We start from the raw sequence: 60,948 nt of genomic DNA, 5'->3' as shown, positions 1-60,948 counted from the left end.
ACTGAGCATTTACAAGGTAAACTGATTTGTAAAACCAGTAAGTATAAGAGGCAGGATCTGAGTAAAGTAAACTAAAAAAACAAACAGACAATTTAGTACTTTAACCATTAATCCATGCTGCCTCTAGAAATGGACTAGAAAATCTCTAAGTTTTTTTCCAGAAATGACATTTTATTCCTGTGTAATTCACTCTTGGTTCAGGGTTTTTAGCCTGGTAGCTCTTCCTGCGGACAATCCATTTGCTGATTACTAAAGTTACCTCTACTTTTAGATGTATGCTGGTTTCTTCCTGCTTTAGTCAGATTGGCTTTAAGGGCTTCATCGTCTCTGGAAGTCATGAGCCCTTCATTGCCCTAAACCTCATTTCCAAGCCTTTCTCTGTAAGTTTGGACTCAGCAAAGACCCCCAAACCAATTCAACTTCTTTTCCTGTTAAAAATTAAGGGTCCTTAGTTGTAAGCAATATGTGTCTTCTTTCACAGTATGATGAACATGGAAATATGTCTTATATGATAATAGATGTACAACCTATCTCATAATAGCTGCCTTCTTAGGAAATGGGAGAACATGGACTTCAAAGCAGAAGAAAATAAATATTAAGAAATTGTATTAGCATGTAATCTGGAAAAAATAAAATCCATTTAAAAATTAGTGGTTTCTTTGTGCCTTCTATTACATTCCTCTTTTCAGTAAAAAAAAAAAAAAAAAAAAAAAAAAAAAAAAAAAAAAAGGACCCAACTTAGATAGCAGACATGTCATGAAAATAATGAATGTCACACCTTTCTGGACACAACCACCAGATCCAACCATTGCTCTCTATCCTCATGTTAATGACTCTTCTCAAATCTCCTGGCCTCTTCTTCTGCTTCTGCTTTTCCTCCCTGAAAAAGTAGACTCTCTAGAAACCAGTTTGATAAGAAAAAACACTTTTTGCCCATATCAGAAAAAAGGAAAGGAAAAATTAAAAAAAGAAAAGAAATGAAAGAGAAAAAGGAGCAGAAGAAAGACAAGAGAAAGCAAGGCAGGGGAAGAAAAAGGAAAAGGAAAAAGGAAGAATGTGAAAAGAAAACGAATTGCATTTTCTTTGATGAGGGGAAAGCATTTATATATAGCCTTCTAAATTCCAGCTATTGCATGAAATGCTTTACAATATTATCTCATTTTATCCTCACAACAATCAGGGGAGGTAAGTGCTATTATTTTATCCCTATTTTACTTTTGAGCAAACTGAGACTAACAGCTAGTAAGTATCCATGGCTGGATTCTAACTTGGGTCTTCCTTAGTGCTTTATGCTCTGTACCACTTAGTCAAGAACAATATCTTTGTTAAGGCAGCTAGTGGTAAGCTGGATAGAATGCTCGACTTGGAGTCAGGAGAATGTGAGTTCAAACCCTGCCTCAGATATTTCCTAGCAGTCTGACCTAGGGCAAGTCATTTTCCTACTCTAAGTCTCTATTCCCTTATCTATAAAATGGGGATAATAATAATATCTGCTTCATTGAGTTGTTGTAAGGCCCAAATAAGATAGTAAAAACAAAGTTTAATACAAATTTTATTATTATCTAACAATTTTTAGGAGAATCATATGAGGTAATATAAGTGAAGAATTTTGCAAGTATGAAAATTCTATATAAATGCTAACTATTATCAAAGTCCTGATATAAATTAGAGTTTCAGGGTTCTTGTGGTAGAGAAAAACTTGCCTTTCTGATGGGAGAGTCATCAGAAAGTAGGAGTCTTTTTCAAACCCCAAGCTATTGGGTTTTTTTGTTTGTTTGTTTTTTAAACCCTTACCTTTCATCTTGGAATCAATACTGTGTATTGGTTCCAATGCAGAAGAGCAGTAAGGGCTAGGCAATTGGGGTGAAGTGACTTACCCAGGGTCACACAGCTGGGAAGTGTCTGACGGCAGATTTGAACCTAGGACCTCCCATCTCTAGGCCAGCTCTCAGTCCACTGAACTAACCCGATACCTTTTCAAGCTATTGTTCTTGAGAAACCTGTAAAGCCTTTAGCCACACAATAGATTCAGATAACTTTTGATTGAGAACTCTAATAGTGCCTCCAAGTTCTTTTGTTATTAAATCAGAAAGACTCCCATAAACAGAATCCCATTCATCCAGAAGTGCTTTGACATTGACCCCAAAACTTTCCTGCACAAGAACCTAGTGCAATGTTTGGACCAAGAGCTAAGGAGTCAACTAACTTGTCTAAGAAAAGTCTAAATACCAAAGTATTCCATATTAAAAGTCAAATCTTACTTTTCTTCAGTTGATGAGCATGTATTTTATCCTCTCACACTTGGGATAATAAATAAGTAAACAACAAATAATTAAATAATTAAATAAGATAAATAAAATACTTGTAACAAATGTGCATAGTTAAACAAAACAAATTTCCACATTGGCTATGACCAAAACTATATGTTTCATTCCATATTGAATCCATAATCTCTCTCAGGATGTTGGTAGCTTCCTTAATCATCAGAACTTTGGAGTCATATTTAATCATTATATTATCATTATTCTTAAGTCAATGAAAATTGTTCCTTTTTTTGATGTTTTTTATTTATTGAATCATTTGTTCTCTGAGTTCTGCTCACTTCATTCTGCATCATTTCACATATCTCCTTAGTTTCCTGGAAATCAGATCCTTTATTATTTCTTATGGCATAAGTAGCATTCTAGTATATTCATATAACATAATTGGTTCACTCATTCCCCAACTGATAGGCAGATTCAGAATCTAGGTCTTTGACACCACAAAGAATTACTATAACTATTTTTGTTCACATTGTCTTTTGCCTTTTTCTTTGATAGCCATAGATTTAGAACTGGGAAGAACCTAAGAAGCCATTTTGTTTCCATTGATGAAAACATTGGCCCAGAAAGTTTAAGTGATGCTACCTATGGTGATACAGATAATTAGTAGCAGAGGCAGGATTTTAGCCCATTTCCTCTGACTCTAAAAACAGTATTTTCTTTATTGTATTATAAGGGAGAAGATCATTATTCAAATGTTGATTTCTTGTGTGTGGCCAATATATTAAAAAGTTGTTGAGATCAACAGCAATAAAGATCCACTTTATTTACATGTGGAGTGAGCAATCATCTATGTTAAGGGACAAAAGAAGACCTATGTGCCCTCAAATCTCCTGTCCCACCTGATACAGTGGTCCATTCCATTGTTAAATAGCTATTGATTTGGGCTAAGGTATTATAATCCTACCTTTTTTTTTTAACCCATGTCTTCTGTTTTAGTATCAATTCTAAAACAGAAGAGGACAAGGCTGGATAATTAGGGTTATGTGACTTATCTAAAGTCACACAGCTAGTGTCTGAGACCAAATTTGAACCCAGATCCTTCCAACTCCAGGAGTGGTGCTTTATCCACTGTGCTACCTAGTTGTCCCCTGTCATCATACTTTAAAAAAAGTATCTTATGAATGCAATGTTGTAATAAGAAGTAATTAATAGCTCAGTATGAATTTACATACCTATTGCTTTCTTCTAGACAGTTAGGAATATAGTATTTAAGAAATAATATTGATAGGAAAGGAAGAAGGGAAGATAATTTGTGTGTATTGAATATGCCCAGGGAGGAGAGAAATATTTGACCTTAAAAAGTTAACATATACACATGTATATAAGTTATATATGAATAAGTAAGCTTGTGCATGTATATATACATAGACATGCATGTGTGTATACAAACATGTACATGTATGCATACATATATCTGCACACATATATAATACATACAATAGAGAGAGACAGAAAGACAGAGAGAGACAAAGGATGGGAGAAGAGGGTTCTAGGCTTCCACTGGGGCATTAAGCTGTCCTCAGGATCTTTACCATAGCAAGTAGCATTTGGTTTGAGATTTGAAGCATGACACACTTGCTTTGCACAATATGAGATCTATTCTGCTTTAAATTGTCATACAAATATTTTATGGCACTTTGTTTAGTTTCATTCCCATACCACTGCCACAAGTGCCAGGAAGAAGAACAAACCAATGGGAAACAGGTGAAAAGAAAGCTTGGTGGTGATATTTTCGGTCATGCAAACAAATAATGAATGTCAAGTTCAAAATGAGAAGAGACAGCAGATCATCTAATCCAAATTCCTCCTTTTCCAAATGAGGAAACTGAGGCCCAGGAACTTGTCCAAGGTCACAGAGATAGAAGTAATGGAGGCAAGATTTGGACCCAGACCCTTTTACTCCAGAGCCTACTACCTCTTCCCACTGTTTCATATTCAATCAGGATTCTGCAACCATATTGATGAAGTCACAGATTCTTAATAAAGTATAATAAATATAGTAACAGTACAAATAAAAGAGTAATAAAGAAAATTTAGTAAAATGGCAATAAATGCCTAGATTGCTGCCTGTAGGATCTAGAAGGGGGCTTAGAGATAATCTAGTCAAATTCCTTTATTTTACAGATGAGAATATTGGACCAGAGAAGACAAATGATTACCCAGGTCACACAGACAATTGGTGATAGAAATAGGCTTCTACTGCAGGATTCATGACTCGCAATCTGGGGCTCTTTCCATTGTACTATGGCTCATCTTTAACCTCTTCATTGTGCTTTCCAATTGGGATGTCAACTTGATGCCAGTTCTTCAGTGGTTTTTATGATGTGGATGCCTTTGGGATGTGAAAGAAGACCTGAAATTTTCTTCACACAGGCCAGCAGGCGGCAACCAAATGGTAGCAATTTCTAGCCACTTCCAAATTGGCTCAAATTCAGACCACAGTAGATGACATGTCCCAAATGACCAATTCTACAAGTTGGTTTGCTTTTTTGTCTAAAATGACAGATCATTCAAGCCCATCGGAGGCCTTAGAGGATAAAAGTCCTATAGCAGTTAGTAGTGCACGATCAGAATATTGCTTTAGCTCCACCAGGCATGCTGAGCACAACACAAAAGACTGACCTCAGAAAATGAAATTACCTCAATGCTTCAGTGAAGAGATTTCATTTTTATAAGGAATCTACAATCTCCTCAATATGTAAATTTCCTTCAACAATAAAGCTCACAACATACACACACAAATACACTCATAGACACAATTACTAGAATAGTGAATTTAAGATAGATCTTTGTTTTAGGGAGAAATTTTGGGTCATTAAAAGAATTATGCAATTTCCCAAAACCAATATAGCTTGCTGTCAATCTGATCAATTTGGGACTCAACTTAATGTCCATTTCCAGTGTTTCTCCAAATGAGCTCTATGGGTAATCTATTCAACTGTGTAACATAGTTTAAACATTCTTCTTCTAGTTGTTTTAACCTGTGTGGATTAGAGGCTCTACAGTGTTGCAGGGCTTAATATAATAAGCAAAACAACATGGGGGTGACTTCACCACTTATGGAGAACCCCTCTTTTATTTGGACACTATGCTAGCTATCATCTAGGACAATAGCAAACTCCTTCAGAAAGCACACAACTTCTTATTTTCAGTTGGATGTTATTACTCGGAAGGTTTTCAAACAAACACCATGCATTTGCTAATCTTTCAAAGACATTGGTACGATTTTGATGCAAACATGAGAAATGCTCCATTGGAGGTGCCATTTAGCTCTCCTAGATCAAATTTTTAAAAAGTTATCAATCAACACAGTACAATTTTAAAAAATTAATTTAATTTAATATTATTTTATTTCATTATTATTGGTTTTTAATAAAAAACCCTTACCTTCCATCTTGGAGTCAATACTGTGTATTGGCTCCAAGGCAGAAGAGTGGTAAGGGCTAGGCAATGGGGGTCAAGTGATTTGCCCATGGTCGCATGGCTGGGAAGTGTCTGAGGTCAAATTTGAACCCAGGACCTCCCATCTTTAGGCCTTACACAGTACACTTTTAACTTCACTAATTCTTTCAATCGCCATAAAATAGCATATACAAAAACCTCCTTGATCCTTTCTCATACATTGTTTAAGGATATCCTTAATACATATGGAGGCTATTCTCATAAGAATTTTATAGAGAGGTGGATTAGTAAAGGTGTGGGTAAGCAATTATCTTATTCTCTCTATTATATTTTAATACTAATATTATAAGATTGAGTTTAAGCCTTTGTATAGTCCTCCCTTTCAGAGACCTTGTGAATTACTATCTCATCATCTTAAAAATTATTTCAGGGCGCAGCAGGGTAGCTCAGTGGATTGAGAGCCAGGCCTAGAGACGGGAGGTCCTAGGTTCAAATCTGGCTTCAGACACTTCCCAGCTGTGTGACCCTGGGCAAGTCACTTGACCCCCATTGCGTACCCTTACCACTCTTCTGCCTTGGAGCCAATACACAGTATTGACTCCAAGACGGAAGATAAGGGTTTAAAAAAAATTATTTCATTTTCCATTGGAGAATGTCCTTCGATTGGGGAATGGTTGAACAAATTGTGGTAGCTGTTGGTGATGGAATACTATTGTGCTCAGAGGAATAAGGAACTGGAGGAATTCCATGCGAACTGGAATGACCTCCAGGAATTGAAGCAGAGTGAAAGGAGCAGATCCAGGAGAACATTGTACACAGAGACTGATGCACTGTGGTACAATTGAACATAATGTACTTCTCTACAAGCAGCAATACAAGGATCCAGAGCAAGGCTGAGGGTCTTATAAGAAAGAAAACTAGCCACATTCAGAGGAAGAACTGTGGGAGGAGAAACAAAGAAGAAAAACAACTGCTTGAACACATGAGCTGGGATGTAGGCACTAAATGATAACTCTAGTCCAACTATCAATAATATGGAATTAGGTCTTGATCAATGATACTGCAAAATCCAGTGGAATTGTGTGTCAGCTAAGGGGAGTTTGGGGGAGAAGGAAAGAACATGAAATATGTAACTATGGGAAAATATTCAAAATAAAATTTTTTAAAATTATTTCATTTTCCACATAGAACTTGCATTTTGTCAAAGGTTATTTGCCATCTTTGTTTTCTTAAGGACTTTTACCATTTTTTCACACAACACACGAGGGCTGTGATGTTAGAATGCAAATGTAGTGGTGCCATAGTTTGTGATAGTGAAAAGAATTTATTATACAAATCTTTAAATATCTTTGAATTTTTCATCAGTCTGTTGGCTTCCTTCCTGTTTCACCTTGATTTCCTGCTAAATTTCATTTAAATTTTTATATCTACCAGTTCTTGCTGTTTGATGTTACACTTCTCTCATACTTTCCACTGCCCATTTTTCTCTAAGACATTAAATACTTAATAAAATGCTAAAGAATCTCCATCTGGAAAAATTCCAAGTGTTAACTGATTGATGGGGAAATTCCAGGTTCTTTTTTTCCCTAGGTGTCCTCCTTATAGAAATTGATCTATATATGGAATAAAGTTCTTTGGGAATTGGTGTTCAACAGTTTCTCATTTTTGAGAAATTTTGACAGCACATTTAAACAGAACAGGTTGAAGTGTTTTCAAAATGTATACCATAGAGTTCCAGGTTAAGATGGCGGCAGAGTAAAAGGTAGCTGCTTAATCTCTCCTAAGTATAGGACTCCTCAAGGGGACATAAAAACAAATCCAGATGAACTAAGGGACCCCACAACAGGGTGCAGCATTGAAGGTACGTGGAATCGGGGCACTTCCACGCTATAAAGGGGAGAAACAGCTCTCACTAGAGTACGAGCGGAGGAAGCCCCTCCCCCAATTATATGACAATAAATATAACAATTTAGGAGATATGGATGAATATTCACAAAAATATAAATTGCCTAGATTAACAGCAGAAGAAATAGAATACCTAAATAATCCCATATCAGAAAAAGAAATTGAACAAGCTATCAAAGAACTCCCTAAGAAAAAATCGCCAGGGCATGATGGATTCACAAGTGAATTCTATGAGATATTCAAAGAGCAACTAATCCCAATGCTATACAAACTATTTGATATGATAAACAAAGAAGGAGTCCTACCAAATTCCTTTTATGACACAAATATGGTACTGATTCCAAAGCCAGGTAGATCAAAAACAGAGAAAGAAAACTACAGATCAATCTCCCTAATGAATATAGATGCAAAAATCTTAAATAGAATACTAGCAAAGAGATTCCAGCATGTAATTAAGAAGATCATCCACCATGATCAGGTGGGATTTACACCAGGAATACAAGGAGGGTTCAACATTAGGAAAACCATCCACATAATTGACCATATCATCAGTCTAACAAACAAAAAACACATGATTGTCTCAATAGATGCTGAAAAAGCCTTGGACAAAATACAGCAACCATTCCTATTGAAAACACTGAAAAGTATAGGAATAGAAGGACCTTTCCTAAAAATAATACCTAAAAACCATCAATAAGCATCATATGCAAAGGGGATAAATTAGATGCCTTCCCAATAAGATCAGGAGTGAAACAAGGATGCCCATTATCACCTCTATTATTCAACATAGTACTAGAACCACTAGCAATAGCAATTAGAGAAGAAAAAGAAATTGAAGGTATCAAAATAAGCAATGAGGAAAGATGATATGATTGTCTACTTAAAAAATCCTAGAGAATCAACTAAGAAGCTGGTAGAAATAATCAACAACATTAGTAAAGTTGCAGGATACAAAATAAATGCACATAAATCATCAGCATTTCTATATAGAGCAGCAAGAGGTAGAAAGAGAAACACCATTTAAAATCACCCTAGACAATATAAAATACTTAGGAATCTATCTACCAAAACAAACAGCAATTATACGAAAACAATTACAAAACACTTTCCAAAAAATAAAACTGGATCTAAACAATTGGAAAAACATTGATTGCTCATGGGTAGGATGAGCTAACATAATAAAAATGACCATTCTACCCAAATTAATTTATCTATTTAGCACCATACCTATCAAATTACCAAAAAACCTCTTTACTGAATTAGGAAAAGCTATAACAAATTTCATTTGGAATAACAAAAGATCAAAAATATCAAGGGAAATAATGAAAAAAATGTGAAGGAAGAGGGGCTAGCAGTACCAGATATTAAACTATACTATAAAGCAGCAGTCATCAAAACAATGTGGTACTGGCTAAGAGCCAGAAGGGAGGATCAGTGGAATAGACTTGGGGTAAATGACATCAGCAAGATAGTGTATGATAAACCCAAAGAGCCCAACTTTTGGTACATGAATCCACTATTTGACAAAAACTGCTGGGAAATTTGGAAAACAATATGGGAGATATTAGGTTTAGATCAACATCTCACACCCTACACCAAGATAAATTCAGAAAGGGTGAATGACTTGAATATAAAGAGGGAAACTATAAATAAGTTAAGTGAACACAGAATAGTATACTTGTCAGATCTCTGGGAAAGGAAAGATTTTAAAACCAAGCAAGAGTTAGAGAAAATTACAAAATGTAATTTAAATGGTTTTGATTATATTAAACTAAAAAGCTTTTGTACAAACAAAAATAATGTAGCCAAAATCAGAAGGGAAACAACAAATTGGGAAAAAATCTTTATAACAAAAAACTCGGACAAGGGTCTAATTACTCAAATACACAAGGATTTAAATCAATTGTATAAAAAATCAAGCCATTCCCAATTGATAAATGGGCAAGAGACATGAATAGGCAATTTTCAGATAAAGAAATCAAAAGTATCAATAAGCACATGAGAAAGTGTTCTAAATCTCTAATAATTAGAGAAATGCAAATCAAAACAACTGAGGTATCACCTCACACCTAGCAGATTGGCTAAAATGAAAGAAGGGGAGAGTAATGAATGCTGGACGGAATGTGGAAAAATTGGGACATTAATACATTGCTGGTGGAGTTGTGAACTGATCCAACCATTCTGGCTGGCAATTTGGAACTATGCTCAAAGGGCTATAAAAAAATGCCTGCCCTTTGATCCAGCCATACCATTGTTGGGTTTGTACCCCAAAGAGATCATAGTTAAACAGACTTGTATGAAAATATTTATAGCTGCGCTTTTTGTGGTGGCAAAAAACTGGAAAGCAAGGGTATGTCCTTCAATTGGGGAATGGCTGAACAAATTGTGGCATATGCTGGTGATGGAATACTATTGTGCTCAAAGGAATAACAAACTAGAGGAATTCCAGGTGAACTGGAATGACCTCCAGGAACTGATGCAGAGCAAAAGCAGAGCCAGAAGAACACTGTACACAGAGACTATGGTAAAATCGAATGCAATGGATGTCTGTACCAGCAGCAATGCAATGACACAGGACAGCTCTGAGGGATTTATGGTAAAGAACGCTACCCACATTCAGAGGAAGAACTGCAGGAGAGGAAACATATAAGAAAAAAATAATTGCTTGAACACATGGGTTGAGGCAGACATGACTGGGGATGTAGACTCGAAACTACCACACCAATGCAACTATCAACAATTTGGAAATAGGTCTTGATCAATGACACATGTTAAAACCAGTGGAAATGTACATTGGCCATGGGTGGGGAGAGTGCGGGGGGGTGAAGGGGAAAGTAGGAGCATGAATCATGTAACCATGTTAAAAATGAATATTAATAAATGTTTAAAATATATATACCATATTTTCCTCTTATTTTTATTAGAGTAACAAGCATAACTGGAAGAGGTAGTGAAGAACACGTAGTATAACATTCTATAATGTTATTTATAATACATAAATTTATTTATATATATATAAATAATATAAAAAATAATAAATAAAAGGAAGAAAATTGCTCATGATATATTGATGTAAAACATCTTTGCAGCTTCAGGACCTTCTTGTTTCTTATTTCTGAATCATATTTACCTATACATTTTCCTATTCTTCCCTAGGCCAACCTTTGCATTCAAATTTTAGGATAGTCAAGGATAGAATGGTATAATTTGGAAGGCATTAATGTCTTCCTCATAGAATTTCTCTGGCCTCTCAACTTTGAAATATAGATATTAGTTAATAAACTGAAATTGTTGTCAGCATTCTATTTATAAATTCATATCTGGAGCATTGAAATATGAGATAACCACATGTCCCATGACATGTTTTATAATGCTTTCAATGCAAGGAAAAATACAACCTCTTCTGCTCCTTTAATTTGCCTTTCCAGGGAGGTCCTGTGAGCCATCATAAAATTTAGCTGCAGTTCCTTCTCATTTTTTGTTTTAGTTTATGATTTGACTATCAAGAAGATTTGATTCAGTTCCTCCAGTTGTGGGTCAGTTCATTGATCACTTGATAAAGATCTCACATTTAAATAGTACCAACAATTAATTTAAGTGTTGGTACTAATTAACTCAGTTAATGTAACTGAAATAACTATGAGAAAGCAGGCTCTGATTTCTTTTTTATTTAACCAGGAGGAAAAACCACAAGCCGGTACTGACTTCTCTAGTGGCAAAACCATTCCTATTTGCATGGAAGTCAGAAGCATGATGGATAAAATGGGACAGAGGGATAGTATGAAGGGGGGAGGTTAAATAAGCACCTTCAAATGATATCACAGCTCTTTTTTCATTTTTGGGGTTACCTAGTCAGGTATATATTTAAAGATAAAAGAAACTTTAGAAATAAAATATATTCATGATCATAAATTAGATGATAATTAAACTAAGAGACTCAAGAAATATAGTAGAAGAATCAAATAGTTCAATTCACAGAAGACTATGCCAAAGATGAGCACAATCACATCATTAGAAGACAATGACAGCTTTGTAGCATTGAGAGTGTGAATTTCCTTTCCATGAATGTGTTCTCTACATTTGTACTTTCCATATGGATACACTGATCACATGTGTACCTACGTGTGGAAAATTCATACATATTATACCGATGTAGGTCTACTCTTGCCACCAAGGCTAGGTTTAATTGTGGGAGTGAATTCAAGGTTTACAGGAGAGTGGTCTGTTATTTCTTCTGACATTTTAAATCTTCTTAAATGGCTTTGTTTTAAACTGTTTGTCTTTTATCTTAAAACTATAAGTACATTGGTGGTAGGTATTTGTCAGGCTATATAGTTTGGCAAAGATTCTTGCATCCAGAGCAATGGTTGGCAACCTTTTTGGCCGTGAGAGTCATAAACGCCTGTGGAAGGAGGAGAATGGAGGCAGAAGGCGCTGGAATATGTGGCAGGGGCTGAAGGGCCCCCTGGGGCACATCCTGGGGCTCTGCCTGGACTGGCCTGTCAGGAGGTGGAGCCAGATATGGCTAGAGAACCACACATAGCCGACCCCTGATCTAGAGTATCTAGAACCTAGAGTAGTCAACTAGAGAACTGTTTGGGAACTAGGGTTGGGGTGGTAATGGATAGGCAATTCAGATAGTCTAAAAATTCTGTTATACTTAGCATCCTGCCAGTTGGCCATCATGACTGCAGAAGCAAACAAGGACTTCATAAGATTGAGGGCCATTTTACATTATTTTTTTTCTTAGGGATTACCCCAGCCAAAGAATTCATCACCAAATGGCCAGCTGACTGGTGATAAGCCTTTCTTTGTTTAGCAGTTATAGTCTACTGCCACGACAATATTTTAAGTGTACCCAGCAAGGTGGAACATGCCAAAACTTGTGGTCTACTAACACAACCTTCAAGAGCCCAGTAATACTTCCACACCTTTATGAGTCACCAAAAAGGGACTTTGCGGAGAATAAAATTAACCTCAACTCTATCAGGTTGGTTAACCTCTCATCCATGACTCTATTTATTCAATAAATATTTAACAAGCACCTACCACAGAGAGAACAAAGCATTAAGTTATTCATGCCTGGACTCTCTATCTGAACTAAACCTCTTTATCTTCCCTTGTCACATAGTCACACTAAAGAATTCTCCACCTTGACACTCTCCCCACCTGACATGACTTCTTTCCCAGAACCACCATTTTAAGGACTCCAACTTTCTTAGATTCAATGGTAACATCCTTGAGACAAGAACTATCTTTTGCCTTTTTGTAACCCCAGAACTTAGCATAGTGCCCAGCACACACAAAAGGTTCTTAATAAAGGTTTATTCATTGATTGATCTCACCCCTGGACTTTCCAGATTCCTCCTTTTCTTCTCCTTCTACATTACCCCTCTCGATTCTCCTTCCCCTTTTGGTTCTTTTTTTGAGGAGGGGAGGGATATCTTTGCCCATGTGAAAGCAAGAACCTTGATGGTACAGGTTGTTTTGCTTGCTTCTATTTGTATTACCAGTGATTAGTATAAGGCCTGGTACATAAGTAAATACTTAATAAATACTTAATAAATACTAGCTCTAAGTACTATGTGGAGCAGCTAGGTGGCACAGTGAATAAAAAGCCAGGTCTGAAATCAGGAAGACTCATTTTAATAGTTCAAATCTGGCCCCAGACACTTACTAACTGGGTGACCCTAAGCTAATCTCTTAGTCATGTTTACCTCAGTTTCTTCATTTGTGAAAATATTTGTAGAAGGAAATGGCAAACAACTTTAGTATCTTTGCCAAGAAAACCAGTTAGATATGACTGAAATGACTGAACAACAACCAGAGTTCTGTGTACTTATTCCAACCATATTCTGACTAGTTCTGGCACTATGCAAAGAGTTCCTGTCTCAGAAATCAGGTATCTCAGCATAGAGTATTGCTTATTTATTTATTTGTTTATTGATTGATTGTTAGTATAGTTAAAAGAACTTTGTACTACAAATCAGAAGATCTGGGTTCTAGTTCCTTCCATTTACAAGCTACATTACTTTAAGCAAGTCAGTTCACTTTTAAACTTCTTTGGCCACACCTATAAAATTGGAATCACACTGTCTCTGAGTTCTAAGAGGTCCCAGGGACCAGCACATGACTGAGCAAGGATCCCCCCTATAACACATTCAACAGTTGATCACGGATCTTGCATTTTCTTGAAGAGTTCTTTTGAGTTTGAAACCACCAACTCCTTCAGGCAACCCATATACTTTAATTATATAAGACTGATATTTTTTGTTCTTACATCAAACTTAAATGAGCTTTTTAACTTCTACATTCTTATTTCTGCCCTCTGCAGAAAAGAAATATAAAGCAATTCCTTTTGCCACATAATACCTCTTTAAATAGTTGACAATACCTACCTGAACCCATTATCTTTTTACTTCTGGCTAAACACCCTCAGTTCCTGCAACTTTATATAGTCTATCCCTTGTACGTATTTATTTTAGACTTGCTCTCTTTGAATAGAATGTAAACTGTTTGAGTATAAATACTATTGCAGTTCTGGGTTTCTATTTCCAGCACCTAATACACAATCTGGAACATAGTGAGCACTTAACTAGATGTATATTATTGACTGATGAGCTCCTTCTTTTGAAACCTTAGTCAACCAACTTCCCAGTCTTATTCTGAAGATCCTGTAAAACAATGAGAAAGTTCTTTGTAGACCAAATAGTGCCATGCAAGTGTAATGAATTGTTACTGCTACTGATGCTCCGTATCTGTTAGCAGACCCTTTCCTATCATCTGCCCATCCTACACACTTTTGCCTCAATCCCAAACGCAGTGGTGTTTAAAAACTGACTCTCAAAAACAAACAAAAAACAAACTACCAACACACAAACATGCTTTTCAATTTAATCTGTATTGTTAACATTATCTTTTTTCTCCATTACTTTCTTTCATCTAAAAAATCAGCAAAACAATATAAATCAAGGCATGATATGAAGGGTTTGTCAGTTTCTGAGGTGTGAATACCCACTCTGAAAATTTAATAATCAGTTCTCCTAAACTGTTGAGAATTGGCTCCAGCATACCCCTTTCTGCCTTGCTCTGTTCTCCATTGCTTACTCTTGGCATTCATATTCATGAAATCATTAAATCTCAGAATTGAAAATGCTCTTTCATTTTACAGATGAAGAAACTGAGTCCAGAGAAGTATAGTGGCTTGCCTAAAGTAACTAACTTTATTTATTTAAAATCTTTATTTTCCATACTGTGTTTTTTTTTCCATACTTTATTTTCCAAGGCACAAGTGCAGCAAATGCTAGGCAATGGGGATCAAGTGACTTGCCCAAGGTCACACAGCTAGAAAGTGTCTGAGGCCAGATTTGGAGCAACAAACCTCCTGTCTCTAGGCCTGGCTCTCAATCCACACAGCCCCCAAGTAACTAACTTTAAAAACAAGTTAGTGACCAACTTGAGAATACAACTTCCATCTTCTTTCTCCTAGTCTAGCATCTTTTCCAGTATACCATGCCATCTCCCTAGTATCACATCTGCCCATCCTGTTAGTCACTGTCTCTGGTATCTAAGGCCAGCTCAGTCCTCGCTCTGTCTTGTGGTCACATCCATCTGCTCCCCCATCCACACCCCTTCTTCCCCAACACCCCAGAGCTGGCAATGGAGCAATGAGCCCTAACTCTCTCCAGAAACCTTCAGCCAGGGTCATTGCCGTTTCATATCCCTGCAGAAAACCTTCATTTAATTTTGTTACAGATGAAAAAGCCACGTATACAATATATCTATATATCATTTTAAATGGCAACATACAAAAAGTACAGAGATGAACTTTTGCATTCTCTTTCTGCTATTGAATCCATTCCAATATCAGTGGAAGAAAAGCCAAGGACCCTTGGATGATGGGCACCATGGCGTTTGGGGAAAGCTCCTCTTCTCCAGTCCTGTGAAGGAAGTCCAAGGTTGCACAGCGCTGTCCTAAGCTTGGTGCTGTTCCCACAGATATGACACTGACCTGTAGGAAAACTTCCAGTGTATCCCCTGCAATCCCACGGGAAGGCTGGAGGCAGTTCTTCTGACTTTACCGTTCCTTGAGCCAGTAGCGCCCCCTAGTGGTTGAATACGTTGCTCTTTCTTTCTTTCTTTCTTTCTTTCTTTCTTTCTTTCTTTCTTTCTTTCTTTCTTTCTTTCTTTCTTTCTTTCTTTTCTATGAGAAAATTCTTGGAAAAAAATTGAAGACTGCACTTCCTAATTTCCAGTGGTTTTTCACAGGCATGTGGTAACGGATGCGGCTCCAGAATCTGGAATTTGGAGGAGCTGATTTTGAATTTTTCCAGGTGATCGTGGGGAGGACACTAAGGGCTTTCTTCACTTGGTGAGGTAAAGAATCTGGCTCTTTGAAGGGAGAGAATTTAATTAAAATGAGTTTCAATGTTTGGTCTTCTAAGGCAAGATTGACTGCGGCTTGCAGTTCAAAGACACTGGGGCTGTTCACATAGCTAGAGCTAAGGACACAGATGACTCTCCGACTCTGTTTGACGATTTTCACGATATCTTCTGTGTAAGCTGGAGGGAAAGAAACAAGTATTTCATTACGTACACACTGCTGGCCACTGCAAGCATCTGGGGTCCGGGGTCCTCCAGGAAATCCAGAGCATGCTTACAACACAGATGCCATAATAAGGAAGAGAAGGAAATCCCAACTACACTCACTCACCTCCTCCTGGGATCACATCCCTTTCGAACAAACACAAGGTGTATCCATATTTGTTTTCCAACACTTTAGGGAGTAAATCCAATGCAAAGCTTTCCTCATTCAGAGATGAAGAGTCCAGATTATCAAAGGAATCTTTAGCATAGGACACAAAGGCATCAAATTCTTTTTTATCTGATAGGAAAGAAACAAAAGAGGGGGAAAAACTTAATCCATTTTCCATTTGAACTTCAAGTATAATACTGATCATCACTGAGTTTTCTGACTTTCTTTATTTCTGACCTGGATAGGTACCCTCCTTCCTGACACAATTTTTGAGGACTCACCATATTGGTTCAGAATTTACTGTGATCAGTTTTGTCCCCTATAGCTCAGAATTGCTGAGTTCAAGAGATCTACCAGCCTCAGCTCAGATTACAGGAATGTGTGCTACCACTATTTGGCCTATCCAGTACTTTCCCTACTTTGGGAGGTTAGCATTATTCTAAAGTTAAAAGATAGGCTAATTATAGACCATAGCCCATTGCAATGAATTTCACTATAACACCCCCTCCAAAATTTTTTTTATACCAACAACAATAAGTCCTTAAAAAACAAACAAACAAACAAAAAAAAAAACACCTTACCTTTGTGTCATTTGGAATTATCCTAAACCCTGGGAGACTACAACTCCCAGGACTTTCTCTGCTACAACTTCCCCTGACACTTCCCACTTCCTTCTTGGGAGGTGTCAGGGAAAGTATAAAAGGGAAAGTTTGGCGCCTTTTCACTCTCTCCACCAAGGAGGCGGGCTAGTGCTCTCTACCCAGAGACCCTGATCTCTCTCTTGGAGCCTTTTTCCCTTTCTTCCGACCTCCTAGTTTTCCCTAGACCTTTCCCTTTCTAATTAAAATAAAACCTAGCTATTCAAACCCTAAAGTTGCTCTCTGATCATTTCATTAGGAGCTTTGATCAATTTCCCCTGCCAGGGCTGGGACCTGGCTACCTTCCTTTCTCTTCCTCTACCTTCCTTTCTCCTTTCTCCCATCCATTCTACCCTCCTACCTTCCTCCCTTCAATTTCAACACACACCTTCTATCTTAGTATCAGTTCTAAAATGGAGGAGTGGCATGGACTAGGCAACCTGGATCGAATGACTTGCCCAGGGTCACACAACTAGGAAGTGTCTAAGACCTGATTTGAACCTAGTTCTTCCTGACTCAAGGCCTGGCACTCTATCCACTGTACTACCTAGCTGCCCCTATAGTAAGTTTTTAAAGTGAAGTTTCTTATGAATGCTTTTCAATGTCTCCCTTACTTAAAAGTAAAACTTGACTCAAGAAATTCCATAAGCCAAAACAAGACACCCTGGATTCGTGCTTAAAGTTCATTGTAATGACATTTTCCTCCGGTAACAATAATATATAATGACATATAATTATGTAGTTTTGATAATACTTCACTTAACTCTCATAAATTTCCTCAATTCCATCTTCAAAGTTCTGTGGGGAAAGTGTATTAGCAAAACTAACGTGCTAAACAAACAAATAAGTTTAATTAATTAATTAATTAAGATAGCATTGTCTGGATTTTAGTCTTGGTCTTGTCCCCAGCTTGCTATGTGACCTTGGGGGACATGTCACTTAACTTCTTGGGATCTCAGTTTACATGTTTGTAAGATGAAGATAATAATGTCAGCTCTACCTATCTCACAGGAATACTGTGATGCATAAAGGAGAAAATAAATATGAGAATTCTTTGAAATGTATAAAACAAGAACGTTGGATTTGGCATCAAAGAAGAAAGACCTAGTCTCAAGTTGTTGCTCTAGCCTTTATGAGCCTTGTGACCATGCATAAGTCACCTAATAGTAATGATTATAAAAATGACAATTAAATTAATTATGGTGATGATTAAGAGTAATATGAGGTAAAAGCCTCAGTTTCTTCTCTGTTAAATGTGGATAATATTTGTTTTGGCAACCTCCCAGTGTGAGGAAAATGCTAGATAACAACATTTTATATAAACATGAAACTATAATTACATTAACTAGGCAAAAAGAATTATTATTTTTACAAGAATCTGGATGATTCACAAGTTGTATTTGGACATGCATTGGAATGATGTTCTGTAGTACTTTGTATGAGGTAGAAAGAACATAGCTCTGGAGTCAGAGGACTCTGGTTCAAATTTTGCCCTTGGATGTTTACTACTTGTATGAATTTGGTTAAGCCATTTGGCTTCCCTAAGTCTCAGTTTTCTCATCTGAAAGATGAAGCGATTGGACCAAATGATTTCTTAGGTCCCTTCTAGCTCAGGGTCTATGATTCAATAATAATTATGATAATTATAATAATTATTAAATTATCATGATTTTTCTGTAAATTCCACATCATTCAGTTAGAAAGTAAATATTTGTTAAATACTTACTATATAGGAAACACCTGACTAAGCACTGAAGATTCAAAGAAAGACAAAAACAGTCCTTTAAGGGAAGACAACATGATAATTATGTATAAGATTGGTTGTTATCTTTTGTACTCTAAAAGAACCAAAATAACATCACTAGGGGATATCTTTTGACTCTCCATAAAGTGGATCTAGGCAAAGTTGCATAAAGTCATCAACCACATTCTGTCTTCCAAAGTCATCAAAGTCCAGTGGCCAGACTAAAGTTAAGATATCTGGTGATGGCTTGGGATGCAGTGGATGACCTTGGCATCTTTGATGTCTGACTAAGCTCTAAGCTCTCCTCAGTGCCTGTTTCAGCTGCCTATATGACCATTGAAACAAATTGTTTTCATTTGCCCATTCTTCCAGGGAAGTTCTTCACATGCTTGGGGTAGACAATCTTCTAACCCACTGATGGGCTTGAGACCTCTCAGTTACCCTCAACCTGATTTAGCCCTCTGTCAAGATGGTTTACCAGGGTGTGGCCAATGGACATCCTACACCTTCTTGGAACCACAGGTGAGAGATGGATAGACGATGGACATCAAAAGAAGAAAGCAGCCCTGAAAAGCTCTCAAAAAGTTCTCACATCACAGGTGCTAGTTTTCTCTGAATATCTTGTACATCTTATAATTTATAAAATATACACAAAGCAAACTGGAAATAATTTCAGAGGAAGACACTAGCAGTGGTGGGGTAGGAGAAAGGGGTTGGAGAAGGCTTCTTGCAGAAAGTGGGACTTAGATGGAATCTTTTTTTTTAAAACCCTTACCTTCTGTCTTGGAGTCATTACTGTGTATTGGCTCCAAGGCAGAAGAGCAGTAAAGTCTAGGCAACTGAGATTAAGTGACTTGCCTAGGGTCACACAGCTGGAAACTGTCTGAGGCCAGATTTGAACATAGGACCTCCCATCTCTAGGCCTGGCTCTCAATCTACTGAGCTACCCAGCTGCCTTCACTTGGACTGAATCTTAAAGGAAATTAAGAGCAGGAAATAAGGAGAAAGAATATTTCAACCATGGATGATAGTCAATGAAAAGGCCCAGAGTTAAGAGGAATTTTGTTTTCAAGAAATAGCAAAAGGACCATGTTACTGGATCATATGAAAACAGAGGGGAGTAAAGTATAAGAAAATTAGAACTATATAAAGGAACTTGGTTGAGTTCTGAAGGGCTCTAAATGACAAAAGGGATTCCAAATGTAATAGGGAGCTGGAGTTCACTGAGGTCTAGTTGAGTTTTAGATATATATATATATAAACATCTAATTTGAGATGTCTAATAGGTAAGTGTGTGAAGTGAAACGAATTCAGATGGTTAGAACTTGATAAATAGATCTGAGAATAATTTGCATAAAGGCAATTGAATACAGGAAGATTTATGAGATCAATAAGAAATATAGTGTAATTGAGGGAAAAGAAAAAAGAGCCAATAATAATCCTTTAGAATCACAGGATTAATGGGTTTGGTCTTGAAAATTCAGCAAAAAAGCCTGGGGAGGAATCATCAGAAAGGTAGGAGGTAGGATGAGGAGAGAGCAATGTCATAAAACTCTAGAGAAGAGAATATCTGGGAGAAAAGAGATTATCTCTTCCTTTTTAAACCATTAGTCTGTTTATATTTTCCTGGTGTATTTAGCATCTTTCCTAGCTTCCAGTTATTCAGATAGCCTAATAGCTCAATAGGTACTTACTTTATGGTATAACATAAAAACAATGTCTCACCAAGTTTTGCTTAGGTTTCAGTTGACTTGATTTGGGAGAGTAATTTAAAAGCCTACCCCCTAAAATCTTAATCTAATACTTCATTAAGGAGCAGAGGTGAATTTGTCTTCTTCCATCAATAGAGAGAAACCTCTTTCAGGTCCTTCCAAAATAAAAGGCCCCAAGTATGGATCTGAACGAAGATTGTGCACCTATTGAAACCAAACAGATCAGTGATTCAGCTTTGTGATGATAAGACTGGCCAGGTTCAGGACTCATCACCACTGGGTGATAGAATTTCTGGCCACAGCAAATTGTGGATCTAGGTTTGGATTAAGGATTTTGGAAATGATATACTCTCTCGCTGGGAGAAGTGATGAGTTCCCTCTGTTTCATCTTTTAGAAAGTCTTCAAGAAAAGCTTAGACAACCAACAACCACTTGTTGGGTATGCTATGGTGGAGGATCCTTCTGATTTTCAAATTTTGTGATTCTGTGACTTGATGAGTGCCTACAATATTGAAAGCACAATTTTTTTGAAGTACTAAGGTAATTTAAAAGCAAGCTAAAACTTTACTGAGAAAATTGAGGACATTTGCCAACAGCTACTTCTTCTCTTATTCTCCATTTTAAAATCCCCTAACCTTTAAACTATTTTCTCATCTTTTATTCTAGTTTCTGAATGGGAGATCTTTTTCTACTTGCCCACACTAATCCTTCCATTTGACCCATTGATCTTTTTCCCTCTACCCAACTCTAGTATGTAGTAGTAGCATGTAGCTATTATAATCATCACCTAGTTCTCTCAATTCCAATCTCTCTCTATCTAGTGTTTCCTTACCTACTGTCTTTAAAGATAGTTGAATATCCCCAATCTTTAAAACCCTTTACTTAATCCCTGACATCTCTTCAAGTTAACATTTTCTTTCTTTACTCCTTTTTACAGCTAATTTTTTAGAAAAAGCCATCTCACTCTAAACCATTTACATTGAGTCCTCTTCTCTCAGTCCCTTCTCACACCCTTGTAATCTAGAATCTAACCTCATCATTCAACTGAAATTGTTCTATCCTCAATTTTAAGACAATCTTTTAATTGGTCCCCCTTTTTTAAAAACTTTCTCTATTCCAATTCATCTTCCACATAGCTTCCAAAATGATTTTCCTAACAGACAAGACTGATCATATAGTTTGAAAGTTAAAACTCTTTATTACCTGACATCTTACTACCTTCTCAGCCTTCTTAAACATTCCTTTCTCCACATTCTATAATCCTGCATGACAGATAGAGTAGATATCCCCCTAACTTGCCAATGAGTTTGAGTTCAGTCAGTTACCCTCAACTTGATTTAACCCACCTGCCAAAATGATTTACTGTGATCACTGCACATGCTACAGCTTCTTGGAGCCACACATAAGAGTTGGGTGGTAGGTGGACACCAAAGAAGGAAAGCATGCCCCAAAAGGTCTCAGTAAACCTTCATACCAGAGTCTTCCCTGAACACCTCCTAAACCCCAGACATGTGAATGTTTCCCCCAATGAAAGGGAAGATGAAAACCATTTGTTCCAATGGTCATGAAGGGGGTGCTGTGGAGATTAGTTCAACATTAAAGATGCCAAGGTGATCCGCTGCACCCTGAGCCATCGCCAATCATCTTGCCTTTTTCCCCCACTACTTGTACTTCCATGACTTTGCATGAGAAAGTGAAGCAGATGACAGCTTTGGGTAATTCTGCCTCACTTAAATCCAATTTATGCTCCAGTCAAAAGATATCAACAGTGATGTTGTTTTGGTTATCTTTGAGTACAAAGTAGAACAATAAACCATCTAGCAATACTGACATTCTTCTTGTTCCTCAAACATGATACTCCCATCTCTATGCCTTTGTATTGCCTGTCTCTCAGTCTGCAATGTTCTTCTTCACTTTAGACTAAGCCTAAATGATACCTTCTTCAGGATGTCTTTCCCAATGCTCTTCGCTGATAATTCCTTTCCTTCTATGATTATGTCATATCTACTTTTTAAAATTAAATTTTATTTTATTTTGGGGTCCCTTTTGTATGCATGTGTGTATTAATACACACATTTCTCCCCCAATAGAATATAAACTATTAAAAGGCAACGCCTGTTTTGATTTTGTCTTTGTATCCTTAGATCTTCTAAAATTATTTATTTATTTATTTGTTTGCTACATTAAAGTTCTCAGATATCTCCTTCCTTCCTTCCCCTCCCTATACTAAGAGAAGGCATCATTTGACCAAAAAAAAAAAAGACAAAACAAAACAAAACAAAAAAGCATATATAATAATATGCCTTGTTTGTTTCTCTTTGTCAATTCTTCCTCTGGAAGTGGACATATATTCTTCAAAGAATATTTTTGTTGCTGTATATAACATTCTCTTGGTTCTGCCTGTGTCATTCTTCATAATTACATATAGGTCTTTTAATGGTTTTTATAAAAATTAATATACTTATCATTTCTTATGGCACAGTAGCATTCCATCACAATCATATGTCACAATTTCAGCTGTCTTCCTAGACATTGGAATGAATTGTTCTTATCCACCTATTCCCCCCACCTGTGGAAGTCATCTGCCCATTCCTCCAGGGGAAATATTCACATGCTTTGTGGACATCCCCTAACTGACTATGGTTATTGTCAACCTGGTTTAGTCTGCCTACCAAAATGGTTTTACACGGATTTAGCCTTTGCATGCTGTGGATTCTTGGAACCACAGATGAGATTTAGGTGAAAGGTGGACACCAAAGGCTATTGAGCAACCCTGAAAAGGGCCAGGCAAACCCTCACACCAGAGGTGCTAGTCATCCTAAACAATCCACCTAAGTGCTGAGTAAATAGTTAAATAAATGAATGTCAATTCAAAAAGAATTTCTGAATTTTACCAGCAGAGGGAACTATATTACTGCTCTAAAAATATGAAATTGAACTGTGACACAAAATCAAAGAATTTAAGAGCTGAAGAGACTTTAGTTTCACTTGATTTTTAATCCATCCCTAAGATTCTAATAGTGACTTAATGACCAAGTAACTGACTTAAACTTAAGGAAATTGTTTACCTTGCTGCTGAGGAGCTCTTTTCATTCCTGTTTTGTGAAAAATATTTTTGTCTCAATAATAATTTTTGCATTTAGAGTGGAGTATAAAAAACACAAGGCAGCCCTATAAGTAGTCATTTCAAACAAACAGAACTAATTATTCTGCTCCCTGATTACACCAACGATCTCTTCTCTTTGTCTTTTTCTGTCCCTTCAGTCATATCTCTTTCTTAGTGACTGCATTTGGGGTTTCTTGGCAAAGATACTGGCATGGTTTGATATTTCCTTCTCCAGCTCATTTTACAGATGAGGAAACTGAAGCAAATTGGGTTAAGTGTCTTATTCAAGGATACATAGATATTAAGTGTCTGAGAACAGATTTGAACTCAGGTCTTCCTTACTCCAGGCCTGGCATTCTATCCACTGTGCCATCTAACTGTTTTCTCTTCTAGACATCCCTGTTACTGTCCAGGACACTACCATCCTCCTATTCACCTGGAATTCTAACTACAGTATCATCCTAGACTCCTATCTCTTGACCCCAACATGGCATCCAGTCAGTTGTGAAATCTTTTCATTACTTTCTCTACACTATCTCTCATCAACTTTTTTTTTCTCTTCACTCAATAAACAGCAGCTTAATTCATGCCTTTATGACCTCTCATTTGGACTATCATAATAAGCTTTCTCTTTCTCAAGTCCTTCTCCATTCTACACCATCATCAACTTGGCTACCAAAATGATTTCCTCCAGTGTTGATAGATTCACATCACCTCTCTGCTTCAGAAACTCCAATAGCTCTCTCTTAACAATATCCAATATGGAGTTTTCTGTGAATAAAAAAGCTTTATATCCTGGCCCTTTCCTACTTTTTCAATCTTTAAACATTCTATATCCTGCCACATACTCTACAATCTAGTAACAGTGGTCTGCTCCAAACATGACATCTCATCTTTCACTGCCGTGACTTTGTACTGGCTATCGCACATGCTTGGAAATCTCTGCTTTCTAACCTCTGACTCCTAGAATTTCGGGGTTCCTTTAAGACTCAGTTCCAGCACAATTTCCTGCAGATCTTTTCTTGTCTCCCAATTAATAGTGCCATCTCCTCTAGGGTTATCCTCATTATTCCTCATGTTTATCTCATATATTTTGATTTATAGAAGTAGTCTCCCTCAATTCAATGTAAACTCCTTGAAGCTAGGTACTGTTTTTACTTGCTCTTTGTTTCTTCAGTGCTTAGTACAGCACCTGGCACATAGTAAGCACTAAGCAAGTAGCTGTGGATGGATCCATTGGAAGTACCTGTGCTCCGATCCCTGCTACCTAAGAAGTGTAGGCTGGTAGATCTCAATTTGGGAATTCTGAGTTACAGTGGGTTAATCTAATTATGTATCTACATTAAAATCAGCATTAATATATTGAGCCACTGGGGAAGAAGGACCACTAAGTTACCCAAGGAGAAGCAAACCAGCCCAGGTCAGGAAACAGAGCAGGTCTTAGAAATTTTTAAGCAGGGGGAAGATATGGTCCTATTTATTATGCTTTAGGAAATTGTTTTGATAGAAGACTGATGATGGTGTAGAGTGGGAGATGAAAAAATTTGAACAATATCATCCAGATAGTGACTAAGATTAGAATCAAACTCGGGTCCTCTGTCTTCAAACCCTTACTCTTCCCATTATACTATACTACTCACTTCTGAATAAATAATTGGAGTATTTTACTACTGACAAAACTTATATTTTCATAGCCCTTTTTCATTTTTTTAGGTCATTCTACAACCATCTTCTCATCCTTCCACTAAGCAGTATTCACGTTGCAGTCCTCAATGGAAACATGTAGATTGACTTTTAAAAAATCTATACACCAGCTATGGATAATCCAAAAGTTTCTTACAATATTGTTATTCGCCCTCCCCATCATTAGCCATAATGAACCTAACTTTCCTCTCCAAGGCTTGAGAGAAGAACTTTTGTGGACATATTAAAAAACCTTTTTTTCTATTTCCCCCAAAACTCTTCATAAGTATTTGTTGTTTAGTCATTCGTTTATGTCTGACTCTTTATGACCCTGTGGACCAAACTGTCGATGGGGCTTTCTTGGCAAAGATACTAGACTGGTTTGCCATTTTTTTTCTCCAGGTTTATGCAGGAAGTATGTGACTTGCCCAAGGTCACTAAGCTAGTAATGTCTAAGGTCAGATTTGAACTCTGATCTTTCTAACTCCAGGCCAAGTACTCTATCCACTCACTGTGCCACCTGGCCACTCCTTTACTAGTATGAGAAATACCTTTACATACTCTGGCTTAAGGAGATGATTAGGGAACATGGTTGAAGTAAGATTAAAAAAATTCAATAAATATGTTAGAACTCTACCATATGCCCTGTATTCTGTCAGACATACTCAGATATCCAGAGCAGAACTGACAGCTACTTACAATCGGTTACTATTTTATGCCTAATTGTTTCTCCTAAATATTTCCTGAAACTTGACACTCTTGCTATACACTCTTTGTTATGAAGTACATGTTGGGCCAGTGTCCACAAAGACTGGAGGAAGGTGAAGATGAATTTCTCCTTCAAACAATACACATCTCACAAAAATAGATAGCATGGTCCAGTGGTCTTTTTTTTAAACTTTTTTTGCTGTAAGTTGCTTCCCTCCTTCCCTTTAGCCCTTCTCTTTCACATTCAGAAGGCAAGCAATATGATACTCAATATACATGTGAAGTCTTGTGAAACATTTTTTTCCATATTAGCCATGTTTCAAATTAAAAACCAAGGGAAATAAAAAATATACTTCAATCTGAACTCAGATTTCATCAGTTCTAGGAGAATATTTTCAGAAATCCACTCGTTTTTGTTGTTGACTCTTGTGCAACTCTTTATGACCCCATTTGGAGTTTTCTTTGCAGAGATTCTGGAATGTTTTGCCTCCTTCTCCAGTTCATCATAGAGATGAGAAACTGAAGCAAAAAAAGGTTAAATGACTTGCTCAAGCTTACATAGCTAGTAAGTGTGTAAGGACAGATTTGAACTCATAAATTTGAGTCTTCCTTTGTCCAAACCCAGTGTTCTATCTGCTGTGCCACCTACCTTCAGAATGAGGTCAATATATTGCCTAAACAATATTACAAGGTAGAGTTTTTCAAGTTTCCTACAGTTTGAAAAATTTTGGTCATATTTGAGAATTTCACTTGAGATGTATTTTATACTGACCCCTCTTAACTCTTTCATTCCTAATGCTCTTTATTTTCATCGGAATTTGGAAGCAAATCTCCAGACTAGAAAGAGTTATGAAGAAGGACAACAAACACTGCTCTTAGAGAGCTTGTTGCAAATAAAAATATTCAAGGGGTTCTCAGACATCCAGTCTTCTGAAGCATTCCAGAGCAGGTAGGGAAAGAAAGAAAAAACATTTCTTCCCTCCTGTTAAAAGACATAGGCAGCTTGAAACTTAGTGCTTTTCTCTTAACAAGTCCAAATTTGGGTATCTTCCACTATTTGTACCCTTGTATATAATGCTTGATTGTTACTAAATTTCATGGTCTACATTTTTTTAATGGACCTCTTGTTGAAAAAGTAAATCTGTTTTAGATACCGTGTGTGATGATTTGTGGAGGTTTTGAAGGATGTTGAGAGAAAGATGCTAGTTGTTGAGGCAGTTTTATGGTAGTGATGAGAGAGCTGACTATTCAAAGCTATCACCAGAGACACTAGAATGGGGACTTAAGATTAACTGCATTAAAATTTAATTTTGTTTTTGTTTTGGCTGCTTACTCTGTCAATAATTATAATGCCAGATTAGAGTTATAGTAGTTTGAAATTGTATTATATTAATTGCATTGTACGACATACTGAAATTGTATTATATTAATTATTAATTGTATTTGCTCCAATCATTTGTTTATTTATTATTATTTATTCTTCTTCTTCACTATTTATCATTTATTTCAGTTCTAAAGACAAAATCCAAGGTTGCGGAACTTACCTCCTAGAGTTTCATCCTTTGCTTGGTAAGTTCGGTATAGAAGGACTATTTCAATCCAGTAACGATAAATCAATGCACTTGTCATCAGGATTGTCACCACTGTTATAGTGGTGCCAAATAGTATATATGTGAAAAGCACTGGGGAGAAAAAAATTATAGTTTTTATTGTCTCTTGAAGTAATGGATCTAGAGAAAAAATCACATTTACATGAGAGTACACTGGAAAGGGGATAGGACATGTAGACTGCACAGTGGGTATAGCACCAGGCAAAGATTTAGGAAAACTCATCGTTCCGAGTTCAAATCTGGTCTCAGAAATTCACTAGATATGTAACTTTGGACAAATCACTTAAACTTGTTTACCTCAGGGTCCCCATCTATAAAATGAGCTGGAGAAGGAAATTGTAAAACACTCCAGTTATCTTTCTCAAGAAAATCCCAGATGAGGTTGCAAAGAGTTGGGCACAATTGAGAAACACTAAACAACAACATTAAAAAGGGACCCATATTCAGAAATAGAACCTTTTAGGTTACAATCATTTTTCCAAAGACTTCTCCATCAGCAGCATTCCCAAACCATATAAATAATTCTTTGAAGAAAGGTAGATGAAAGGCAGTGCTAGATACATAGAGAGATCTGGCTTTGGAGTCAGAAAAAAGTGATATTGGATCCTAATTTTCCACTTGCTAGCTATGTAACCTAAGGCAAGTTATTTAATCTCTCTGGGCTTGTTTTCTCTTCTTAAAAGTTAGATAATTGGGACTAGATGGCCTCTATGTTCCCTTCCAGTTCTATAGTAATATGCTTATCATGTTTGCAATGAGTGAGGAAGTCCAGGAAGCCTGAGGGCATTTATTCCTGTGAATTTGCTATATAGTCTGGCATAGGTGGCACAGCATATAGAGCATGGAACTTGGAATCAGGAAGATTCATCTTCCTGAGTTAAAATTCAGCCTCAGCTACTTCTTGGCTAGATGACCCTGGCCAAATCACTTAACCATTTGCCTCAGTTTCCTCATCTATAAAAAGAGCTGGAGAAGGAAATGGCAAACTACTCCAGTATCCACGCCAAGAAAACCACAGATATTTAATATTAGGAAAATCATCCATATAATTGCCAATATCAACAACCAAACCAACAAAAATCACATGATTATCTAAATAGATGCAAAAAAAGCCTTTGACAAAATACAGCACTCATTTCTATTGAAAATACTAGAAAGTATAGGAATAGAAGGACCTTTCCTGAACATAATAAACACTATATATTTAAAACCATCAATAAGCATCATCTGCAATGGGGATAAATTAGAAGCCTTCCCGATAAGATCAGGAGTAAAACAAGGATGCCCATTATCACCTCTATTATTTAACATTATACTAGAAACACTAGCAGTAGCTATCAGAGAAGAAAAAGAAATTGAAGGTATTAAAATAGGCAATGAGGAGACTAAACAATCACTCTTTGCAGATGATATGATGGTCTACTTAAAGAATGCTAAAGAATCAACTAAAAAGCTACTGGAAATAATCAATAACTTTAGCAAAGTTGCAGGACAGAAAATGAACCCATATAAATCATCAGCATTTCTATATATTTCTGACACATCTCCGCAGCAAGAGTTAGAAAGAGAAATTCCATTTAAAACCACCCTAGATAATATAAAATATCTAGGAATCTATTTGCCAAGACAAACACGGGAACTATATGAACACAATTACAAAGCACTTTCCACACAATTAAAACTAGATCTAAACAATTGGAAAAACATTAATTGCTCATGGGTAGGACAAGTTAATGTAATAAAAATTACAATCCTACCCAAATTAATTTACTTATTTAGTGCCATATCTATCAAACTACCAAGAAACTTTTTTACAGAATTAGAAAAAATTATAACAAAGTTCATTTGGAAGAATAAAAGATCAAGGATATCAAGGGAAATAATGAAAAAAAAAATGTAAAGGCTGGGGGAGGGGGGGTTTGCAGTACCAGATCTTAAACTGTACTATAAAGCAGTGGTTGTCAAAACAATGTGGTACTGGTTAAGAGACAGAAGGGAGGATCAGTGGAATAGACTTGGGGTAAATGACCTCAGCAAGGTAGTGTATGTAAAACCCAAAGATCCCAGATTTTGGGACAAAAAACCACTATTTGACAGAAACTGTTGGGAAAATTGGAAAACAGTATGGGAGCGATTAGGTTTAGATCAACATCTCACACCCTACACCAAGATAAATTGAGAATGGGTGAATGACTTAAATATAAAGAAGGAAACTATAAGTAAATTAGGTGAACATAGAATAGTTTGCCTGTCAGATTTATGGGAAAGGAAAGATTTTAAGACCAATCAAGAGATAAAGAATATTACAAAATGTAAAATGAATAATTTTGATTACATTAAATTAAAATGGTTTTGTACAAACAAAACCAATGCAACCAAAATTAGAAGGGAAGCAACAAATTGGGAAAAATCTTTATAACAAAAACCTCTGACAAAGATCTAATTACTCATTTATAAGGAGATAAATCAATTGTACAAAAAATCAAGCTATTCCCCAATTGATAAATGGGCAAGAGATATGAATAGGCAAATTTCAGATAAAGGAATCAAAACTATCAATAAGCACATGAAAAAGTGTTCTAAATCTTTTATGATTAGAGAAATGCAAATCAAAACAACTCTAAGGTACCACTTCAAAAGTAGCAGATTGGCTAATATGACAGCAAAGGACAATAATAAATGTTGGAGAGAATGTGGCAAAATTGGTACACTAATGCAATGCTAGTGGAGTTGTGAATTGATACAACCATTCAGGAAGGCAAATTGGAAATATGCCCAAAGGGCTTTTGTAATGCAAGGGAGGAGAGTAAATGATATAAGGGTGATATAGGGGCAGCCCAAGGGGCCCTTAGGCAGATGTAGAAGTTGGTATGTGAAGGAGGGGTCCTACACCAAAGCTGAATGAGAGTTAGATGAACTCCCTCACCAGCAAGGTCAAGACCCCTTTAAGATCAGGATTCTCTGCTTCTGCCCCTGGGAGTTGAAACCAATTCTATTGGACAGTTGGTATAGTTTCCAGGAAGGAGGTCGGGACTTCCTGAAATGAAACTGTTTGATAAAGGCTGGCCAACTAGAGTTATTAAGCTGATCTGACTGCTGGTGATAATTGCCCCTTGATTAAGTGAAGGCAATGGCTTCAAGATGTCTAAGCTTGAGGTTAAAATGGGTTTATTGGTAATTAAATTGGATCAGGTAAAAGGGAGTTAGAAAGAGGTTGAAGGTAAGCTAAAGATCTTGGCTGAACTATATGACTAAATTACTTTAGAAAACACAGATTGATCTTCTCTAGGTGCAGCAGTATGAGAAAGCCTTGAGGGCAAATCTCAACTCTGATATTTTTGGTTGCTGACCCAGGGCTCTCAAGCTCTGGGTCAGATGCTGATGTCTTGAGAGTAGAATTTACCTCTTACTTCATAATAAGGGTTGTTGGGTATGCCAAAGAGCTGTTGAATTTGGCTAGCAATGGTAGTTGTTCCTACCTGCCTAATAAATCTACCCGAGACCACCCAGACCACCCAGGGCCCACTTTTCCACCCTTTACCTTTGTAACCCTAGAGTTCAGAGCCAGAAGTGAAGTCAGGGCTTGGGGACCCCTTTTTATACCCCCACTTCAACTGTCACTCTGGCACCTTTTCCCCTCCTAGACTGTCTTTTTAAACAAATGATTTGCTTTTAGTTACAAACACTGCTAGCCCAATTCATGTAACGTCCATCAGATCTTAGGACAAGAGAATCTCTACATCTAGATTGAATAAAAGGGACCTGAGATATTTTATAAGTGTTAGTAAAAATATCTGGAAACCGAAAATAAAAAAGGTTAGCTTCCTCCCATGTAAAATGGGGATAATAATAGCATCTACCTCCTAGGCTTGTTGTGTGGATCAAATTAGATAATATTTCTAAAACACAGGACAATGCCTGGCCCCTAATTGTTGTTTAATAAATGTTTATTTCATCCTTCCTTCTTAATGAATATGACCAAAAGGCTTAGTCTCCAGGGTTTGGCAGTCAGATAGAAATGAAGCTGAAAATAGTACTTGATTTCTCCTTAGCAAGAAAGCCTAACCCATACCCACTTCCCTAAAGACATGGACAGACCACATTTCTAACAGGATACTTTGGGGTTTACCTCCTTTTTTCTGTTTCAGCTTGATCGTTCGTGTAATATTCCCCAAAGAATTCTGAGCAAAACATATAAAATTCCTTCGTAGATCTTTTTTAGTTACTTCCTTCAAGTGAGCAATGTAGTGTATAGTTTTCCACTCCACGTCATTGTCAGTACTAGGGAAGATACATACAGAGGTTGTCACCAGTGCAAAGAGTACATATTAGTCCCTCCTGTGAGTTACTATTTACTTGACACTTATCTACAGTTCTGAGAGTGAAAATTTTATCTCATAAGTATTAAATTTGGAGTCAGAGGATTCATGTTGAATCCTGAACTCTGCTACTCACTACCTTTGTGAACTTATACAAGTTACTCTCCCTTTGGTCACAGTTTCATATCTTCAAAATGAAAGAATTGACCTAGATAATTTCTTTTTTCTTCTTTTTAAAAACAATTTCCCTCAATTATATGTAAAACCAATTTTTAACTTTTGTTTTATGGACCTTGATAATTTCTAAAGACTTGTACTTCTAAATTCTACAATCTCATGTCCCTTTTATTCAATCTAGATGTAGAGATTAAAATGATGAAATAGTCACATGCAATATTTAATAGGAGAAAAAAGTCAGAGCTGGATTATTATTCCAGATTCTCTTGTCCTAAGATCTGATGGACGTTACATGAATTGGGCAGGAAAGTAGTGAGTCCTTTTAACAGAGATGTACCTAATTGGTCAATCAATAAACATTTAATGAGTATCTACTTGTAAACAGATGGGGCACTAGGGATGTTAAAATATAACCTAAATGGTTGTGGGTACACACACTGGGTTGAAGGAGAGACAGGACCAACCAGGATAGGGAGACCAGAGTTCACTGCTAAGCTGGTATTAACTGTTAACTGTCAGAATGGCAATTAAGCTAACTGTTTCCCAGCTCACCACTAGGCCAGAGTCTATGGAACCAGCAGGCAAGATAAAAGTTTTAAACAGTTTAATTATGATTAACTAAATAAAGGTGGGAATAGGGGATTCTGCACTTAAAACCCTAAAGGGCAAATCACAGGGGCAAGGGGAGGACTTGCCTACTCTAACTCTAAGTGACCTGGGCCAGGCAGGCCTCAAAGGAGCAGTGCTGGAGTCACTGGGTAGGCCGCTTCAAACCTGGTTCCAGCCAGGTTTGACCAGCACAGCTAAAAGGCCTGAGGGTGGCTTTGAGGGTTCTCCCAGTTATCCAAGGATGATCACAGGATGCCAAAAGCCAAGGTGGTCCAAGGTATCCAAGTAGAGAGAGTGTGCTTGAGATGCTGTCCATCAGATCCCAAACCCCTCCTCCACTTGATGCAGCTCTGCAGGTCTTGTCCACTCGCTGAAAGCCACCACCACTCAGGATCCCAGGGAATCAGGATGCAGGGTGTCCTTAACTCTGAGATCTCCCAGGGCTAGCAACAGTTTGTGCCAACCACTAATGGAGTCTCTCTCAGAGAACAAACCCCACTTCCTGCTCCTTCATTCCATCTTGGAATCCTCCAGCCCTTCCTGCTAGGTCCATAGAAACTATATGCACTAATACTAAATAATCTTCCTCACAACATACTATGAGCCAAGGCAGGATTACTGGGACTATGTGATTTAAAGTGTGGTGCAGAGCATAACTGCTTTGCAGAATTCTTCAGTCAGTTAAGGAGGGTTTTAGAATCTTGGGAAAAAGTTCAGTTGATCCTGGGAATTCATGGAGAGAATCAGGGTCCATCTGAGCTCCTTCTTTAGATTGAAACCTGGTCTATATTTTGCAGCTTTTCTTTTAAAATTATTAATTTAGCTAATTCCTTTGAATCTCCCTACTTTACCTTATTCCCACCTTCATTTTCCCTATCTGAATGTCTGAGAAGTTTGGAAAGGAGAGTAGATCTGAGAGTTAGTTCAAATCTTTGATAGTTTAGTCAAATAGGGTTTACCCTTGTTATAAATTTACCTATTGAATCATTGTATCCAGCTTTTCTATCCCTTTTGACTACAAACCCTCTTGGGGCTGAAGTAGGCTGGTTCCTACTCAGTCTCATGTTCCTGCCTCCCTTCCCGCATCTGAAGCTTTCTCTAAGCGGCTGTTAGGGCTACCTTGTATCCTCTACCCTGCCAATCTACCCTAGAAGACAATAAACCCCGTTTGTATTTAATCAAAACCTTTTGGCTACTTCATCAGTTGATTAATAAGAGAGGGAGGAGGAGAGAGAGGAATAACATACTCTCAGGAGTTTGAGGGAAGCTGAAGGTATCCATTTGGAGGAAGTGTAACTTCAATACTTCCTCCAGTCCCTTCCTGTGAAACTGACTAGAAGCCTCAAGTCAGTTTCAAGCTGTTCTTGACTAGCTCTAACCTGGCTCTGTAAAGTGTCCTTTACTTGAAGGGCTCAGTCTATTTCCCTTCAGTGTTTTGTCTCTAACCTGAGTATCCAGTCTGTGTTTCCCTGCTGTTGTTGCCTGCCTTAGATTAACTCATCCTCTCCCTTGCAACTCTTGGTACCTCAGTGTTTATATTCCCTAAACTCAGACATTCCCTTATTTCTCCTACCACCTCAACTACCAACCTTCATCATTGTACCTTCCTCATCCACTATATTGCCTGAGGGATTCACAAACCCCTATCCACAGTGCCTATCCTCTATTCCAACCAGCTACTATCTATAACCTAAGCCCTTATTACCTCCTTGTAATAAGCCCTTATTACCCCTAGCTTCAGTCCCTTTATACATCCTGAAATCCCCTTATTACAAAAGGCATTGGCAAGTTTTGAGGAAGACAGGTTTTGAGTTGTGAGGTATGAGTGAAGCAATGGTAGGTTTGAGCTAATGTCAAGATTAAGCCATGGACAGAAGGATCAGTACTGAGAAGGGAACAATTTGATTGTCCCTCTCATAGAGTTTAAAGCTTTGGTGTTCTGTCTTGGAAAGGAAACGTGGCCCTAGCCTAATGAACTTTTTTGTTCCCCAGAAAACCATTTCCTTCAGGACCAAGGGTAGTGGTGCAAGGCCAACTTTGAAACATATATCACCACCTGGAAAGAATGGCACCTGGGAGGACCACAGGGTCCCTCAACCTGTTTACTTGCTTCACTTGAGTCATGGGATCATGGAGTAATGCTCTGGAAGAGGAAGTCCATATTTCAACCTTATGACTAAAAAAGTATACAGGACTGGGAGTCAGAAACCCTAAATCTGAAGACCTTTTCTGGCAGTAAGTCACAGCTTCTTTTTCTGCCTTTGCATTGACATTTAAGTATGTATGTATGTATAATATATGTATATATGAGAGAGATAGAGAGATGTGGGTATATAAAGGACAGTAGTTTGTGTGTATGTGAGAAAGAGATGTGGGTATATGTATGTACAGGAGCAGATTCATGATCCCACTTCTTAAGATAATAACCTACATGATCTTGGACAAGTCCCTTAACTTCTTTGTACCTTAGTATCCTAATCTGTAAAATAAGAGACGTGGATCATATGGCTCCTAAATTACCTTTACCTCTAGAGCTATGATCCCATGAACCCATTTAATTGTTGTAGAAAACTACTAATGAAGCATCTCTTTCCACTATAATGGTCCTTTTTCTGCAATTTAGAATATCTGAAAGTTGCCTGGGGAGCTAAAATCTCAAGTGACTTGCTTAGGGCCACATAGTATGTGTCAGAGGTGGGACTTGAGTCCTGGTCTTCCATCTCTGACTTTATACTCATCTATTCGTCTCCTTTCTCTCTTTCTATAAATGTGGGTATATGCACTTGTGTATGTGTATATCTGTGAGAGAGATAGAGTACATGTATATGGGTAACTAGGTAGTGCAGTGGATTGAGGAAGTCCAAATTTTAACCATATGATTAAAAAAATATACAGGACTTAAGAGTTAGAAGCTCTAACTAAATTCAGAAAGACCCCTTTTCCTGAGTTCAAATCTGGCCTCAGACACTCTATCCATTGAGCCACTTTAATTATGCCCTTTAATTATGTAGTTGTTATTGTTCAGTGTTTTTTCAGTCATGTCTAACTCTTTGGAATCCAATTTTTTTAGCAGATTAAAAAAAGGATATGCACACACATATTGTACACATGTGTACACATGTTATATACATGTATATACATTATGCTAATGTATGTTAGCATAGGTTTGATCTATTAAAGCTTAAATCTGCATTAAGACTTTTTAAACATGTATAATTTATAAGACCATAAACATAGAGCTAAGAAGAATCTTAGAAGCCGACAAGTCTAATTGTTTCATTTTAGGGATGATGTAAGTGATATTTAAGAGGATCAAGCATTTAATAAAGTTGTAATTGAATTTCATTGGATTTTTGTCTTACCTTTTGTTTCCTTCTCTTAGTTCTTTCCTGCTAAGCCCAGGATCATCAACATACCATTTTATCACAGGGTGGAAATGTCTTTCAAAGCCAAAGCGTGCTTTGCAATCAAGAGTCAATGGCTTTCCTGGAAACCAATGAGAAAAGAGAGAATAGGAGGGAAGAATCTGATATGATCATTTTATGGAAGCTGAGATTGACTGCAGTAAAAAAGGCAAGAGAATCATTCTCAGAGATGAACACTATGACACAGGAATGGCAGTTCTGATTGAAAAGATGCAAATAAAGAACAGCCGAGATATGTGGTTTCCATTGTCCCTAGGTCCATTAAGGAGAGAGATAGGTCCCAACTTACCAAGTTCTACTTCCAATATGAGATTGTCAATCATTGGATAAAGAATGTGTGGCTTGGATGAAGTATTTTCCACTAGAAAAGAATACAAAGTTTTACTCTTTGCATTAGGAAAACTGACAAATTTGTTTATAATTTTTTGGAACAAGTACTTGATTTAGAAACAAATATTTCACACTTTTCTCCTCTAACATCAATTGCATACCACCATATTACTAGGTGAGCAGGTTTTTTGTTTTGTTTTGTTTTGGAGTGTATGTGTGTTTTTGTGTGTGTGTGTGTGTGTGTGTGTTTGTGTGTGTGTGTGTATGTGTTAAGGAGGCAGCATATATCATACAGCCTTCTAAATGAAAGTATATTCTCTAAAGAACCATTAAGGGAGCACTAGCACATAATGTTTATTTCATGACTTGGGACAGGCATATGGAACAACAACTGAAATCTTTAAAGTTATGACCCCTTCCTAGAAGAGCAGTGACTTGCCTGAGACAACACAAGCTGTTATCATTAGAGGCAGGAACACAAGTTAAGGCTCAAACTCAACACACACACACACACACACACACACACACACACACGCACACGCACACACACAGAGGGATATTCCAAAAATCTTTTGTTACTGAATCTTAAAATGGCACCAAATCTTTGGGGACATATAACCTCACATTTATGCATATATGTCTTGTATACAGTGGTTGTCATGTCTCTCCCATAAGAGAAAAGATGAACTCCTTGAGGGCAAGGACTGGTTGGGGTTTTTTGTTTGTTTTCTTTTGTTTTACCTTTATACTTTCAGTACTTAGCACAATTCCTGACATAGGAATTATTTAATAACTCCTTATTGTCTGTGATATTACGGGTAATTATAGATTCAGAAAACCTAAGCTAGAGATTAAGTATAAGGCAAGAGTTTAAATAAGAATTTTTGCTCTGAATGGACTCAATGCAAACCATGCCCAGAGCAATATGGTACTCTCAGTTGTTAAGGACAGCATGATATGGAGGAAGACAATACCCTCAGATATCACATCCATTTTCCTTCTTTCCTGCCAAAGAATCAAGCCAGGGAGGTGACAGGAAGCTCGCTATCTAATAAGTTTTTTGGATAGCACTTACATCTAATCATTAAGATGTTTCTCTATATTAAACTGAAGTCTGTTTCCTCATACTATTATTTTTAATTAATTTTTAAGATATCATATTTTAATGTATTTTCCCCAATTTCATGTAGAAACAATTTTAACAAATATTTTTGCCATTTTGCAACCCGAATCTTTACAAATATGTGAAATTCTAATATCAAAAAATAGAGAGGATAATTTAAAACTGACAATGTAGCTCTCTTGATTATTTAAATTGCACTAGATCTTGATCTACTGACTCTATCTTTGGGAAAGTTTTCAAAATGATTTTTTGGAAAAGGGGGTGAGAGAGGAAGCAAGAATTTTTTTTTTTAAAACTCTTACTCTCTGTCTTAGAATCAATATTGTGGATTGGATCCAAGGCAAAGGAGCAACCATGGCAGTGAGGATTAAATGACTTGCCCTGGGTCACACAGCTAGAAAGTTTCTGAGGCCAGATCTAAATCAGGATCAACTGTCTGCGACTCTCAATCCACTGAGTCAACTAGCTGCCCCCATCAACTTTTAAAATTATATGGAAATTAGAAATTCCCTGAAGATTAAAAGAAATTGTTAATTACTGAAAATGTGAATATTCAAAAATTAATTTTAGATTTTTAAAGTCTCAAATGAATTTTAAAACTACATGGGCTTTGTAAATTTATGGAAACAATTCCCTTTATGTAGAGAAATTGAATAATTTTTTTTACTAACATATCCTAAAATCTAAATAGAGAGGATTTCCCTCTCTCCCCTGACCCCATAACTAGGGTAATGACACTAAGAGCAACCAGATCAATTTAATGTTAGTCAGAATCTCTATGCTACATTTTCAGGAATTTTATAGGACTAAATATAACTTACCAATAGTTATCACATCAACAACTGCTCTGACTATCCACCATGTCGAGTTAATAGACTGGTTATAATCACATACATACACACCACGATCTCGATAGTAAATTTCTTCAAAGTCTATCTGAGTCTTTGTCCATTGAGGACGTAGTGTTCCATTCTAATCCAAGAGAAAACAAAAATAAAATAATTAGACTTTTAGCTTTATCATTAATTTATATTAGTGGTCCCAGTCTCTGGGACAATTACATACTACAGTAAAATCTTAATGATTTGATCAGTCCAAATTACCTTTTACTTAAAAATTTGTTGTAAATTGGTTTTGAACTTGGAATACATTTTCCCATAGAAACTGTTATATGACATGTTTAGATTCTCTTTTCTTCCATAAACAAGTGCCAAAAAAACTCCTTATATTTCTGAAACATTGTACTATTGGAACATTTCTCAATAAAAATGAATAGTTAATAAACAAGCAGTAAGCAATCAGTCAATCAGTAAACAGCTATTAAGCACCAGCTTTGGTGCTTAATGCTTAGCATAATAGACACTATGCTAAGGACTGGGGATACAAAAAAAAGAATCAAAAGACAATCCCTGCCCTCAAGGAGATCTAATAGGTGAGACAACATGAAAATAAATATATGCAAAGCAGTCTATATTCAAGATAAATAAGAAATAATTAAAAGCACTAAAATTAAGAGGAGTTAGGAAAGGCTTCCTGTAGGAAGAAGGATTTTAGTTAAGACTTCAAAGAAGTCAGGGCAGTCAGTATGTAGAGTTGTAGGAGGAAAAGGAGAAGGGGAGAAGGGAAGAGAATATTCTGGGCATGGGAGCAGCCAGGAGCTGAAACATGGAGTGTCTTGTTTGTGGAACAACCAGGAGGCCAATGTCACTGAATGGAAGAGTATGTACTGAGAAATAAGGTGTAAGAGAAATGGAAAGGTAGGATAGTTGTAGGTTATAAAGGGCTTTGAATGCCAAACAGAATATTCTGTTTTTGATGTTGGACACAATAGGGAGTCCCTGTATTATTACTATTATTAATTATTATTATTATTATTATATTATTATTAAGTACAAGAGGTGATATGAGCAGACCTATACTTTATGAAAATCACTTTATTGACTAAATGGGGTATGTATTAGAGTGGAAAGAAAGTAGGAGCAAGTAGACCAATCAAAATGCTATTGCAATTATATAAGTATAAAATGATAGAAGGCCAGCACCAGAGTGGTGAGAGTGTCAGAACAGAGATGGAAACATATTCATGAGATGATGTAAGGAAAAAATTGACAAGTCTTTGCAATAGATATGAGGTTGAGAGATATCGAGGGTAAGGAAAGCAGGATGACTTCTAGGTTGCATGTCTAAGGGATGATGATGCCTTTTACAGTAATAGAGAAGGTGGGCAATGAGAATATATATATGCAGATATTTGTTATTATTCTTATCATTCAGTCATGTCCAACTCCTTTTGAACCCATGGACAATAGCTCCACAGGTCCTTCTATCCTCCTCTACTTTCTTTCAAAGTCTGTCCAAGTTCATGTTCATTGTTTCTGTGACATTATCTATCTATCTAATCTTCTGCCATCTCTTTTTCATTTTACCTTCAGTCATTCCCAACATTAGAGTTTTCTTTTCCAATGTGTCATTTCTTCTAATTATGTGGTCCAAGTCGTTAAGATTCAGCTTTAGTATTTGATTTGAACAGTGTAAATTATTTTCTTTAAGTATTCACTGATTTGATCTCCTTGCTGTCCAAGGGCCTCTCAAAAGTCTTCTCCAGGGCCTAGAGACAGGAGGTCCTAGGTTCAAACGCGGCCTCAGCCACTTCCCAGCTGTGTGACCCTGGGCAGGTCACTTGACCCCCATTGCCCACCCTTACCAATCTTTCACCTATGAGACAATACACCGAAGTACAAGGGTTTTTAAAAAAAAAAGTCTTCTCCAGCACCACAACTAAAAAGCATCAGTTCTGCAGAACTCAAGTTTCCTTTTAATGCAGCTCTCAGAGCCATACATTAATAGTGGAAAAACTATAGCATTGACTATCCAGACTTTCCTCAGCGAGGTGAAAACTCTGTTTTTTACCATACTGTCCAGATTTGCCATAGCTTACCTTCCAAGGAAGAAATGTTTTTTTAATTTCATGGCTGCAGTTGCTGACTGCAGTGATCTTTGAGCCCAACAATATAAAATCTGACACTGCTTCCATTTCCTATTCCTTTATTTGACAGGAAATGATGGAAGCCAGTTGTCCACTCCCTATTTTTTTTTTTAAATTTAAGCTTTAAGCCAGCTTTTTCACTGTCTTCTTTCACCCTCATCAAGAAGCTTCTTAATTCTCTATTTTCTGTGATTGGAGAGATAATGTCTGCTTTTCTGAGATTGTTTATATTAAATTTCTCCCAGCAACTTTAATTCTGGCTCTTGATTCATCTAACCTGGCATTTCATAACAGTGTACTCTGCATGTAGGTTAAATAAATAAGGTGACAATATGCAGCCTTGTCATATTCCTTTTCCAATATTAAACCAGTAGTTCTATGTTTGGTTCTAACTGTTGTTTCTTGGTCCACATGTGGATTCCTTAGGAAACAAGTAAGATGATATGATACTCCTACCTCTACGAGGATTTGCCACATTTTGTTGTGATCCATACAGTCCAAGGCTTTAGAGTATACCATGAAGCAAATGTTTTTGTGGAACTTCTTTATTTTCCATAATTCAGAGAATGTTGGCATTTTGGACTTTAGTTCCTCTGCTTCTTTGAAAATCAGCATCAAGGAGGCACCTGGGTAGCTCAGTGGATTGAGAGTCAGGCCTAGAGACAGGAGGTCCTAGGTTCAAATCCGGCCTCAGACACTTCCCAGCTGTATGACCCTGAGCAAGTCACTTGACCCCCCATTGCCCACCCTTACCATTCTTCCACCTATGAGCCAATACACAGAAGTTAAGGATTAAAAAAAAATTGACACAGTTCTCCTCCTTGATATGATTTCACCTTGGAATTTATGACTCAAATTTTCCTGGATTTTTTTAAATCTGTTTGACCAGTCTTCTCAATCTCTATTGCTACTTTATCATCCATACCATGCCACCTAACTTTGGCTTTTCCCTCTTTTCTTCACAGATTTTCTTCTTCGCTGGGGGATACCCAAGCTCTCGACCTTTTCTTCAAACACATATCCCATTCCTTCAAGGTCAAACTTTCTGCATTCTCAGGCGACAGTTAAATTGTCTGATAAATTAAGCTGAGCTCCCTTACCAGATACTAATGGGTTCATATGATATTTTCCCTTCTAGCATATTTGCACTTCAATAAAGATATTCTAGAGATGATGCTCTAAACCAAAGACATGGTTCTGTGGGTGAGAATGTCAGATCCTTTGGCACTTTTCATAGTACGACATAAGTACTAAAAGATGAACCAGTTACCTTGACACCAGAGCTCAAGTATACCAAGTCTACTGTAGAATCAGCCCTGGGGAATTTGGAGGCCCTAGTTTTAAGTACTTAAGTTACACATTATGAGAATGATGCTTGTGATGAGAATTACACTTGATGACACTTTGTGTCTTACCTTATACCATGTCACTTCCCTCTGTAAATCTCCCTCACAGTTTGCCCCAGGACAAGGAACTGTATCAGTGCTACCAATGAGAAGGAACAGCTCATTTTTTACAGAGTTCAAACAGAGAGTCTTTTCTTTTGGCTGAACTTCTAAGGTGATATTAAGAAAACAGGTTGTTCCCCTGGATTGCCTGGAGAAGATGACAAGCTTTAGTGAATATATTTATTGTATTAAAATAAAACAAAGATTGGGTAGTATTTTCAGGTAGGAATGAACATTACCTGGATTCCACCTCAAACTTTGGTTTATACTTGAAAGTACAAATATAAGACCCGGTATCATTGATCCCAACTGGCGAAAACTGAAGTAAATTATTTTCCCATGTGATATGAGAGTGCTCATTCAGAATAGCATATGGTTGTGATCCATTTTGAGGTTGTTTGTACCACTGAACCTCAGAGGAACAGCTGATATCTGGGCACGAAGTTTTACCACAAATGCGTTTCTTTGAAATTAGATCTCGCCTAGGAACATCACAGAATAAGAAAAACTTCTCTCCACTCCTTGCACGATATCTCCAGGAGTTATTTGTAGGACAGCCTGAAAAAGAGTAATAGAGAAGTGGAGAAGCTAGTAAGATGATGAAACTCAGAGTTTGGCTCTATTCAACAAATTTACCATTTCTTCTACAATCAGACCTGGCAGCAGTTTGATCTTGGTAGCAAGGTTCTTATATACTTTTGCATATTCCTCAAAATAAAGCTTTTTTCTCTACATACAGTGTTTTTTACACAGCAATATTTTTTTCAGTTACATGTAGAAACAATTTTTGACAATTGGTTTTTGACAGTTTAAGATTCAGATTTTCTCCCTCTTTTCCTTCTCTCATTCCTTCCCGAGGCAGCAAATAGTCTGAGATATAGGGTTAACAAGACCTATAAGAATCACATCTCGTACTTTCATGTAATACCTATTTCCATATTGCTCATGCCGTGGAGAAGACACAAATGTCACATATAGTAAAATTTCTCATGAAAGAAAGTGGAAGATGGCATGCTTTTATCTGCAACCAGACTCCCACAGTTCCTTCTCTGATTGTGGATAGCATTTTTCTACATGAGTCTCTACATACAATAATATCTTAACAGAGGACAATGGCTACACTTGCCAGGTATGGTGGTTGTCACTTTGAAGGCTCAATAAAAGTAATTGAGTACATCTGAACCACCCAGTTTATTAAAAGCAAGAAACAAACCGCCTAATCATGATTCATGACTTTTTGATTTCCTTCACTAACCGACCATCTGCGATAAATAGATTCCAGTGTACAAATTCACTAGAGCAGCCAGAAGCAATTCTCTCCCAATATTTTCTCCCTCTTTATCTTTTTCCTTAACAAAATGGAAATTATGTGAATTAACATAACACACTAGTGATATTGATATACATAATCTATCACTTTAGACTTTGACAGGTCAATATGAAAAGTGAAATGTATTTCCTTACCTGACAGATCAGAGCCTCCTTTGATTCCTGTCCTTATGATAAGCCAAAGAAAGATGCAATACAAAGAAAACATTGTCTTTTTAATTTGCTTGTTTGATATCAGTCTCTTTAAGCTGTTGAAAGATTATAATACAGAGGGAATTAGGTCTTCACTTTCATAATCTCTTTATTTCTCTAAAGTAAGAAATGGGAAATGAGGAAATGGGGGCAAATTTCATAACAAAAGTCACACAGGAAGTTCTGGGTTAGCAAGACCTATAAGAATCAGTTCTCATGCATAATGTTCTTTGGAAAAACAATGTGACTGACTTTAAATTATATCTAATAGTTTCATATTACATGTAGTTTAATAAAGATCTTAAGGAGAGAATGCATCAAACCCTCCATTCTAGCAATAAACTTTCAGAATATTTCCATTTTGAGGGAGCTAGCTACACTTTTTTTGAACTTTTTCTCACCTCTAAAGAATATTTCCATTGATCCTTTGGAAGACACAAGATGGTTTCCAAAAGAGATGATGACTATAGCTAAAGAAAATGTCAGATTGTCTATAGTGGAGAAAACCAAAGGTTAAAATGACATTTATAGAAAATAATAGATGGGTAAAGGTCTAAAATCAAATTAAAAGTGAAGAGGGGAAAGTTGGAATTATATTAATCACCAAAATATGTAACAATGGTATTGATTTTTTAAACAGATTATGTTTCCTTAAGTATTTCTAGATGTCCTATAGGTCATAATAAGCTACCATGCACTTTGTCAAATCATATAACTTTTTTAAACCTCTGTTTCCTCATCCATGCAGTGGAGAGATTGGACAACATGTATTTTTGTTCTTTCTACCTCTCAGTTTCAAAATTTATTTGACCTGTATCTTCAGTCTCTAAATGGCTAAATGCTAATAACTAGCCCTAGGAACATATATCACAGAATCCTTGAGCTAGAGATGATTTGAAGTTCACCCAACCTAGCCTGCTGATCCTAACTTTTCATTGTTCTTTCATTTTATGCATCTACATATTCTGTAATTAAAAAAACACAATTTCAAGGAAAAATTGCAAGCAGAAATAACCTATGCCAGTGATGGGCAAACTTTTTAAAGAGGGGGGCCAAAGGAAAGGAAATACTCATCTGTCAGTCTGTTTCTAAGGCAACTCTTTCGAAGTTTCATTGTTTTGTATACTACTCATTGTATTTGCCAGATTAAGAATAATGTCATGCTGCTGGATAGAACATTTCAGGAGGCCTCATCTGGCCCGTGGGCCGTAGTTTGCCCATCACTGACCTATGCTAAACTGAATGCTTTTCTATAGGATTTGTGTTGTTAATGATTGATTTATTGTTTTCTATGGTTTTGCAATGTGGAATTCACAATTTTGCATATGTATAAACAAAAATATTTTCTACAACTGGTTCTACAAATGCTACTCACATTTTTGCAGATTATATTATATTGTCATAGGAGTATAGGGTTAGAGATTCAGAAATGACAGAGATCAATCTCTTCATTTTACAAATGAAAAAGCTGAGATCTAGACAGAAGTAGCATGTTGAAAGTCAACTACATAGTAAGTAACAGAGCTGGGATGTGATGACAGAAAAAATGTCTGATAATAAGCCTCTGAGGTACAAAAGATCTGAGCTTATCTATTTATTGGTAAGGTTAGCAGTTACCAAAAATAGAAGTCAGTGGTCCCTCAGTAACCAAAGACTCTCTGTCTCAGAATTGCTTTTGAAAATACAGTTCAATGGCTACATAAGGTCCAGAATTTCTCCCCAAACTAAGGTTGTGATTGGTTCTTTATTGTACTATCTGACCACCTGACCATAGGTCATCTCCCATTATGGTGAGCAGAAAATCCAAATTCGGTCAGAATTCCCTTGATTAATAAGAACCAACCCCACGATGTCCTCCCAAATCAATGACTTTCCAGAATTCATGGTGTTAGGGAGAGGGGAATAGACTTACTCTTCTTCCTGGAACATTCTCTGGAAGGTCTCTTAACTATTAGTTCCTGCATCAGCAGAAGCCAGCATAGAAATACGTTGAATCATCCTTTATCCATCTTTCCTATCTCCCCTAAGTAGCATCATGTTTTGCTCATTTATTGAGCTTTGGCATTAGATCTGCACATTGATACTCTAAGCCTCAGAGCCATAAAGCTTAGTTATAATGATAAAGCTTGATTATGATGGCTATTATTATGATTAACAAAACTCAACTATAAATCAAAAATCAGTAGTCAACAATCAATCACCAATTTCATAGTGAACCCAGATTTTTTGACAACAGATCAAACACTCTTTCTCCTGCACAACTCTTCTTCCTTGCACAGCCCCCAAACAAACAAACAAATAAACAAAAACAATTTCGAAGAACTAGAAATGGGACAGAATTTTAGCTGTTGGTTAGTGGAAAGCCACCATCTTGTTTGACTCACAAGCTTTTAACTAACAGACCCATCTCTGACTACCATTTACTTTCTATCACGTGTTTCAGTATGTCTGCTATGATAATCTTGTTCCAATTCAGTCCACACTCCTTACCTTCACCAAGTTGCACAGATTAAAAAGTAACAATTATAATGCACATGCACACACACGAGGCCATGTAAACCATCTCAAATGCTAATAATAGAATGCTACTCATTTTGAATCTACTTTGCAAACTTAAAAAAATTAGCTTGAATGAAGGGGTGAGAATAACAAGGTAAATACAACAGCTGACAAATGGTTTCAATGTATATACAACTTGTTGTAGTTATTATTAATTCAGTCATTTTTCAGTTATGCCAACTCTTTGTGACCTCATTTGGGGTTCTCTTGGGAAAGATATTGGAGCGATTTGCCATTTCCTTCTCCAAATCATTTTACAGATGAAGAAACTTAGGCAAACAGAGTTAAGTGCCTTGCCCAGGGTCACAAAGCTAGGAAGTGTCTGAGACCAGATTTGAATTCAGGAAGATGAGTCTTCCTGACTCCAGGCCCAGCACTGCATTCACTAAGCCACCTAGCTGCCAAGTACAACTTATAAAGCACCAAAAATCAGATGCATCATAATGTTTAAATGCATGAAAAAATCTGACTTTCTGCTATTCAAAATATACACTTTGCATGAAGGACACCTTAAATGACTATAAACGATGAAGACTACATTTGGCGAACATCTGAACTCCAACAATAACCTCCAATTAGTGATTAGTCATATAGTTGGCACACTCACCCAACACACATATACACACACACCTAATCTCCAAGATATTTACTACCATCTTAAACTGCCTACAATTCTTTCCTACCTATACCTATGCCTCTATGGAGAAAATAGAGAAGTAGAGGATAAAGTTCTATTATTTTCTTGGCTGTTATTTTAAATCACTTACTTGACAAGGTCTTCTTTGAAGGTCTTCCAATTTCTATATTATCCCAATATTACTATGTACTTTTTAAAAGCTTCTTTAACATAAACTCAAAGAACATATGCAACAAACACAATGCTTGGATTAAAACACCAGAAAACCTCAGCTAAATTAAGTTACTCTCAAGATGCATGACTATAAAGAGCAGCTTTACTGATAGACAGAGTAGGTGGCCACCTACATGTTTGATTTTAGAGACTTTGCTTTCTCCTAATACATGACATGGGAAATTCCTTAATTTTAAAGCTAAAGATAAGACCAAAAATGCAAACAAGGCTGGGAGAGGGTGTTGTCTTAAAATCAGAAATATCTAAATGTCTGCCCTCAGTGCTTTTTATATAGTATATAATAAATAAATATTTGTTTAAAAAATGAGCATTTAGTGAGGATAGGTTTTTAAATGGGAAAGAAAAGAGATGAAAAGCTTGAAAAAGGGTGGGAAATATGGCAGATAGAAGTAAAATGGGAGACTGGAGAGCAGAAAATAATCTTATATCTTATCTGGAGACATATATGCATTTACAGAGAATTTTTGGTGAGTTTTCTTTTTAATCCTTAACTTCTGTGTATTGGCTCCTAGGTGGAAGAGTGGTAAGAGTGGGCAATGGAGGTCAAGTGACTTTCTCAGGGTCACACAGCTGGGAAGTGTCTGAGGCTGCATTTGAACCTAGGACCTCCCGTCTCTAGGCCTGACTCTCAATCCACTGAGCTACCCAGCTGCCCCCATGGTGAGTTTTTTTTTTTTTTTTAAGAGAATATTTTGTCTGGGATTTTGTTGCTGTTCATGTTTTAAAAGAAGACTAGGGCTGGAAGTGGGGGTGGATAGAAGTGATCTGTATAGAAACAATGAGAAAATATAATTGTGATAGAAAGTTCATTGAACTCAACTTATATTTAGCATATGAGAGGAAGCAGAGTCCCTGCCCTCAAAGAGTTGATAAACTCTTAATATGAATAGTCTAATTTACACATAATGAGTCTAGTGCCTTTACAATTAATTCCTCAAAGCATTCTTTATTCATAAAAACAAATTGTATGTGCAGTCTTTAGTTAGGGGCACTTCTCATCTGCTAGAACCCTTTACTAAAAGGAAAACAGACCAGAGGATATGGTATTATTGCTAGCTCTGCCTAAGTCCTTTGCTCAGGAGCATTTTTCTAGTAGTTCCCAAAAACTGAATGATGGATAACAACTGTCTTTCCTTGATTTCTTGTAGTCAGGTATGAGAAAAACAGAGAGCTTTCCTTCCTATTTCAGTTATTTCAAGATAATGCAATTGATGAAAAGCATATAAGAATATCCATTTTCACAGAATCCCATATTTTCCAAAACCAGGGAGAGAGAACACATGGGGAAAGCCCCCTGAGTTTTAGGATTTAATATTGATAAGCCAGCAATGTAGAAAGAAAGGAGCAACATTATCTTCAATCTTAAGCAAGTCCCTAAAAAGGCTCGTTTTCAACAAAATGGTCATTTGGTACAAAACCACATTGGCTATTTTTCTGTAAAGGGGAGGAAATAGCAGTTATTTCAAAAGATGAGCATCTATAAACTCTTCATCTGGCCATCCAACTCATTCTGATAAGGCTTGTGGTCTGGTTAAAATGAGAGTATGTACGTCTATTTCCGTTACAGGAAATGTCTCAGTATAGATCCTTTCTCAAGTGTGCGTTTTTTCTTGTAATATTAACTAAAGAACATGTGTAAAAGTCATAACCTCAAGTGTGAATAAGCCTCTTCTGGTTTTTTTAAATATCAAAAGAAAAAAATGGGGAAGGGGGGGAATTCCATTCAATATCTCTTAAATGAAGTAATCATTTGGTCTACTTTTTTTTGTTGGTTAGTTGGTTTTACAGGAAGGGAAATAACTTTTACTTAACAGTCTTGACAGTTCTTACAGTTTCTATTTTTTTAAAAATGAAACATTAACAATGGATGATATAATCAAAAGGGATATACAGATTCTGGAAATAATTTAAAATATTTAATAATCCCCCAGTGGTACATAAATGGAATTATAATACATATATACAGAGGAATGAGGACAGAAAATGCAAGAAAGAAGCTTGTAAAAACCCCTCTACCTCCAAAATTCTTTCAGTGAGAGACAGAAAAAACAAACAAACAAACAAACAAAACAAGAAAGAGTACAAAGGTATTGGTCATTTTATTCTGCCTGAGATCTCCAGGCAGACAACAACTGAACAGGTACTATTTGTTCTGGAACTAGCAGAAAATCATTAATATTAATCAAAGGCAATTGTGGAACTCAGCCGTTATGAGAAAATGCAAAAGAGAACTGTTTGCGAAGATTTCCCAAGGGATCAATAAAAATGGAGGAAGAAAGGCAAGAGAAAAGGTGGGAATACTGCTTTAGATAAAACTTTGAACAGGAGCATACGTGACTGAGACATCAGGGACACAAGAAGGTAGTTTATTCAAACAATATTTCTGTTGCTATACATAAAGTTCTTCTCATGCTGCTCATTTCAGTCTTCGTAATTTCAGGTAGGAATTTCCATAGTTTTTCAATTAACCTGCTTATCATTTCTCACTTAGCAGTAACATTGCATCATAATTATATATCACAATTTATTTAGGCATTCCCCAGTTGGAGTGAAACTCCTCAGTTTCCAGTTCTTTGCCAGCACAAAGAGAGATGCTGTCAATATTTTAGAATAAATAGGGTTTTCCATTTCCCCCTGATAACTATAGGAAATAAACCTAATAATGGTATTGCTGGGTCAAAAGATATACCTTTTTATAACTCTTTGGGCATAATTCCAGATTGTTCCACAAAATGATTGGATCAATTCACAATTCACAAATTCACAATGTGGTTTAGAGTCCCCATTTTCTCACGTTCAATTCTGTATTTGTCATTTTACCCTTTTATCATTTTAGATAATCTTATAGGTGTAAGATGATGTGTCAGAGTTGTTTTCATTTGCATTAATCTAGTCAATAATGATTTAGAGCATTATTTTAAATAGTTGGTTATAGCTTTGTTCAGATCTCTTGACTATTTCTACAGTTGGGGAATGACTCAAATTCTTATGAATTTGAAAACAGAAATTCCTTCACCTAGAACAGAGAACAAACACAAAGGTCAAGGATTAAAGCCTAGGACCTTCCTGAGAAAGGATTCTCCTTTCATAGTATTGTCTTTTGCCAAATATTTTGAGTGAAGAAATAAAAAAAAAAAAAAAAGAGGTTAGAGACCAGGTGGTAAAGTGAATAGAGCACCAGGCCTTAGAGTCAGGAAGACATGAGTTCAAATCTGTTCTAAGCTACTTCCAAGCTGTGTGAACCAGGGCAAGTCACTTAACCCCATTTGCCTCAATTATCTCATGTCTAAAATGAGCTGGAGAAGAAAATGACAAATCACTTCAGTATCTTTGTTAAGAAAACCTCAAAAGGGCTCACAAAGTCAGCTATGACTGAAATGAATGAGCAACAAGGAGAGACTAGCTCAGTACTGACTCAAGCCCTTTAAATGTTTTTGCAGCCAGTCTAAGAGCTTCTTCTTTGTCATATTGTTAAACAAGGAGAATCAGTTACAGATATCTGTATGTCTTCCCTGAGTTCTTGAGATATTTTTACTGTATATTATAACCCTTCTAGAAACTTTAAATTGAAATGGAATAAAAAGAGAAAAAAAACTGTCATCATTTGTTTGTCAAGTCAAATTAAATAGAATAGCACCTTCCTTCAAAAATCAGCTTAGGTGCCACTTGATAGCCTTGGTTGTTCTTTCTCTTTTCATCTTGAAATTATATTTTATTACTTTGTATATATGGTGTATTTATTTAACTTTTTACATAAGATAATCCTCGAGTGAAATTTAACCTCCTTGAGGGCAGAGGTAACTTCTTTATTTTTGTCTTTGTAGCCCCAGTTATTGCTGTTTTTGTTATTGTCATACTTTCTTTCTTTTCCTTCCATCCTTCCTTCCTTCCTTCCTTCCTTCCTTCCTTCCTTCCTTCCTTCCTTCCTTCCTTCCTCCCTTCCTTCCTTCCTTCCTTCCTTTCTTTCACATTTCTTCTATTTTTTTCCTTTATTTTGATTTTCTTTTAATGTGTCTCATGAAGCCATTACCTTCCACTTGCCAGATTCTAATTTTTAAAGAATTGTTGTTTAAAATGGTTCAACTTTTCCTTTTAGCCAGTTCCACTTTTTAAATAGTTCCTTTCTTCACTGAATTTTTTACCTTTTTTCCATTTGACCAATTCTGCTTTTTTTTTAAATTATTAAACCCTTACCTTCTGTTTTAGAATCAATACTGTCTATTGCTTCTAATGCAGAAGAACAGTAAAGGCTAGGCAATGGGGGTTAAGTGATTTGCCCAGGGTCACATGGCTAGGTAGTGTCTGAGGCTAGATTTGAACCCAGAACCTCCTATCTCTAGGCCTGACTCTCAATCCACTGAGCCACTTAGTTGCCCTCTCCCACCAATTCTGCTTTTTAAGATGTTATTTCCTTTAGTATGTTTTTGTACCTCCTTTTCCAAGCTGTTGACTCTTTTTTGTATCACTTTAACTTCTTTTCCCCATTTTCCTGTTTCTCTCTTATTTTATTTTTTAAATTCTTTTAGTGTTCTTCTAGGGCCTGAGACCAATTCCGTTTTTTCTTTGAAGTTTTGCATGTAGATGTTTTAATCTCATTGTTTCCAGAAGAGTTTTTATCTTGCTCTTCCTTGTCTCCACAATAATTTTCTATGATTAGGTGAGGTTTTTTGGATGTTTGCTTGTTTTCACAGATGTTTTCTTGACTTATTTTTATCTTAAATGTGGGTTATGATCCAAGGGTAGAGGAAGCCCTCTATTAAATCTCAGTTTTCCTTTTTAACTTATCCTCAGATCAAGTTCTGGGTATCTTCAGGTTTGAGTTCTTCCAAGATAGTGTCATGACCTGTGGGCTAGGAGATCTGGAAGTCTCCTTCCACTGATGATTCAGTCTCCCTAAGGACCTGCTGTTGGTTTGAAGGGCCAGGTGCACTGTGAGCTGCCTTGTCCTGGGGCTCAGAGCCTCACTTCAGGCTTATGTTGGGGCTTCAGATTTCAAACTGTTAGCATGGAGGTGCTCTGTTCTTGTCTCAGTTATCAATGCTGACTGGACTAGGTTCAGAACCTCAAGCAGTGAAGGAGAGGAGAGGCCTGCTGTTGGCATGTATTGATGCTCCTTGGTACCACCTTGTTGCAGGCTACTCTCCCCTGACACTCCAGTGAAACAGGCCCTCTCTGCCTTCCTTCCAAGTTGTTTTCTGCAAGAAAACTGCCTCACTTTATCCTCTTGTTAATTCTGCCACTATATTATTTAGTTTTTGAAGTTTTCTTTTAAGATTAGTTGAAGAAGATTCTTAGACGGGTTGGAGCTATGGTGCCTCTACTCTGCCATCTTTGTAGCCCCAGTTTTTAGCAAATGCTCTATATAGCCTTGTTCATTGGAAACACTTAATTAATGATTGTCAAATTGAGTTTAAGAATAATAGTTGTGAGGGCAACTGGGAAGCTCAGTGGATTGAGACCCAGGCCTAGAGATGGGAGGTCCTGGGTCCAAATCTGACCTCAGACACTTCCCAGCTGTGTGACCTGGGCAAGTCACTTGACCCCCATTGCCTACCCTTACGATTCTTCTGCCTTGGAGCCAATACACAGTATTGACTCCAAGATGGAAGAAAAAGGTTTAAAAAAAAAAGAATAATAGTTGTACTGGGAAAACAAAATTTGTTACACAATTATTTTATAACACTAGACAAAATAATAAAAAAGCTAATCCAAAGGAACAAGGAATCAAGAATCTCAAGGGAACAAATGAAAGAAAAAGAGATGAAGGTGATCTAATAAATTGATAGCTAGAAATGCATATATATGTAATTATACTTTAAAATAGTAATTGTCAAAATCATTTGTGACCGCTTATAAATGGAAAGTTGATAAATTCAATAGTTTAAGTTCAGAATAAGTTGAGCATAGTAAGATAAATTTTGATAAACGTAAAGATAGCAAGGCCTAGGGTAAATGCTTTCTAATCAACAACATTTTGTACTATATTCCACAATAAATTTCAATCAGACATATGACCTAAATTCAAAAGGTCACATCACCAAAATAGAAGAAAAAAGAAATCGGGAAGAGAAGGAAATACATTTCAGAAATACAGCTAGGGGGAAAATTCTTAACTAATAAAATAAAAAGATGATAAGAAAAAATGAAAATTTCAATCACTTGAAAATTGGCAGGCTTGTATATAAGCAGTTTAAAAGTCACAAGAATTAGAAGAAAAGAGTAATTGGGAAAATTGTAATGTAAAAATCTCTAATGAAGGTCTTTTATTAAAGATAAATATGAAATTGATAAAAAATATAAGCACATGATCAATTCTCTAATGGAGATATGGTCAAAAGATATGAACTAACAGTTTTCAAAAGAATGATTCAAGTATAATTAATAAGATAAATACAAGTTAAAATAATTCTAATGTTCCTCTTCACACCTATATGATTGAAAATGACAAAAGATTCAAATGGCAAATGTCAGAGGGGGCTAAGGGAAGTCAGATACACATTAATAAATAAGATGTAAAATTATCCAACTATTTTGGGAAACTATTTGTAAACAGACTCCAAAAGTTGAAATTACATAGACTCTTTCACCCAGAAATAGCACTATTAATCATATGCCTCAAAGAAGTAAAAGACAAAGTGAATGGAAAAATATACATGAAAACATTTACCAAAGTTCTTTTTGTTATAGCAAAGAACTACAGTCAATATAGGTAACTGCTGTGATCAGGTAGGCAACAAGATGGTAGTCTAAACATTTTCTCCAATACCTATGACCTCTCAAGCCTCTCAAAAACAGAAATAATTTTCTAATGATAAAGTTCAACTGTTTCCATGATAAAGGACACCAAGAATCCAAAAGAAGATTTAAAAAAAAAAGAAAAGATGAAATTGTATTTATTGTGTTTGTATCATTTATTTTAAAATTAGATCATCTCATAAGAACTTTTAAGTAGTATCTATAACTTGGATGCTAGAAGGTTTAGTCCCAGTTGTTGATCAATTGTGAGAAAGAAAAAGTGAACTTAAGAGCTCCTTATATCAGCCCTAAAATATTAACCCAGTTTGACTGAATCCTGATTCTTGATAAAGGTAATAATCATAAAGAGTTAGTATTAGCTTATATCTCAATATCAGGATGCTTGGATATTATTTTTAAGTCTTTTTTAGAGTCACTGATAATAAAATTTTAAAATGTCTTCCTAGTGTTAGGGTTCAAAATGGGTGGCCTCCAGAGGAACACACGAGACAATGCAATCAAAGCAGGAGAAAGCTTTATTGCCAGTGTGCGCTGGGGGAACTCAGCAAAGAGAATCCCGAGTGGTGCATTCAGAAGAGGGAATATATATGTTTCTAGGATATAGGTGCCTTTGTCTTAGGGTTAGCTAATAGCTAGACAGCGGGAGTAGGGATGTTTCCAGGTGCCACAGGATATGATTCTTAATCTTCCAGGCTGTTCTGTCTAGGAATCTTCAAGGCTGTTCTGTCTAGGGGAGGAGTTGTGGCCCTGGGGCAGTCAGCCAGAGATAACTGCCTTGCTTGAGCCCAGCATGACTTTATCCAAAAACCCCCTTGCTTAATTACCAAGTTTAGCTTTTTGGCTATAATATTCTTATAAGCTATAATATTTCTATAAGCTATAATATTTCTATAAGCTTTTTTGGCTATAACACTAGAATCTTCATCTGAAAGTATCAGCTACAGGATAAATAAAATGCATGGAATTTGTACTGGAATTTAGCAACTATTAGCTAATCTGCTTTGAAATGTTGGTTCTGCTCATCAAAAGATTTCTATAAATTGTCAAAATAATATAAGAACAATTATAAACATCCAAAAGAGGTCTTTCATTACAGACTGGATGTGATGAGACCACTGACAGTATTTGCCTATGAATAAAATCAGTTTCAGCTAAGATTTTGACCTAGATTTTCTTAATTTCTTTATAGTTACTGACACTTATTGACCCTAAGTTCACTCAGCTTCTCTCCTCCACCTCTCATGCTCTGCACCAAGAAGGCTACATTAATAGATCCAAGGACACAACACAGGTTTAAATAAAAACTTATATTAACACTATGGTCTCCTTTTCCTATTTCCAATGCTCTGAGGCCCCAATCCAGACTATGGAAGTTTTCTTAGGCTTGGACGTCCAGATTGCCCATCATCATAAGGTATAAAAACCTGTAAGGGACTAAAACCCAGAAGTACAAATATTACAAAGCTCTAAATTACTGGTAATTCTGAGCTGCTGCTGCTGGAAAAAACAGGCTCTGAACTATTTGTCCTATCAGGCTTTTCAACTGTCACTGTTGTGCCAAAGAACTAAGAAACAAAGGGAATTGGATAGGCAAGTTCTAGGAATCTGAATGTAGGAATATTTATGGGATTATGTGTGTAGAGAGCTGTGCAGAACTCCGTCAAGTCTGAAGGAAGAGCATAACATCTATCTGGATCCAGTTCTGACACAAAAGTCAGATGGGATAGAGATGTGCGTTGGTGATCTATGAATTTTCAAGGGTGAAAGGAAACTGAGATTCTTTAAGTGCCATCTCTCGAAGAAATTACAATCAGAAGGGAGAGAGTCAATGGTGAGCAATAATGAAAATAAGGGAGGAAAAAAACACTAAAATAGCAAAGACTTCAGGAAGAAGATATTTCAAAGATGTTGAACATAAACAGAAAAGTCAACAGAAATAAACAGTAACAACAGAGATGAAATATGACTTTCACATGTAGTAAGAGTTCAGACATCTATGAATAAGTGCTGCGAAATAAAAAAAGATTCAACACTTTATGAAACAGTGGACCCTATAGGAGTTGAGGAGCACATGGAACTACAACATACTCTCCCTGATTGATTGGAAAGGGAAATGTGAATTAGGAAAATAGACTTTGTGGTCTACACAGCAAAAATAAGCAGAATAGAAAAACTGGTTTCTGCAATGGCATGCCTCACAAAAAAAAAAAAAAAAAAGGAAAATGGATTAGGAATGCAAATACATAAAAATGAAAGACAATTCAGAGAAAAGAAATGAAACTAGAACTTTAAAAGAAAATATGTTCACTATGCAAACAAAAATCTTGAATATATACTATGGATTTACTGAATAGTAGGTTACTGTGTTTGTATGCTCCCATATGTCTTCCAGGTTGGGCAATGGAAAATGATGGTCCTGGAGTCAAGAAGGCCCTTATTCCTGATTTCAACTACGGTCTCAGATGCTTACTAGCTGGGTGACTGGGCAAGTCACTTAACTCTGTTTGTCTCAGTTTCCTCATCTATAAAATGAGCTAGAGAAGGAAATGCCAAACCACTAACTAATATCTTTGCCAACAAAACCCCAGTTTGAGATCTGATACTCAAATATTCTTTGTTCCTCAAAAATGTCACTCCCCTCTTAATTTACTCTGAAATACTTATCTGATTACAACCTGTTTGCCTTCCCCCCTCTTCCCTTGCCTTGCAACCCCAAACTCCATTCTCTGTTCTTAACAAGACTTATAATCTCTCAGTCCCTCAATTCTTTCCCAGACTTTCATCCCTGCATTAGCTGGCTATCCTTTTCTTCCTTCTCCATGTTAATTCTCTGGTGAATCTCATTCAACCCTATAATTCTTGCCTTTTCTTATGTTTCAGAGATCTGGGAAGTTTTTCTTTCTCCTGAAGACCTTGCCTTATGGCTTACAGTTTCTCTTCCTTTACCTATTCTTTCTTTCTACTGTTATTCAGCAGGATACCTTGTTTCATATCACTGTTAGAATTTCTCTAAAACCAGTCAAAACTCTTATGCCACTGGATGTCTTAAATTAGTATGCTCCCTCACTTAAAGATAAAGTCTCCACACCTTTCTTTCCCTTTAACCTTGTGTGAAGCAAGAAACTTTTACTTAACCCTCCCATGAACCATAACAAATGTCTTAAATATCGGCAACTGACAGCCATCCTAAATCCAGATATAAGAATGAAGAAAATAACTTACCCAATACAAGGAAATGTAAAGCATATGTTATAAGAATAAATATAAGTAGAAATAAAGAAATAAAGTATAAAAAAGATTTACTCAGATTGCAGGGATATGATTCAAAATCTGAACCAATAATATTTGTCAGCTAGTGGGCTCCCCATGCAGACCTCTTTTAGCCCCATTGAGGTTCAACCCAAAATGTGATCACAGCAGAAAATGAAAATCTCATCTGGTCAGAAGAGCAGTGACACCTCCCTCCCACTGTTTGAACATCAAATGTTAGGTGCAGAGCCTGGAATCACTCAGGCAATTGTTAAAACAGCTTTGAAATGACTGGCGATATGCCTTCCTCCCTGCTTCATTTTACAGCCTTAGTTTTTTAACTCTCTTACCCTCCACCATGCAACACAACTCTTAGCTATGCCCTTTGCCTTTGAGATACACCCCAATTTTGGATCTATGTACAATTGGATTTTATATGGGATTGTAGCAGAATCAATGTGTAAAAATTGTATCTTGTTCTGGTTTCCCCAAGTCCTTTCTCTACTACTAGTCAATAAGTAAGATTGACAACTGGGTAGCTCAGTGGAGTGAGAGTCAGGCCTAGAGACAGGAGGTCCTAGGTTCAAACCCGGCCTCAGACACTTCCCAGCTGTGTGACCCTGGGCAAGTCACTTGACCCCCATTGCCCACCCTTACCAATCTTCCACCTATGAGACAATACACCAAAGTACAAGGGTTTAAAAAAAAATAAATAAGAGCAAAGTGTTATAAAGAAAGGGTGACCTCCTACTACTAGGGGATATGGATATAGGTGAGGTGGAGCTGTATCTCTGTATTCTCCCTAGGTGCTGATGATGGGGGAACACCAACCCCAATCACCCTTGCTGAATGTTATAATTTCCCCTTCTAGATAACAGTTGACCAGGAAGGACCCTGAAAGGTCAGGTGGATGGGTAACCCTTTCAGGTCCCACCTGGGTTGGGTCAATTATTAATATTGGGCTCTGATTAGCCTTGGATCATCTGACTGCATTTGCTACCTCCCCAAGGGTCATGATATAATGACCACTCAGGAAGGTACTTATTAAATACTTTATCTATGATCTTAATTAGGGAAAGGATAATCAGGATATGGATTGGGGATTGGAGACCCTGTCAATCTAATATCTATAATCTATAATCGATCAGGACTGGAGGCTATTGATTCAGTAAAGCTATTGTTCTTCACAACCCCTCTGGTTCAGCTTGGCCACTGCCGAACCAGAGAGAGTAGTCTGCTCTGTTGGTGCAGCTATCTTTGTGATTTCCTCTCAGCTTTCTTATTATCAGTTTGATGATGTGTTAGCCTCGACAGCCTTCAGGAAGTATTCAAACCTTAACCACCCTCTTCTTCTCAGACCTCCCTTCCTCCCTTCACCACCCAGGGACCCAGAGACCTAAAGAGCTATGATGATTTAGAGACCTAAAGATCTAGGGAGATTCAGAGAAAGAACCAATGACCAATGGTCAAAGACCCAAAGATCAATGGTCAAAGGCCCCTCCCAGATGGCTGTTAGGGATATTTATATTCTCAGGCCAACTGACTTTTGCCCTTGGCTTATGGCATCTGGGAACATTCTGATGTACAGTGGCCAGATTTGAACCCAGGATCTCCCGTCTCTAGGTTTGGCTCTCAATCCACTGAGCCACCCAGCTTCCCCCTCCTCTTGTCACTCCTAAATACACTATGTTTGAAATAAGGCTCATCTGCCTGATCAATACCTCCTTATCCTGATGAGTACCTACAAGCACTCTGGAATACTGTTGGCTAAGCCTTTAAAAATCTCCTAATGAGATGGCCTATAGCTGATGACCTGTAAAAGGCCTCCTGATAAGGTAGTTGTAATTGGCAGACATTGACCTTTAGCCAGTAATGGAAGTGTCCTTGCATCTGAGGATCAGTCAATCACAAACATTCCCATATTTCTTTAAAAAAAAGACAAATATGTAATACTAAATATTGGTTCTAAGGCAGGAGAGAGGTACAGGGTAGGTAATTGGAGTTAAGTGACTTGTCCAGGATCACACAGCTAGGAACTATCTGAGGTCAGATTTGAACCCAGGTCTTCTTGACTCCAAACTTGGTTCTCTAAGTCCCCACCCACCTGAAGAGATCTCTCAAGGACAAGGGCACGTCCTCAAAACTTCTCAAAATCTAACCTCAGCCTCAAAGCATCTGAGTCTTAAATTTAACTGATTAGGGACCACTAGTCTTCCAGAAAAATTGATATGTGCTCAGAGCTCTGCCTCACCTTTACCTTATTGCAAAATGGATTTTTGTGGGCCATATTCTTGACAACTCTGGTGAGACTTGAAGCATGGACCACAAGGCCCTTTGATTGCCCTCACAGAGGGTATCATAAAAGGTATTCCCCAGATGAATTTTGCCATTGGCTTTCCTGAGGAAGATGATCTTAAGAGGCGGGATTTCCCTTGATCTTTGCTACCCAAATTCTCTGAGCAACAGGAAGTCTCTTCAAAGTGCAGATGGTGAATCTGCCTTCCTTTCTAAATTTATAGTCTTTTTACTTTGATTCTGAAAAAAAACAACCTCCTTAATTAGGCTTGAAAAAAGGGACTATCAGTCATTTCTAACATAAATTCAGTATTTCAGCATTAAGTACTTTTAGTAAGGTAGGGTTTAGAACAGTCAGATGAATTTTAAAATTGTTATAATCAATAACTGATTTTAGCAGTGGGAAACCATAAGAAAGTAAAAGAACACACCAAATGTTTTTACCTGCTTTCATCTTATTCTTTGAAAAGAGGACTCAAAAAACTAGGTACTGGGAAAATTTTGTAACCCTAATATCACTCTTTTTCCTGCAGCTGAAAATCTGGGAAGTTAGCCAACTTGTGCTCTCGACAGAACTTTCCTTTTTTCTTCTTTAATTTCATTTTTCCCTTAGAATTTTTAGTACAAAATAAAGCTTTTAAGTATAAAATTGATTTCAATTGATCTAAAATCTGTCTTTCCAAATATGAACCTTTCTTTTATTTTGGAACTTGCCTCTATGTTTCTCTATGTTAGAAACACTACATTGTACCTCTTAGTCGTAAACTGGGATATAAGGACTAGGACCTAATCTCCTGTTTTGTACGCTCTTATGACCCTCAGTAGGCTCACTAGTTTTATAAACTGGTGTATTAAGGTTGGTGGCAGCTGCCCTGGAGTTTTATGAGCAGACAACAGTGACTGCCATATCTAAAGCAAGGGCTGCCAAATGGAACATCTTTAGCTATCTGAAGGAAATATCTGTTATGATTTGTAGGTCTCCTTTATATCCATAAGACAGAACTAGTGACTGGGTTCCTGAGCTAAATCGTATGGTTTCTTGGTAGGAAACATCTATTAAAGTCACCTCATTTTCTTTCTATGAGTCTGAACACCATCTGTGGCTAGACTTCTTGAGCAATCTTTGCACTCAAAGGATTAAAACTTTTCTGGCCCTGAAGGCATTGTAATTTTCCTGCCCATAAGACCAGCAACATTAGACTCAAAGGAGCAGAGAACAAAAGAAGTTGAACTATGTTATTCTTCAAGACAGTGACCCCAAACTCTGAACCCCTGGAAAAATTAGCTGCAATTAAAAGGAATTAGAAAGGAGGCTTGGATTTTCACTGACAGTTCCTGGAGATCATCAAATTAAGCCTCTCAAAGCAATTCTAATATCTTCTGAATGGGGGAGCCTCAAAAGACAGAGGGAAAGTTTTTGCCTTCTTTAGAGCAGTCCCTTAGATAACAGGAAGAAACATTAGTACAAATGGATTGTTCTTTTTAAACAAGGGAGAATTATCTCTTCAGCAAATAAGGGACTATTTAAAAGTGAAACCATACATCCTCCACCTAGAAAGAAAAAAGAACTTTGAGGACTCTAGACCCATGTTAGTGAACCTATGACATGTGTGCCAAAGTGTGCTAGACAGGGCTGGTGCCTTTCCCCTCTCCAAATGTGCCTGAAGACATTTCTCTGCTCCTCTGCCCAGCA

The 60,948-nt window shown here is 36.9% G+C and overlaps 1 protein-coding gene across 1 annotated transcript; it reads right to left on the bottom strand.

Annotated features, from left to right (window-relative positions):
- Positions 1-15,790: 15,790 nt before the first annotated feature.
- LOC123239749 (interleukin 18 receptor accessory protein) lies at positions 15,791-43,541 on the bottom strand. Its single transcript, XM_044667046.1, has 10 exons — positions 43,469-43,541; positions 42,244-42,562; positions 41,972-42,152; positions 38,392-38,542; positions 36,407-36,478; positions 36,055-36,178; positions 31,717-31,868; positions 27,522-27,659; positions 16,345-16,515; positions 15,791-16,193 (listed from the first exon to the last, which is right to left on the bottom strand). Exons 1-10 carry the CDS (start codon positions 43,539-43,541, stop codon positions 15,835-15,837), a joined length of 1,740 nt encoding a protein of 579 aa, XP_044522981.1. The 3' UTR covers positions 15,791-15,834.
- Positions 43,542-60,948: the final 17,407 nt, after the last annotated feature.

This window comes from Gracilinanus agilis, chromosome 3, assembly GCF_016433145.1.
Source record: "Gracilinanus agilis isolate LMUSP501 chromosome 3, AgileGrace, whole genome shotgun sequence".
Taxonomy (NCBI): domain Eukaryota; kingdom Metazoa; phylum Chordata; class Mammalia; order Didelphimorphia; family Didelphidae; genus Gracilinanus; species Gracilinanus agilis.
The sequence above is the reverse complement of the archived record's forward strand: the minus strand, read 5'-3'. Positions and strand labels throughout refer to the sequence as shown.

Coding starts and splice junctions, on each gene's coding strand:
- LOC123239749 (XM_044667046.1), bottom strand. CDS start 43,541: ATGTTTTCTTTGTATTGCATCTTTCTTTGGCTTATCATAAGGACAGGA. Junction 38,543..41,971: donor GGGAAGTGACATGGTATAAG/GTAAGACACAAA, acceptor CTCTTGGATTAG/AATGGAACACTACGTCCTCA. Junction 31,869..36,054: donor CTAAGAGAAGGAAACAAAAG/GTAAGACAAAAA, acceptor TATCTTCCCTAG/TACTGACAATGACGTGGAGT.